The sequence below is a fragment of the Colobus angolensis genome, unplaced genomic scaffold, assembly GCF_000951035.1.
Source record: "Colobus angolensis palliatus isolate OR3802 unplaced genomic scaffold, Cang.pa_1.0 Scaffold536, whole genome shotgun sequence".
Classification (NCBI taxonomy): domain Eukaryota; kingdom Metazoa; phylum Chordata; class Mammalia; order Primates; family Cercopithecidae; genus Colobus; species Colobus angolensis.
Genome location: NW_012118888.1, coordinates 909,744 through 961,835, shown reverse-complemented (window position 1 = coordinate 961,835; position 52,092 = coordinate 909,744). Strand labels below are relative to the sequence as shown.

General features: G+C 43.0%; 1 protein-coding gene and 1 pseudogene across 3 annotated transcripts; both read right to left on the bottom strand.

Moving 5' to 3' along the window:
* Positions 1-12,648: 12,648 nt before the first annotated feature.
* On the bottom strand, positions 12,649-15,998 carry LOC105525481 (annotated as a pseudogene).
* A 15,902-nt stretch (positions 15,999-31,900) lies between these two features.
* On the bottom strand, positions 31,901-35,994 carry LOC105525480 (melanoma-associated antigen 10). Of its 3 annotated transcripts, XM_011961133.1 has the most exons (5): positions 35,891-35,956; positions 34,313-34,411; positions 33,503-33,521; positions 33,201-33,274; positions 31,901-33,125 (listed from the first exon to the last, which is right to left on the bottom strand). In XM_011961133.1, the coding sequence occupies exon 5, from the start codon at positions 33,058-33,060 to the stop codon at positions 31,972-31,974; it is 1,089 nt and encodes a 362-aa protein (XP_011816523.1). In that variant the 5' UTR covers positions 33,061-33,125; positions 33,201-33,274; positions 33,503-33,521; positions 34,313-34,411; positions 35,891-35,956; the 3' UTR covers positions 31,901-31,971. The 3 variants fall into 3 exon arrangements, with proteins under 3 accessions (XP_011816523.1, XP_011816520.1, XP_011816522.1); XM_011961130.1 differs by lacking the exon at positions 33,503-33,521 and having other exon boundaries at positions 35,891-35,994; XM_011961132.1 differs by lacking the exons at positions 34,313-34,411; positions 35,891-35,956 and having other exon boundaries at positions 33,431-33,526.
* Between the last annotated feature and the right edge of the window lie 16,098 nt (positions 35,995-52,092).

Sequence of the window (52,092 nt, the reverse complement as noted above, 5' to 3'; positions counted from 1 at the left end):
TTCTTCTTCTTCTTCTTCTTCTTCTTCTTCTTCTTCTTTTTCTCTCTCTCTCTCTCTCTCTCTTTCTCTCTCTCTCTCTCTCTTTTAATGGAGTCTCACTCTGTCGCCCAGGCTGGAGTGCAGTGGCCTGATCTCAGCTCACTACAACTTCTGCCTCCAGGTTCAAGCGAATCTTGTGCCCCAGCCTCTCAAATAGCTGAGATTACAGGCTCCCGACACCATGTCAGGCTAACTTCTGTATTTTTAGTAGAGGCGGGCTTTCGTCATGTTGGCCAAGCTGGTCTCTAACTCATGACCTCAGGTGATCCGCCTGCCTCAGCCTCCCACAGCGTTGGGATTACAGGCTGGAGCTACCATGCTTGGCCTCATACTACCAAATTTTTAAATTAACTCTAAGACTATAGTAATCAATACAGTGTGATATTGGGTAAGGGGTAAACGTATAGATCAAGGGAACTGATCTATACTCCATCTATACATGGAGTCTTTACAAAGAACTAAAGAAATTCAATTGAGAAATGTTGGTTCTTTCATTGAATTTTATTAGAACAATTAGACAACCATATGTTAAACAATGAATCTCTACCTAAACCTCATATTTTATACAAAGAGATAATATATCTAAAAGATATATGAAAAACTATAAGCAGTTTGAAAATAAAATACAGGAGAAAAAAACCTTTTTTTCTTAAACATTTATTTTAAGTTCTGGGGTGCATTTGCAGCATGTGCAGGTTTATTAAATAGGTAGATGTGTGCCATGATGTTTTGCTACACCGATCAACCCATCACCTAGGTATTAAACCCAGCATCCATTGGCTATTCTTCCTGATACTCTCCCTCCCCCTCCCCCAACAGGCCACAGTGTGTGTTGTTCCCCCATGTGTCCATATGTTCTCATCTTTCAGCTCCCACTTATAAGTGAAACCACGTGGTGTTTGGTTTTCTGTTCCCACCTTAGTTTGCTGAGGATAACGGCTTCCAGCTCCATCCATGTCCCTGCAAAGGACACGATCTTGTTCTTTTTATGACTGCATAACATTCCATGGTGTATATGTACCACATTTTCTTTATCCAGTTTCTCACTGATGGGCATTTGTGCTGATTCCATGTCGTTGCTATTGTGAATATTGCTGCAATGAACACACGTACGCATGTATCTTTATAATGGAATGATTTATATTTCGTTGGGTATATACCCAGTAATAGGATTGCAAGGAATTGCCATACTGTCTTCCACAATGATTGAACTAATTTACACTCCCACCAACACTGTAAAAGTGTTCCTTTTTCTCTGCAATCTCGCCAGTATCTGTTGTTTCTTGACTTTTTAATATTAGCAGTTCCGACTGGTGTGAGATGGTATCTCAGTGTGGTTTTGATCTGCATTTCTCTAACGATCTGTGATGGTGAGTTTTTAAAAATATTTGTTGGCCACACGAGTATCTTCTTTTCAGAAATCTCTGTTCATGTACTTTGCCCTCTCCCGCTTTTTTTTGTTGTTTTTTTTTTTGTTCGTTTGTTTTTGAGATGGAGTCTTGCTCTGTCGCCCAGGCTGGAGTGGACAATCTCGGCTCACTGCAAGCGCTGCCTCCCGGGTTACGCCGTTCTCCTGCCTCAGCCTTCTGAGTAGCTGGGACTACAGGCACCTGCCACCACGTCCAGCTAATATTTTTGTGTATGTTTTTAGTAGAGACGGGGTTTCACCGTGTTAGCTGGAATGGTCTTGATCTCCTGACCTCATGATCCACCTGCCTCGGCCTCCCAGAATGCTGGGATTACAGGCGTGAGCCACTGAGCCAGGTCTACTTTGCCCACTTTTTAATGGGGTTGTTCTTTTTTTTTTTCTTGTAAATTTGTTTAAGTTCCTTATAGTCTCTGTATAGTGGACCTTTGTCAGGTGGATAGATTGTAAAACTGTTCTCCCATTCTGTAGGTCGTCTGTTTACTCTCATGATAGTTTTTTTTTGTTTATTTGTTTTGTTTTGTTTTTTTTTGCTGTGCAGAAGCCCTTTGGTTTAACTAGATCCCATTCGTCAATTTTGGCTTTTGTTACAAAATGGTAAATTACTGTTCTTTTCATGCCATGTCTTTTGTGTGAGAAAGATAAACATATAAACATAAGAAGTGATGTGTTTGAAAGACATTAAAGAAAACACAGATTATTGTTATGAAAATATTGCATCCTTTTTATGAATGTCAGTGCTTTAAAAAGTACATATTCAATAGTGACTAGCAATTACCGACATTAATGACTGAGAGATGCATTTTTTAAAACATTATCATAAGTTGTTACAAGAGACATATAAACGACAAACTTTTGACGAAAGACATAAAGAACATTATAAAAATGAAAGTTATTACAACAATTCCTTCTGCCACTGTTACCTGCATACAGTCCTTCCTATAAATATTGAATTCAATCATGTCATTGGGAATATGGCTTAAATATAAATATAATTTTCCTTTTAAAAATTAAAGTTATTACTTTTTCTAGAGAAAATATTTTAAAAACAAGATAGATTATTACCTGTGAGCAATTGTATTTGAAAGTCTGAGATAAGTTGGATGACCACGCATAGTTTACTAACTGGATTTCAAAGTCTTTTTGTTTTTCTACCATTACATGAGCAGCAAGCATGCCAGAAGCTGAATAAAATTCATCAAAAAGCCTATGAATATTTCAAACAAACCATCTAGAGAATATGTGTTTATTTTTGATAATCTAAACCACATTTTAAAATATTTACAATATTTTATTATATTGGTAATTCATATGCACTTCAAAGGTGTTAGAAATATTGAAAACATAAATAAGAGAATAAAAACACTTATATTTCCATAAGCAGGAGAAAGCTATGGTTAATATTTTACTGTACATACTCCCAGTTGTGTGTAGGTATGTCTCTTTGATATGTACATGCGTTCCATAGTCTTTCTATCTGGCTTTTATTTGAGGAAGTTGATATGCTAGGGCATTTGTCATGCAAAGATCATTTAGGTTCTTAATTTGTAGTTTACGACTCCTGATTCTGGCCAAGATGGAGGAACAGGTACCTAATTTATAAACTCATCTGAAGCAACTAAAAACCAGGCAAAATAGGTGAAACAGATTTTCAATTTACCAGACATTAGGCAAAGAAGACAGTGTTCTCTGGGAGATAAAAAACAAGTGAGGTGAGCCCTATGATTGCACAAGCTTACCGCCTAAAGAGACATTGTAGATCACAGTGCACAGAAGGGGATCCTGATTGTCTCTTTGAATTAAGAACATGGAGCTGAGAGTATAGGCATGCCAAGATGAATAGTGCCTGTAGGACAAAATTCTAGAAAGGAAAGAGTTTCACAAAAATAAATCTCTAAAGATCGTGCAGGTCTGGGAATTATTCCTGCTACCATTAGTCAGAATAGAAAATCTCACAATTCATGGGGCATTGATTAGAGTATATAAAATAATTTTGCTTTAGGAGTGCAACATTGACCATAGACTAAACACTGATCTTATCTCACTTAAACAAAGTTCAAAGACAAGATGTAGAACAATCCTTTTCTTTCCAATAAATTTAGCTGAGTTTCACAGCAAAGCTCAAGAATATTATTTATTTATTTATAGAAACACAAAAATACCCAGCACTCAACAAGGTAAAATTCACAGTGTCTGACATCCAATGCCAAATTGCCAGGTCTTGAAAGAAACAGAAAAGTAGGATCAAAAATAAGGAGAAAAATAAATTAAATTTGAACTAGAAAAGAGACAGATGATAAAGTTAGTAGACAAGAACATCAAAAGAGTAATATATATAATATAATTATAATTATATATAATTATGTATTATATATAATTTTATATATTATATATAACTATATATTGATTATATGTATATATAATTCATATGTCCAAAAAATAAGAGAAAACGTTAAACATATTAACTTAGAAGATATAAAAAAAGACCCTAAATAAACTTTGAAATGTGGAAGCTGCAATGTACGATTTGAAAAAAATACACTGATTTGGATTAATGGTAGATTGGACATGTAAGAAGAAAGGATTGATGAATTTGAAGATATAGCAGTAAAACTTTCCAGAATGAAACAGATAGAGAGAAAAATGAGCATTAGTGAGTTGTGGGGCAATTTCAAGTGGCCTAATGTACATATATATGGAGACTAAAGCACAGAAAAATGAGGGAACAGAAAAAAATTTTTGGTAAAATAATGCATGAAAAAGCTTCAATTTTGATGAAAACTCTAAACCCACAAATCCAAAAAGCTAAAAATATTTCAAGAACAAGAAATATGGAAAAAAAACTATACCAAGGCTCTTGAAATTTCAATTACTTAAAACCAATGATAAAGAGAAAATCTTAACAGTATCAAGAGAAAAAAGACACTTCAGCTGCAGAGGAACAAAAATAACGATAAGAGTAGATTTCTTGTCAAAAACAATGAAACCAATTGGACACAGTGGCTCATTCCTATAATATCAGCCATTTCGGAAGCTGAAGTAGGAAGATCACTTGAGGTCAGGAGTTCAAGACCAGCATAGACAGCAGAACAGGACTCCATCTCTACAAAAATAATTAAAAATTTTAAAAAACAAATATTAAATTCAAAAAGAGAAATAAAAAACAAGTAAACCAAGATGAGTGTGGAGTAACATCTTTAAAGTAGTGAAACAAAAACAAAACTGTTAACCTAGAAATCTATACACTGTGAAAATATCTAGCAAAACAGAGGTGAAAGAAAGGCTTTTCTGAAATGAAAAACCTTAAATAATTAATCACCACCAGATAGGCACTACAAGAAACATTAAAAGATGTTTAAAAGAAATGTTAAGGGAAGTCTTCCAGGCAGACTGAAAAATGATACCAGATAATCTGGATCTAAATAAAAGAACGAATTGCATCAGGAATTGCAACATCATGGGTAAATATAATCTCCATATTATGTACACGTCTTTAAGAAATAGTCGACTATTTAAAGTAAAAATAATGATACTGTATGATGAAGTATATAACATATGTAGGAATAAAATGTGCGCCAATAGTAGACAAAAGGCTAAGAGGGGAGAAATGGGAATAAACTGTTGGTTTTCATGTGTTTGACTACTCTGAGTTCCAGTGGGTATGGCCAGCTGTCTTCCTTTTTGTACTCAAGGCCCTAGCACAGTAACCAGGTGGGCCTACATATGCCAGACATTTAAGTGCCACTCTTCATTTAAAGTGTGAACGCAGTGTGACTGGAGGGGATGCTGTGAACTCCATACCCGAATTACCCTTCTCTGTTAAATAAGGAACTCATAGGCATCACTTCACCTTTTGTCCTTAAAGGGAATTGAGCTATACCTCTTTAATAGATTTTAGTTGAGATTAGGCAATCTGATTATCAGTCAAGGGGATTGTGTGCTGTATTGGGGGAGCAGAGGCAACATACAAAAGAAAAATGTACCAAGCTCTCCTTTTTTGCTCAGGGTGCTTTCATGTGATCTAAGAATACTTTCAAAAAAAGTGAAAATGCCTGTCATGTTATTTGGTGCTGATAGGTAACAAGGTAAAGGCAGTACTAGGGACCCCTTTCCCAGAGAGTTTGAAGCAGGGCTAGGAATGAAGGTGAAGACAGGGATTGGGGTCAACAGGAATGAAGAGCCTATGCAAATTCCAAAGGGGAACGGTGAGTTGGAGGGAGGGGAGTGAGTTCCATGCTGAGAATAAAGAATACACAGGTGAGCAGGAGGACAATGTGTGTCCATATGTGTTTAGGTCAGTGCATGGGGTGTGGGGAGACAGTGAGGAGCTTGGGAAATCAGAAATGGAATTGTAGCATATACAGAGAATGGAGAGTTTGGAAGGTCACAAGTTTTTGGCAGTGCCTGGCAACAAAGTTGAGATTCTGTGCAGTAGAGAAAATGACATCCACACAGACAGATGCCTGTTGGAGGGCATGAGAAAGTCCATGTCTGAGGAAGGGCATTTTGCACAGAGCTGCCCCAATAGTACTCAGGGGTGTCAGGGTGGCCCAATACTCTGAGGGAAGAAAAGGTGCTGGGTGGACAGGGCTATGGGATTAGAGTCCTCACTTCATCCACAGTGCTCTGTCTTCCCCATGTTCATGGACTGGAGTTTTGTGGAAGGTTTCCATTGGAATAAGAGTTTCCACATCTAAAATTTTGAAAACCACTTTCCACCAACCAGATACAGAATGCATCATGAAGTACTGACCCCCAGGTACTGTGACCTGGGATTGCTTATTTCCCCTTGCTCTGTTTGTCATAATCTTTATTTAGTTACTATAGAGCAGCCAGCTGCCAAAAACAGCACACTACATTAGAGGAGATAAGTGTCTGGGTATTAGTAGTTATATACTTAATCTTGGACAACAGATGCCAAGAGCACTAAAAGTAGCATGATGTAACAGATACGACACTGAAAATGTATGATATATAAATCTATATACAACACGAGCCACCTCAAATATATATGAAACTATATATCTTCACACAAATGTATTTACACATATGTATTTGTTTATACAAATATACATGTTTATATACATAAATATATACATATATTTGTACATATACATACATGTATACATAAAGATATACATATATCTTTGTATATATGTATATATACAAAAATATGTATATACACAAATGTATACACACATATATAGGAAACACTATCTATTTGGATTTTTGGAAGTGGTCTTCCTCCCTTTCAAGCCTCCTATGCACTTCCTTCCTTCATTAAGCTTAGTGTAATTTTGATTATTAAATAAATGTGTTTTCAAGAGACAGAATGGCATCGTGTAGCATGTAAGCCAGTATCTACACAATAATCACTTGATTTTACCTTAACCCATAGCCTCAAAATACTTCTACTGATGCAGCCTAACCTAATGTCCAGCCCTGACACCTATCCAAATAGACAGATCCATTTTCCTACTGCTCATGCGACAGCTCCACATGGACACCTATCCGACTACATAATACACACAGACCTCATCCTCCACACTCTTCCTCATCAAATCATCACCAACTTTTCCTCCTCCACTGTCACTCTCAACTAAGTGCACAGCATCATCTAGAAATCAGATCAATAGAGATTCTCTCCATCAGTTCCCAGTCCCTCACTTCCTAAAATGCTCACATCCTTCCACCTCACCATCTGCCCCACACCCTTCACAGAACAAATTAAGGGCCTAGCCACTTTCTTTTGTTTTGTAGTTAGTATGTCCTCAGCATATGTTCAATAAATGTTTGCCGGATGAATGAACGCATGCATGAACTAATGAATGAATGAAATTACCAGGCATGGGAATTCACTGATTCAAATATTGGATTCTGCCCCACCTGGGCCTCCTGCCTCCATGAAGAAACCCACAGTTCCCTTACCTGTACTCACTGGAGTTCACAGTTCTCATGGAAATTACAGCTGAGGTGTCACTGTGGACACCTCCTCCCCAGGGCCAAACACCGACGTGGAGATGAGGACGCTCCCAACAGGATGGTGCATGATACTTCCTGCATTGGACCCCACACGTCTGTGTCAGCTTAACAATGAAGGGTGCCATTTCCAAGGGGGTTCCATCCAACCTTCCCATGTCCAGACCTTGGACCAGCCCTCTACCCTAGACAGTAAATGGTTGAAACATAGGGCAGCGATTACAGTCCCAAGACATCTGCCCCCTTGTGCACCAAGATCTTGGAAGCCACTGGAGTCCATGGTGTTCCTGGCCCATCTTGGCTGTTGGTCATCAGTCAGTAACCCACTCATACAGCCCAGCCTCTATGGAGGGTCCACAGGGATAAAACACCAGTCCACAGTAGTCATGAAGACAGCACTCAGCCCTGGGACGCTGGCAAGGACGCAGAGGAGCATTGGAGTGGTCAAGAGAGGGAGCTCACCCAGAATGATGCAGGGAGCCAGCCATACTCTTCCTGACAGAGGGAAGGTTATTCTGAGGGAGGGTGCAGTGTCCCGCACCCCACTGGTGCATTCAGCCAACAAGCCTGCCCATTCAGATCACGTGGCCCCTTCCAGCTGGGAATGATGGTCCCTGGATTTCCCAAACCTATTCTTGTTCATTGTCTTCTTCTCCCTCCTACCTTCCCCCTTCTCTCCCTCAGGTCCCTGCCCCTACCAGGCTGAACTCTGGATTCAGAGTGCTGAGTGCCAGCCTGTCTGAAGCTCTGTGGTTCTGGTTTCACATGTGGTCCCTCTCATGGACTCTGGCAATTTCTCTTCCCTCTGGATCCAATGCCTCTCACGGGCTGAGGGTCTCCTGTCTGCTCTCCTTCCCAGGCTCCTGTTCATTCTGACCAAATCTTTCTGAAAGCAGAGGAGAAATCTCCTGTCCACATTTCATAATTTCAAATCATTTTTTATTTTTATGAGAATGTGAATTGGTACAACATTTTTGCAATGAAATTTCAGAAATATTTATAAAATGTTAAACTATTTATACCCTTTTCATTTTCACCCAACATCCATGTTAATACATTTCTTATAAGAAAACATTAATGTTTGCCTAATAATTCATATTCAAAGATGTTGATTTTATTCTATTCATCATACAGCAAATGGGAAACAACTGGTGTCCATTAGGAAGAAAGAGTTTAATTAATTATGGTGCATGCCTACTTTAGAATTATAGAAATTAGTTTCAAAAGCGAGATCTATATATACACTGTTGTGGAAAGCTCCCATATCCATTTTATAAAGTGACAAAGGCTAGTGGCAGATCAATATGTACGTTATCACTCTTGTGTATTAAATAAAAGCAATACATTGTTATAGCTTACCTGTCAATTAATAGCCTAGAGTCAGTTTTAAAATAATACACACCAGATTGTTAATTGTTGTGACCTCTAAGGAGGGGGATAAACTGTGGAGGAGTTTTGTAAAGGGGAAAATTGTGAATTATATAAATTTCTATAATTTTTGCAATAACTATGCAAACTACTAACTTTGAAATACAAAATATTTATACTTAACAACAGAAATGGTAGCTATGGTAGTTAAAGTAATTGCTAGCTGATGCATCAGACAAACGCTGAAATTTGATTGGCATGACACAAGTTTATTTTATGCATACATAAATTGTGATACAGTTTGCCAGGGGCGCTAAACTCTCACGTGACCCAGGGATCCATGCTACTTCCACTTTGTGATTCCATCATCTCAAGATGAAGCTGCCAGTCTTGCCATTGAAAGGAGGGAGAAAGCGGAAAGTGGCACAGTCACTCTCACATTCCTGGATGTGACAAACAATGCTTCTGCTCATGTTTCAGTGGTAAGGGGTTGTCACACTACTTTTCCTAACTGCAAGTGGACTTTACTGTTCCCATGTGTCCAGACAGGAGAGAAAGACAAGATGTGGGTAAGTAATATAGCTTCCCCCATAAACTGTTACATAGTAAGTGCTCAATAAAAAGCAACTATTATAATGTGGTGTTACACAATCCATCTCGTTTCTAGGAGGCATTTCTAAGAAGGCCAAATTTGCCTTGAAGTTTTCCAACTTGTTCAAGGATCTAGTATGTCACAGATGCTTTCTAATATAGGATCACAACTGTCCAAGAATCTTGAAATTCTCAGCAGGAAGGCTTATCTTTGCAATACCCTTTATTTTTTTAACTTTTATTTTAGGTTTGGGGGTACGTGTGAAGGTTTATTATATAAGTAAACACGTGACACAGATTTGTTATACAGATTTTGCCATCCAGGTATTAAGCCCAGCACAGAATAGTTATCTTTTCTGCTTCTTTCCCTCCTCTCACCCTCCCCACTCAAGTAGACCCCAGTGTCTGTTATTTCCTTCTCTGTTTTCATAAGTTCTTATCATTTAGCTCCCACTAAGTAGGCTGAGAATTTTTTCCTCCATTTGATTCCTGATCAAAATCATAACTTGTGAGTTTCTGCTACTCTGCACATGCCTGAACACCTGTCAGGTGCCTCTAGGCACACTGAAAGTCAGTATTTTTCCGTGGAGCAATTAAACAGACAAGAGGCAGTAGAAGACTGCTTAATTATTCCTTTTACATGAGAGCTGGCATGTATTCCAAGAAATTAGGTTTCACTTCCTGGGGGACTCCAGAGATTTAGGAATTTAGCCTTAGTAAGTAGACGTTTGTTCCACTGGGATTTCCAAAGTGTTTCCTCACCTAATATTCATGAGGGAAGCTTTGGTTTTTGACCATTCATCTGTGCATGTGTTCAGAGGTGAATTCCAAATAAAACACCCTGTAAAAGTCCGATTTCAAGTATCAAGGTGGTTCCAAACTTCGTGCAACTTCAGGGGGATATCCCAAGAACTAATAGATAATATGGCAAGTCAGACCCTACTCAACCCCTTAGGAAAACACTTGGAGACTGTGTCGGAGATAACCGGAGTGGTATCCAGATGTCCAAAAGTCACTATCCCATGTGAATTTTTGTATCAAAATGGTTGTTGATATCACATGGCTTCCTGAGTGAGAGATGGGACAACCAGAGGACTTCTACAGGGAGAATAAATGCTCCCTGTCAGGAAGAAAGCAGGTGATTCTAGGCTGTTCTGTGGGGACCAGTGACAAGCTGCTCAGCAGGCCAGGTTCCAGAGTCAGACAAATAATATGGAAGTGACCAGGGGAAATGTGCTTTAATTCTGGAAAGTGCTGGGACTAGACAGAAATGACCACATCTGGGCAGTCAGGTCTTGAGGAACCCAGCATACACCAGTCCTAAATGGTGTTTGATTCTCATTGTCACCTCCGGGTCTGCTTTTAGTATCTTGTGCTCAAGGTCCTTCTTTTTTGTCACCTGAGCTACATGGTGCAGTGCTGAAAAGAGAAATGAAGTACCAGTCAGGAGGTCAGCCTCGGGCTGCGGGGAGTGGGAGCTGTATGGGCTCTAAAGAAATTCAGACCAGGGGTCTGGTTCCAGTCCTGTTCCTTACTAGCCACGTGATCTTGGGAAATACCCAAGAAATACCGTTATTATGCTCCAATTCACAAGCCCCGTGAGCCTTGATTCTTCATCTGTAAGCAGATTTGATAAGCCCTGTCTAGTAGGACAGTTGGAGTGTATGCAATGTAGATGAAACACCTGGCTCAGGGCCTAGTGTAAATTAGAAGTTTAAAGAGGGGCAGATGCCTGTTATTTCCAATATTATTTGACCCCAGGCCCTAGGACTCTGGGATTTTGCTGTTGTCTTTCTTTTCCAAGAATTATCAGAGAACATACAGCTCAATAGGACATGGAATAACTAGACAAAAAAATGAAGTTCCATCCATAAAATTTAGTAAGTGGTTACCTCTTAGAAAATATACTTCAAAATTTGGGTATGCGGGAGTTTTCTGCAGCCAGACGCAACTCAAAGCTCCTAGATTTTGAGTCAGAGACCAACTCCTTCCCTTGCTCCCAGATGCTTTTCCATGCAAATAACTATTTTCATTCATTTTGTCACCACCTTGCTTACAACTGGTCAAACTGCACTTGAGATAATCTAACTAGAATTCATTTTTAATAGAGTCAGCTCTAGTTCTCCCAGTCAGGCAGAAAAGTACCCGGCCAGTGGCTTCTGGGTCTCCTTTCCAGGGAGATTTATGCTTCTCTCTCAGGAAACGTTTTCAGATGATAAGTGTTCATCACCTAGCTCTTGTACTGTGTTCAACAACACTGGGACTAAAGCACAAGACACTTTCCATTCCTACTCCACTCTTCTCTGTTCATCCACCATCATAAAAGAACTGTTCAGTTTTCCATTATGAGCTTTTCTCACACCGTCTGAGAATCTGGCCCTGGACCCCTCCAATTCATTAGAATCAGCTCCCTCCGAAGAAACTGCAGTTTCCCAAAGCCCAAAAGGCCCCACACAAGGCATTTACACCTGGACCACGCTCACCTGGAGCACCACACCCTCACCCCCTCTTACTTTTTTTCTACATCTTAGATGGCATTTCGCCACCTTAATTATATGACTGCTGCTCCTAGACTTTACTACCCTGTGGGTAGGGGTGAGTCTGGCTTACCTTAGCATCTCCACTATTAACCCAGGGCCTTCCACAGAGCAAATGCGCAGTGCATAGAGATGAAATGAGCCAGTGAACAAAGAGAATTATTTATTCAGATTTAATTTATCTTACATTCTCAAAGGGCAAGGAAATCCAGGTATGCATTTTTTTAAAAAAAGAATTTACAGAATAGACTGAGTATAAGGCAAGAATTAAATATTTTTAAATTTCTTTACCTCGTCAATTTTGCTGCTAACTCATTTACATTTCTAAATGAATACTTACTCCACTGCTGTTACTATGTCCCAGTTCACAAAATAGAATGCATTTCCCAATCTGAATAAAAAACAAGACTCTTACACCTAAACTATGTAAACAGCACTGTGTGTGACTACTATCCTTCATAAATTTGAATGCTGAAGTTCATTCAACCATCCATTAAAAGGAATATTTGAATAATTCCAAAAGGAAACAAAGATAAATCTCAAAGTCACCCAATAGAACAGAAATCCACTACTAAGAATGCTGACTGCTCTCTTCAAAGAGTGAAGAATGGGCCTCATGTCACATAAGGCAGGGGAAACTACTGGACGGAGCCCTGGAAGATGCACTGGCCCAGCCCCCCTCCCACTGACCCTGGTTGCAACTCATGTTCAGACTCCCTCTCCCTCCTCTCTCAAAGCTGCTTCACGCAGGGATAGGTAGGAAATGCAAACTCTTGCATTGACCCTGACCACATGCTCCAGGACTTTCAAGTAGCTGGTTTCAGCAAGCGCCCTTGGACCCCAGAGTATCTCATAGCATACGGGATCACTGCCGGGCACCTGCTGGTACTCCAGGTAGTTTTCCTGCACCAAATCTTGGATGAGCAGCTTCCTGGGCTTCCCACAGACACTGTGCTCCCTCCCAACGTGCACCTTCATCACACTCAGCTCCTCCCAGATTTTCTCCTCAGGGACCCATTTGCCCTCCATTGCGATCATGCCCAGGACGATTATCAGGAGGCCTGTCTTGGGTATGATCTGATTATTATCAACCACCAGGCCATCATAGGAGTCCCAGGCAGGTGACAAGGGTGTAGGTGCTGCTGGTGGGTTCCACTTGCTTCACGTCAATACCAAAGACCAGTTGCAAGGACTTGGAGGCTTTGCCGAAGATCACAGGAAAGTAGTGCTTGTAATTTTTGATGACACTCTCCAGCATTTCTGCCTTTGTGACTGACTCCTTGACTCAATACTTGAGAAGAAGAAAATGAATCAAGTCAGTCACCTTCTTACTGAGTGCTGCTCAGAACACTGACTCCAGGTCAGGAAAGGTACTTGGCCCCTCCTCTTCTTGGTTGCTGGAGCCCTTAATGGATTACCTCCATAGAGTGAAATCAATGGCAGTGGGGAAGGCAGAGGCTCTCTGAGGACTCTGGAGAGGACCTGGTGACCCAGAAGCAGGCACCTCCCCAGGGTGCCTGGGACCAGAGGAGAGGAGGAGAACGCAGCCTCCTGCTCTTCAGTAGCGGCAGCCTGCACACTCACCAGGCCCAGGGCCTCTTATTGGACCTCAAGGCCTTCCTCAGGCTTGCAGTGCTGACTCTTCTGTTCAAGAGACATGATGACTCTGGTCAGGGCAGGAGTGTGGGCAGGAGCTGGGCAATGGATACCCACTGGCCTGGAGAGAGAGGGAGCATGTGAGAGCCTCAGCTGAGAACTGAACCTTGGAGACTCTAACAAAGGTTTACTTACAGATCTTCTCCTTTGGTGCTTCTCTAGGGCCTCCTGGGGATCCTCTGGGACCTCCTGGAGATCCTCTGGAGCCTCCTGTGATCCTGGTCAGCCTTTCCCCTGAGAACCTGAAGGAAAAAGTGAGAGGACATCTCAGGGTACACAAGCAAGCAGAGGCTGATTCTGCAGGACTGACGGTAGAGAGGGTGAGGCCCGTGGGTTCTGGGGCGGTGGGAGCCATTAGTGTGCATTCAGGGCAAACATTCATTGCTGGCACTAGACATCTGCATCTCCTCTGCTCTGTGACCAGATGGCCCTGCCTCAGACCAAGGCCTCAGTGTCTGTTTCCCAAAGCTCCTGGAAGAGGAATGCATGGGCCCTCAGGGTGCAGACTGCAAGCACAGCCTCAGGACCCCAGTGCTAACAGGAGGGCAAGCTGGAATCTGTGAGGTCTCCACCCTCTTGTGGTGGATGGTCCCCTCTGTGCTCATGCAGGGCCCTTACCCTTCTGGCAAGGCCTGGATCCAACCCTTTTGCTGGCCTGAGAAACTCAGATTAAGAGCTCACATCCCTAATAGGGAACAGGACATAAGGAGACTCACATCTGGCCACACCATGCCCAGGTCCTCCTGGGAAGGACAGCAAGAGATGCTGAAATCCATTGGAATCCATGTGTCCTGGGTGAGGAACCTGCTTGGTACTCACCTTGTCTCCTGGCAAGGCCTAAGACACTCCCTCTACTGACCTGAGTGCAGACCCCTCAGACCAAGATCTCCCCCTCACTGACACCAATGAACCCAGGGTAAGTGGGGTGGGGGACACCTCAGCAGACAGCCCTGCCCATGATCTCTGGAGTGATAGCAGGGGCAGGGCAGATTTCTGTGAGGTCCTCATCTGTGTTCTGGCCCAAGGGTGCCCTCAATCCTCCCTCATGTTCCTCACCAGAACTACTGACAGATCCTGGGACCACTCTGTCTATTGGCCAGATGGTGGCCCCTGTGTTGACCTGAGTCACCCTCTGAGAACAAGTTCCTCACCTCCCTGAGATCTGAAAACAGGAATGAGATGGAGTCACATCCTGTCACCCCCACATGGGGTGTTCAGGTATGACCCCTTTGGTTCCGGGGTAAGTGTTCCTATGGCCTCCTGTGGGTTACTCTTCATCCTGATGGGGCCTGCCATTCTTCAACCTGAAACTCCCTGAGATGAGCAGATAGCTCCCCTTTACTGCAAGACCCCATCTCTCTGAGGGCTCCTCAACTTCTTTCCTGTGGCACAAATGAGGTTAGCACATAGGGCCATCCCTGATCTTGTCCCCTCTGAGCAAAAATCAGGAGATAGTCAGACTCTGTGGGGTCCCTTCTTTCTGAGCCGAGGTATCCCCAATCTTCATGAATGGGGCACACATTGGGGCCTGCGGATCCTGGGACTACTCCCTCTGTTGACCTGAGTCACCACTGCTCTGACCACAGCCCTCTCCTCTCTGTCACCCAGAAGGTGCAGCAAGCATGGGCTACAGGTGGCCACTGTGTACTGGACCTCCCAGGGCCAAGGTCCCCATTGGTCTGGACTCCAAGGTACGCTGAGTCCTCCCTCTTCTTCCTCTCCTTGACCCTGGCAGGGTTGGGCCCCACCCTCTGTTGACCTGAGTCTCCATCTCTCCGATTCCCAAGGACGAAAGAGGAGGTGCCTCAGTCTCAGACGGGGGGGAGTGGACCCCCTATCCTGAGGACCTGCGTCCTCTGAGGCCTCCCTCTACTCCCAGCAGGGCTTGCGCCCTCCTGAGGAGCAGAGACTCCCCTGAGGTCCTGCTCATGATACTAAGCCCCTTCCCTCCTTCAGTCCTGGATGTGGATGTCAGGATCGGCCTGCCTGTCTGTCATTCCTGGGGCTTCTGTGGGTTGACTGCAGAGAAAGAAACACATGCTGCAAAGATGGGGTTGGGTGTAGGGATGGGGATGGGAATATAAGTAGGGTGGGTATGGGGTTAGGGATGGGTATAGGGGTTGGGGTGGAGGCCTTCAATTCTCTCTCAGGATTCTGACTTTGATGCCTGGCAGAGCCTGGACCCTGCCCTCTCCTGACCGGCCTTGCCCTGGTCACACCAAAGTCTGACTCCAGAGCCCCTGTGGCTTAAGTGGCAGTGGGGAGGGCGGACGGTCTAGCCTGAGAAGTCTGCCCCGGGTGGTCCAGGGCTGGCAGCAGAGGCAGTGCTGGATTATTTAGGGTCCTCTATCTGGGTGAGGGCCTCCTCATTCCTTCCTCATGGTCTCACCTTGCCTCCTCACAGAGCCCGGACCCATTCCCTTCTGCTGATCTCAATCGGATCCTCAGAACCATGCCCTTGATTTTAATTCTCTCTGACCCACAATGTACAAGTCAGCAGCATCACATCCGGCCATCCAGGGCTTCCCTGGGTTGAAATCAGGGGCAGAACCGGATTCTGCCAGGAGCAGGTGGGAGATGTGGGATAGAGTTGCCAGTAGGGATGGGTGTGGGAATAGGGGTGTAGGTGGGGGATGGAGGTAGGGATGGGAATGGAGTTTGGGATGGGGGTACCCTCAGCTCTCCCTTAGGTTCCTGACGTTGTTTCCTGGCAGAGCCTGGGAGCTGTCCTCTCCTAACCAGTCCTGCCCTGGTCATACCAAGCTCTGTCTCCAGAGTCCCTTGCAGCTTAAGTGGTGGGGGACTGGGGGTTGCCCAGCCTAAGGAGTCCTGCCCTGGATGGTCCAGAGCTAGCAGCAGGAGAGGTGGCACTGTATTATTTGGGATCGCTATCAGGAGTGAGATACTCCTCAGTCCTCCCTCAGCATCTCACCTTGCCTCCTCCCAGATCCGGGGCCTGCTGCCCTTGGCTGATCTCCAACTGCCCCAAGAGCGAGGCCCTTGCTTCTCTCTTGACCTCAAATGCACAAGACAGTGGCATCACATCTGGTCACCCAGGGATTCCCTGGGTTGAAAGCAGGAGCAGAACCGAATTCTGCCAGGGTGGAGGGATAGGGGGGTGAGGGTGGGATAGATGAGGGTGGCGTGAGGGTAGTGGGGGCTGGGGAGGATGGGAGTTCTGGTAGGGAGTGGGGTTAGGAGTGCAGATGGAAATGGGGATGGAGTGGGGGATGGGAATGGGGGTTGGGGGCCCTCCGCCCTCACTTAGGGTCCTGACGTTGATGCCTGGCAGAGCTTGGGCACTGCCCTCTCCTAACCAGCCCTGCCTTGGTCACACGAAACTCTGACTCCAGATTCCCCTGCGGCTTAAGCCACAGGGTGTGGCAGGTTGCAGGGGGTGACCCAGACTGAGAAGTCCGCCCCCAGATAGTTTGGGGCTGGCAGCAAGAGTAGTGCTGGATTATTTGGGGCCCTCTCTCTGGGGTGGGGGCCTCCTGAGTCCTCCCTTAGAGTCTCACCTTGCCTCCTCACAGAGCCTGGGCCTGCTTCCCTCCGCCAATCTCAAGCCGCCACTCAGAGCCAGAACTTCACTTCTCTTTGACCACCAACGCGCAAGTCAGTGGTGTCACATCCGGGTACCTGGGGATTCCCTGGGTTGAAAGCAGGGACGAAACCGGATTCTACCAGGATGTAGGGATAGGGGGGTGAGGGTGGGATAGATGAGGGTGGCGTGAGGGTAGTGGGGGCTGGGGAGGATGGGAGTTCTGGTAGGGAGTGGGGTTAGGAGTGCAGATGGAAAAGGGATTGGAGTAGGGGATGGGAATGGGAGTAGGGGGCCTTCAGCCCTAACTTAAGGTCCTGACTTTGATGCCTGGCAGAGCCTGGGCCCTGCCCTCTCTTAAGCAGCCCTGCTCTGACTCCAGAGTCCCCTGCAGCTTAAGTGACGGGGTTGGCAGGGTGCTGGGGGTGGCCCTGACTGAGAAGTCTGCCCCCGGGTGGTCCAGAGCTGGCAGCAGGGGCGAAGTTGGATTATTTGGGGCCCTCTATCCGGGATGGGGGCATCCTGAGCCCTCCCTCAGCTCTCACCTTGCTTCCTCACAGAGTTTGGGCCCGCTTCCCTCTGCCAATCCAAAGCTGCTGGTCAGACCAAGAAGCTCGCTTCCCTCTAACCTCCAATGCGCAAATCAGTGGCATCACATCTGGCCCGGGGCTTCCCTGGGTTGACAGCAGGGGCAGACCCGGATTCTGTCAGGATGGGGCTATAGGGGGGTACGGGTTGGGGAGATGAGGGTGGGGATGGGGTACCGATGAGGATGGTGGGGGCTGGGGAGGATGAGGGTGCTGCTGGGGAATGGGGGTGATGATGGGGTTGGGAATGAAGATGGGAATGGGGATGTGGTAGGGCCTGGGAATAGAGGAGAGGGACCCTCAGCCCTCCATTACATTCCTGATGTTAATGCCTGGCAGAGCCTGGACGCTGCCCTCTCCTAACCAGCCCTTTCCTGGTCACACCAGCTTCTGTCTCCAGAATACCCTGGGGCTTAAGCTGCGGGGGGCTGGGGGCTGCCCTGCCTGAGAAGTCTGCTCCTGGGTATTCCAGGGCTGGCAGCAGGAGCGGTGCTGGATTATTTGAGGCTCTCTATCTGGGGTGGGGTGTCCTCAGACCTCTCTCAGCCTCTCGCCTTGACCCCTCACAGAGCCTGGGCCTGCTTCCTTCCACCAACCTCAAGCTGCCCCTAAGCCCAAGAACCTGGCTTCTCTCTGACCTCCAATGCACAATTCAGTGGCATCACATCCGGGCCACCTGGCACTTCTCTGGGTTGACAGAAAGGGCGGAAACAGATCCTGCCTTAATGTGGGTGGGAGTGGTGGTGCGGGGTGGCGGTCTTGGTGTTGAGGATGGGGTTGGGGGTGGCGATGGGGATCATGGCGCGGTGAGTCATGGTGGGGGTGGGGGTGGGGGTGGGGAAGCCTGCCATTTCTCAGGGTCCTGATGTAGCACAACAAGCCGCAGACAAAAATCCTCAGACACGGGATTAAAGAAGGAAGAGGTTTTTTATTAGGCAGGGAGAGTCCGCAGACTCATGTCTTAAGAGCCGAGCTCCCTGAAAAAGAAATTCTTGGCCGTTTAAAAGGCTTACAACTTTAAGGGGTCCACATGAAAGGGTCGTGATAAGTCGAGGAAGTGTGGGAAACGTGACTGGGGGCTACATGCATCAGCTAACAGAACAAAAAGTTTTACAGTGCTTTTTTCATACAGTGTCTGGGATTTACAGATAACACAAGTAGTTTAGGTCAGGGGTTGATGTTATTATTATTACTTTTTCTTTAACTCCTAGGGTCGGGTGGTGGTGCCAAGGTTGTCTGGCTATTTATCTTACTTTTGTTTCTTTCTAACTTTTTGCTTTGTCTCTTTTGTCTTGTGAACTAGGCAAGGTGGAAGAAAGAGGGCAGCAAGAATAGTAGTGATCTCCTTCCTTATTGACATTGATGCCTGGCAGAGCCTGGGCCCCCGTTCTCTGTTTATGGTGTCTGTTTCCCTCAGACCAAGTTTCTGATTCTGAGAAATGTGGTCAGGGTGACAACATTGTCAGGGTCTTCCAGGGCTGACAGAAGGGACTGAGCTGGATTCTGTGGCCCCTCTCTGTGGGGGCAGTTGGACCTTCAGTCCTCACTCAGGAGAGTCCTCCTCCTGGCTGCTGGCTCTTTGATGAAGTGATGGGTGGGAGATGCTCTGTTTCTGTCACCTGTGAGCATTTGCCCAGCTGTACCCCTTGCAGAGCATGGTTACGGGTCCAAGGCCAGATGGTCCCTGGGGAGCTGCAGCACCCGTGATTGTAATGACCTCTGGGAGAAGACACACCTTCTCACAGGGGTTCCTACCCAGCCAGAGGTAGACTTTGCAAACGTTTTGTCCTAAATGATTCATTCTCTCCATCAAAGAAATATGTTTTATGTATTTTCCAAGTACATATGTAGGTAGCAATATATGTATTTATTTATGTGAAAGAATACCTACCCTTAGTATGCATGATTTACTCTGACATTCTATTCTGCTTCTGTTCCATTCTTTATATTCTGTTGAAACAATTTTTTAAAACGCAAATCCTTTCCCACTATGTTGGTTACACACTGTTATTAGCAGAACTCCGGAGCCATACTGCTTTAACCAACACAGTTTTCCTGGTGTCCTGGTATTACTCTGGGGCTACTGGCATTGTGTTTTGAATGGTGCTTCATTGTGTTACTCTGGTGCTTCAGATTGTGCAATGAAGTGAGGTGGAAATTTAAAAATGTTCAGTCTATTCGTTCAGTCATCTGCCATATAGGCAGGCTACAGACCTCTCCTACATCTCTGCTGCTGATCCTCTTCCAACCAACACTGTCCCAAACACAAGTATCAGTTCAACATAGTCTTCAGTCTTACCCAGGGCTTTCTCTGTTTTGTTGTTTAGATTTTTTTGCTGATATTTTTTTCTTCTCTTTCTTTTTCCCTTCTATAATTTTCCAGGGTTGATTTGGGAAGCAGAGAATAACAGCCCAAATTTGATTGTAATTTTGGCGGCTACAGGTAAGGCACTAAACTGTAAATAATTTAAGTATAATTGACATTTTTGCAATGTTCTGTTTCCCATCAATGAATAGGTTATGCTCCTCTTTATTTCAGACCCTTTTAACCTGAATCTATCAGTATACTTTGATAGTTGCCTCCAGAAAGACATTATACATTTTTGTTAGGATTCTTTGCAGGTAATTATTGGATTTTGTTACTATTGCAAATGGCATATTTTCTATTATTTGTTCTAATTAAGTATTGCTTTCACATGTCAAAGATTTTGATTTTGCTATGGTAATCTGTTACACACCTCTTTCTGAAAGCCCATTCACCTGAATATTCCACTTGCCTATTCCTTTGAATTTTCAGGACTGATACTGGTATCATCACTAAACATTATGTATTTTTCCAATATTCACACAGCTTATTTATTTTAATACTTATAGCTCTGCCTTTGTGTCTCAATGATGATTTAAAACACAGAGATAATAGCCTACATCTACTTCTTGTTCCTGCCTTTAATGATAATTCTTTGAACTTTTCACATTTGGTTGCTGTTGATTTTTGGAAATGGATGTTCTCTTTCAATATAGGTTAACTAAATATTTTTACCACGAACTCATAGAATTTCTTTCAAAAGCTTTTTCTGTACCAATTGACACAATCGAATTTTTTTCTACTCTAGTTTGTATGTAAATAATTACAATGAAAGTTTTTTTCCTAATGTGGAGTCATATTCTCTTTCCTTGGGCAGAGCCTGTTTGTTCATTTAATATTATACTAATTTACATAGGATATTTGCTGCTATGCAACAGAGCTTGCTTGATGTGTTTTTTATATCAGGGGTGGGAGGTGGTCCTCATCTGTTTTTTGAATCCAAGAGGGCTCGTCTGAGAGAACGAAATGAATAATTGTCTATATTTTGTGTGCATTGGAAGAGCTGAGACAAGATGGTGGTTAGTTTCCCCTGATCATTTAGTAGAATTGGCCTCCAAAACTGATTAATATGGAACGTTTGAGGGTGGCTTGAGCTTTGAATAGTTTAAGCTTGTATAGTTTCAGTTTGTATAGTTTAACTAAGGTTTTCTTTTTGGATCAGTTTGGTGACTTATTTATTTGTTTCAACAAAGTGATCAGTTTCACTTATGATTTAACTTTTAGTGGAGTGATATTTATGATAAAAATGTTTTATTAGGGAAAGCATCACACATATAGATTAATAGAGAGACTAATATAGTGAACCCAGTGTATCTGACACTCAGCATCAATAACCTTAACTACACGGCAAAACTGTTTCCAGTTAGACACTCACCTACCTGCATCTAAGCTGCTGGAATAACGTGGAGCAAATCTAAGACATCATACGATTTCATCTCTAAATAATTTAATATGATATTTTTAAAAGATAGGGACTTTGTATTAAACTAAAACCTAATATTATTTTCATTTCTAAAAGATAAATGATTATCAAATGTTCAACTGTTTTACACACTTATCTGGTAGACTTACACTTTATAAAAATTGTGTTGCTTTGTATGAGTACCCAAATACAGTATTATATAGTGATTTTTTGGTCATACCCCTTAGGTCTTCCATCATCTGTAGGTCCGCTCCACATGAACTGTTTTCTTGTTGTTGGAAAGAAACAGATCTTGTGTTCTTTCCAGTTTTCCACAGTCTGGATTTGACTGAATACAACACTGTGATGTCCTTTATTATATTCTTCAGCCCTCCATTTCTAGGACTACAAGATGCTCTAGGCTTATTGGGTTTATGCTCTGCCCCAGTCCTAAACTAAGCCATTTCTCCAGAGATCTGGTTCCTTTTAATGGGAAATGGTTCTAGAAATTTACATCTCAGTGCTACGTGTGCTCATTGTTACTTTTGCTTTTGGTGTTGAATTTACAAACTTTTTACCAAACTTAAAATTATGTAAATTTTCTCTTGTTTTCTTATAGAAGTTGTATAATTTTTGCATTTTGCATTACGTCTATGATGTAGTTTGAGTTAATCTTTGTGAAATACCTAAAGATTTGTCTAGGTTATTATTATTATTGTTTGTGTATAGATGTCCAATTTTTCATGCACCATTTGTTGGAATGCCTATACTTTCAGCATTAGTGCTTTGTTATAAATCACCTGAATATATGTGTGCAGGTCTATTTCTGGGCTCTCTTCTGTTTTTTAATCTATGGTTTTTATCCATTCACCAAAAGAAATACATCTCGGATGCTTGTAGTTTTGGTGATTATGAAACAAGCTATTGTACACATTCACACAGAAATTTTCATGTAGGCATAAGTTTTCAAATCAGTTGGGTAAATACCTAGGAGTAGGATTTTGCTGAATCTTATCATAAGACTATGCTCAGTTTTTTTTAAGAAAATTCCAAACTGTCTTCCAAAGTGGCTGCACCATTTTGCATTTCCACCATCAGTGAATGAGAGTTTCTGTTGCTCCACATCTTCACTAGCAATTAGTCTATTTTTTTATTTTAGACATCCTAATAGGTGTATGGTGGTTTCAGATTTTAGTACACAATTCTCTAATGACAAAAGACATCCAGGACTTTTACTATGTTTATTTGCCATCTGCATATCTTCTTTGGTGTAGTGTCTGTACAGATCTTCAACTATTTTCGTTTATTTTCTATTGTTGAGTTTTAGGAAGTCGTGTATATTGTAGAGACAAGTTCTTCATCAAATATGTGTACTACAGATGTTTTCTACTAGTCTGTAGCTTCTGTTTTTATTCTGTTAACTCTGTCTTTTAAAGAACATAAGATTTTTATTTCAATAACGTCCAACTTGGCTAATTTTTCCTTCATTGATGATACTTTTGGTGCTGAATTTTAAAACTCATCATCAAACTCAAATTTATGTAGATTTTCTCTTATGCTTTCTTATAGAAGTTGTATGGTTTTTGCATTTTGCATTAGATCTATGATGTATTTGGAGTTGATTTTTGTGAAATTTGTCAGGATATGTCTAGGTTATTATTATTATTATTATTATTATTTGTGTCTAGATGTCCAATTGTTCAGGCACCACTTGTTGGAAAAAACTATACTTTTACCATTATTGCCTTTGTTGCAATTCACCTGACTATATGTCTGCCAGTCTGTTTCTGAGCTCTATTCTGTTTTATTAATCTATGTGTTTATTCTTTGCTAATGGTTATGTCCTCTATCAAATTCATATTTGAAGCCCTCAGCCCCAGGGTGTCTCTATTTGGAGATGGGGCCTCTAAGAAAGTAATATTAAAAGAAGTCATAAGGGTGGGGCCTTGATTCCACAGGATTAGTGTGGTTATAAGAAGGGACACAAGAAAGCACTCTTGTGCTTGCATGAGTGCTCTCTCTCTCTCTCTCTCACCCCGCCTTTCTCCCTCTCTCTATGCACATGTACAGATGAAAGGAAAAGAATGAACATAATGAGAACGGGCCATCTACAAGCTGGGAATAATAAACCCACTCCTCCAGTCCTTTATCTGTGACTTTCAGTCTCCAAAACTGTGAAAAAAAAAATAGTTTCTGTTGCTTCAGCTAAATAATCCATGCCATTTTGTTATGGAAGCCAAAGCTGACTAAGACATAACCCCAGGTTGTAAAAATTTTCTTCTGCTTTCTCCTAGAAAAAAAATATTTTTGACATTTAAGGCTACAATTCATTTTGAGTTACATTTTTGTATGGGGTAAGGTATGTGCAATGGTTAGTTTTATGTGTCAACTTTTCTAGGCTATAGTACTCAGTTGTGTGGTCAAACACTAGCCTAGCTGTTGCTGTGAAGGTATTTTGTACATGTGATCAACATTTACAATCAGTTGATTTTAAGTAAAGCATTTTACCTCCATAATGTGGGTGCGCCTCATCCAATCAGTTGAAGACCGAGGTTTCCTGGAGAAGGAATTCCACCATAAGATTGGAACATCAAAACGCTGTGTCGGTTTCTAGCCTGCTGGCCTGTCCTGTAGATTTTGGATTATCAGACCTCATAGTCACCTGAGACAATTCCTTAAAATATCTTTCTTTCTCTCTCTCCCTTGATAGATAGATTCAATAGATAGATAGATAGATAGATAGATAGATAGATAGATAGATAGATAGATAGATAGATAGATAGATAGAGTATGGACTGCAATTTACTTTTGCATATGGATATCCAATTGTTTCAGATCAAATGGTCAAATACACTATCATTTCTCTCCTCTAATCTTCATTTGCATCTTTATCAATAATTAGTTGTCTATATATGCATATACATGTGGATCCATTCCTGGACTTCATTCTCTTCCATTGATACACTGCTATAATTATGACAGTTCCACACTATACTGATCATTGTTAGTTTATAAGCCTTGAAATGAAGTAGGGTAATTCCCCCAACTTTGTTCTATTTTTTAAAGTTTTCTTTGGCTATTCTAGGGCCTTTACACTTCTATATGAATGTTAGAGTCAGCCTCTCAATTTATGTTAAACAATTCTGGAATTTTGATTTTTATTGCATTGAATCTATCAAAAACTTTGAGGGCAAGTGACATCTTAATATTCAGTCTTTTGACTCATGAATAAAGTTTATGTCTCTGCTTACTTAGATCCTCATTAAATTCATCTTCCTAATGTTTTATAGTTTTCAACTGATAGATCTGATACATCTTCTGTCATATTTATCCACTTAATATTTATTGTCTAATGCTATTTTAAATTGCGTTGTTTTTGTCTCAATTGCTAATTGCTCACTGCTAGTATAAAACCACAAGTATAATGATCTATATCCAGCGACATTGCTAAACTCTTATTAGTTTTAAAAGCTTTTTTTAGATAGATAGAATTGTCTCTATATACTCTTATTTTCTGCAAATAAAGACAGTTTTATTTGTCCCTTTCCAATATGAAGGCCTTTTAAAAAAAACTTATTACACTGGACAGAACCTCAGGCACATTGTTGAACTATTCTCAACACTGCCCTGTTCCATGAACTCGTCAGTCTTAGGTTTTAGTTTCCTACATGCAAATATCCTGCATAATTTCTGGCATGAAAATCTACCTCATTCACTCTACACTGTTAAAATCCATGCCTGGGTACTACATCTACTGAGATGAGCATGACCCCACAGTTGACAGAAGACACATAAGATATCCAGTGGAACAAGCGTGTTCACTGGAGTTTGACAGCTTGAACGCCATGATTTCAGAATGGGGAAAACTGAAACCCCAGGAGACTTCTAAAGATACTTTTCCATCGGTAATATGGAAAGGTTCCCTGGTAATATGCAAGTGAGTGGTCCTCAAGATGCATAAGAGAAATTTTTAGGAGGGAAGTAGGATGATTCACATCTACACATATATTTAAACACAGTCAGATTACCTTGGAGAGATTTCTGGTAAGACATACACAAAAACTAGATAATGGTGGGAGAACACAGAAGGAAGCACTGAAATGGGGTGACTTTGGGAAAAGGCTTAGAGTAATTACTCTCTCCCTGCCATGTGACCCACCCAAGTTGAACATGGGAGGAAAGGAGCACCGCTATTCAGTCTGGGAAAGCTCTTTAGGAGTGCTAAAGAAATGTCCCCTTTTTCTTCAATCAGAGCATCCTGGCTTTGTCATCAGACTCCCCTCTTCCCTCTCCCCATGCCCCTTCCCCTCTCCCACCCATGATAATGTCCTTGTGGTGCTTTGTGATGTCTAAGCCTCTCACCCCTCAGAGCTACCATTGGCTGGGTAGTGGCTTGCTGATTCATCAAAGCTCATGGGTATGGCCTATTGTCACTGTGGAACGAAGCGTATATATAGGGAGGCCAGGAGGCGTGGAGTAGATGATTGAGTGACACTGATATAGTGAAGATGACCAGGAAACAACAAACCTCCAGCCCAGGTGTCAAAGAACAACCATCTGACAACACCAAAGAGGCAAGGAACAGGAAGGCCCCCTGTCAAACTAGGTCTAAGTCCTATCAAGGTGAGAGAAGCTCCTCTTAGTTTTCCCCTTGACTCCTCCCTCCCAAGACTCCTACCTGTCCTCACCTGGCACACCCCCACCCCAGCCTGTACCCCTTCCTCTGAAGTCCCTGTTCCCACCCCTCCTCCATCCTCTTCCCCAAAATCAGTCCCCTTCTGTGATCTCCCTGTTGTCCTTTCAGGTTCCTAAGACCACCAGGAAGGGAAAAGGAAACCTTTTCAGGAATTCCAGGAAAACAAACAAACAAAAAACAAAAAATCTCCCTGGACAACCAGTAACTTCAGGGCAAGACCAGAGAACTCGGATTTACCTGAAAAGTTTCCAGAGGTCTAACCCTAAATAAATAGCCAACAGGGTCTACAGTACATTTTACACCCCACAGGGTACACCCCATGGTGATCAAAATAAAAAGAACCTGTTGTAAAATGATGTGTGTATTTGTGTGTTTGTGTGTTCTAGGATGGTGGGGAGGGAGGAAGGAGGGAAGAGGTGGGAGTTTGGGAAGGGAGGAAGGTGGGATCCTCTTCAATTCCTTTAAATTCAACTTGCTCTTCTTTCTTTAGTTTCCTAGAGTGGAAGTTTTGGTTATTGATTTTAGATTTTATTTTCTAATATAAATATTTAAAATACGCTATACATTTTCCCCAAGGACTACTTACTACTTTAGCTGAATCCCTCAAATTTTTGTACTTATATTTTTATTTTCATTCAACTTAATGTATATTCTAAAATTCTCCTAAGACTCCCTCTTTGATCTTTTTTATTTAGGAGGTTATTTAGGAGTATATTTTAAAATTTACAATATTTGAGCATTTTTCAGTTATCTTTGTATTTGATTTTGAGCTTAACTACCTTATGATCTTCAAGAAGCATCTTCAAGAATATGCTTTTTATTATTTCTAATATTTTCAATTTGTAAGATTTGTTTTATGGCCCAGAATACCATCTATCTTGGTAAATATTTTATGCACACTTGAGAGGAATGTTTATTCTGCTATAATTGGATGCGATCTTTATTTGTTTGTTTGTTTATAATTTTAATCAGGTAATCTATATCTTTCCTGGTTTCGTGCTTACTTTTTCTCTGAAATACTGAGAAACAATTCAGAGAGTTTTGACAAATACATAGTCCCATGAAACTATAACCACAGTGAAGGTGCAAAATATATTCATCATCCCCAAAAGTTTCTTCCTGTGCTTTTGCAGTAAAACCCTCAAGTAGAAGTGACTTGAGGTGAGCAGAAGTAAGCAACTGCCAACCATGAGCACTTTCCCTATTAACAAAGGCAGGTGGGCACAGAAAGTGGCAGTTGCTTTCACACACAGGCAGCATCGAGGAAGAAAATCAGATCAATAGTGTCATAGAAGGCCAGCTTGCTGACCTGGTCATAGGCTGTCCCTCTCTTTCTTGTGCAAGGCCTGCCCCCAAGTATGGCTCTACTTTTCTGGCCTCCTTGACTCAGATGAGTGACTCATACCACCTCACCATCTCCGCTACATCCCCCACAGACTGGATTAAGGGCCTTGTCACATTGTTTTGTTACCTCATATTTCCTCAGCATGTATTCAATAAGTTTGCTGGATGAATGAATGAATGAATGAATGAATGACTGTCTGAATGAAATTGTCAGGCATGGGAATTCGCTGATTCAAAGTGTGGAACTGGCCCCTGTGTGGGCCTCCTGCCTTCATAAAGAAACCCACAGTTCCCTTACCTGTGCTCACTTCAGTTCAGAATTCTTGTGGAAAATACCATGACAGGGTCACTGCAGATGACTTCTCCTCAGGCCCAAACAGTGTCTTGGAGGTGAGGATGCTCCCAGCAGGATGGTACATGATGCTTTTTGCATTGGACCCCACATGTTCTATCAGTTTAACAATGAAGGCTGCAATCTCCACAGGGTTTCCATCCAACTTGCCCATGTCCACACCTTTGGCCAGCCCTCTACCCCAGACAGTGTCTGGTGGCAACAGGAGCCTGTGATTACGCCCCAAGACACCTGTCCCCTTGTGTGCCAAGAGCTCAGAAGACACAGGAGGCCATATGAGTTGGGGACACCAGCTGGATTATTTTCAAGGCATGTCCACACAAACCCTTCATCTGCAGAGTCTGAGCTGATTAGTCCCAGGGCACTCTTCCTCCAATTTCCCCTCCATGCAGCCCCACTACCACCTTCCACTGATCATTGGCATTCCTGGTGAGTCTCAGCTGCTGATCATTAGTCAGCAACCCACGCACATAGCCCAACCTCTATGGAGGGTCCCCAGGGGATAATTCACCAGCCCCAGTAGGCATAAAGACAGGTCCCAGCCCTGGGATGCTGGCAAGGGTGCACAGGACCACCGGAGTGGTCAAAAGAAGTAGCTCACCCAGAATGATGCAGGAAGCCAGCCATATTCTTCCTGACAGAGCGAGGGGAATCTTGAAAGAGCATAAGGTGTCCAGCATGCCGCTAATGTTTTCAACCAACAGTCCTGCCCATTAAGATCACAGAGCCACATCCTGTTGACGATGATGGTGTCCAGATTTCCCAAGTCTATCCCTGTTTGTTGCCCTGTCCTTCTTCACCGCTTCCCACTTCTCTCCCTCAGGTCTCTGTCCCCACGGGGCTGAAATCTGGATTCAGAGCTGAGTGGCAGCCTGCCTGGGGCTCTGTGGACTTGATTTCACAGGTGGTCTCTCTCATGGACTCTGGTAATTGCTCTTCCTTGCATCCTCCTAATGCTCCTTGCCAGCTGAGGATGTCCTGTCTGCTCTCCTTCCCCGGCTCCTGACCAAATCCTTTGAAAGCAGAGGAGAAGTTGAACGGCCCTTTCAAAGTAAATTTCTACATAAATTTGGCTTTGGGCACTAATATTTAGACATCTGCTATAAGAGAGCTTTCCGGGAATGGGGCAGAACACTCAGAGTACTTCTGCAGGGTGTAGGCACGCTCTGTGTCACAGGGAGAGCAGGCGATTCTGGGCTTCTCTACTGTGTTCTGGGCACAGCCTTTAGCAGAGACCACAGTGACAAGCTATGCAGCAGGCCAGGTTCCAGATTTTCATAGGAGGGAACACTGGGGAAACCAGGGAAAGGGTGCTGTAATGTGGAGAAGTGCTGGCTCTGAACAGAAGTGCCAGCTCCTGGGTAGAGTCAGCTCTCAAGGAACCCTGGGGATTGATACAGGAGGTCCCTGGATGAATAAGGTCAACAGGCCGCCCTGAAATGGTGTTTGATTCTCATTGTCACCTTCTCTAGGCCTACTACTGATACCTTGGACTCAGAGTCCCTATGTTTGTCACCTGAAAGATATAGTACAGTGCTGAGAAGAGAAATGAAGTATTATTCAGGAGGTTGGCCTCAAGCTGGGAGGAGTGGGAACAGCATGGGCTCTACAGAAATTCAGACCAGCAGTCTGGTTTCAGCCCTGTTACTTACTAGCCATGTGGTTCTGGGAAATGCCCAAGCCCTGTGAGCCTTGGGTTCTTTATCTGTGAAGCAGATGTGATCAGCCCTGTCCAATAGGACTACTGGAGTATGAGCAATATAAATGAAGCACCTGGCTTAGGGCCTGGCATATTTAGAAGTTTAATGAATGGCAGATGGCTGTTATTTCTAATATTATTTGACCTCAAATCCCATCACAGTCTACTCAGCATTTTTTGTTGTCATTATTATCCAGTACATCTCAGAATATGCAGCTCAGTGGGACGTGGAATCCCAAATCAGTCACAAATGTTGCTTCATAAATAAAACTCAGTAGATTTTCCCTCTTAAGAGGATGTATTTTCAAAATTTCATGTACAGGAGTTTCTCCCTGCTGGATGCTGCTCAAAGCTCATGGAATATGAGTCAAGTATCAACTCCTTCCCTCTCTCCAAGGTTCTTTTCCATCCAAATCATGATTTTCATTCATTTCATCACCACTCAAATTCTAGCCCTTGCTTAGTGTTGTACAAATTACACAAAAAATGACCCAATTAAAATGTTTCTCTAATGGAGTCAGCTAACTTCTAGGCATCAATTCATAGGCTTATTTATTATGAGATCCTTATCTCTCAGGAGACCCTTGCATAAGATGAGCATCTATCACCTAGTTATTGTGCTATGTTCAACTGCACTGAGACAAGAGTGCAGAACACCTTCCATTCCTGCCCCAGGTGGACTCTTCTCTGTTCATCCACCACCCAAAAGGAACTGCTCAGAGCAGTTTTACATCCTGGGATTTTCTCTCTCAACTATGTTTTAGGCTCTGACCCTGGCACCACCCAGCTTCTTTGGATTCATCTTCACCAGAAGGAACTGCAGTTTCTCAAAGCCCCAAAAGTCCTGGCTCAGGAGATGTACGTGACCACTGTCATCTACAGCCCAATATCCTCACCCCTGTCTTACTTTTCCTCTAGGTCTTAGAGGATATCTCACCACCTTATTACTTGACTGCAGCCCCTAGACTCTACCAACCTATGGGTAAAGGTGGTTCTGACTTAACATTTCCACTACAGACCCAGGGCCTTCCAAAGACCAGATGCTCAGTGGATGTTTGGGGAAAAAAATGTACCAGTGAGCAAAGGTTTCATTTATTACAGTTTAATTTCGACTTAACAAAGATCCAGGGATATAACTTCTAACTTTGCAGGACGATAAAATAAAAATAATAAACAAATAAAAACACTAACACTTAAAATTATTTTCTCTATTTTACTATTTTTTATATGTCCAAGAAAATTACTATTCTAGTTCCATGTTATTTTATTACAGATTACAAATAAGATCGAAGGGTTCCCAGTTTGTTTTACAGAATAGCAAAACTCTTTCTTAAACTGGATAAACAGAAATAAATGTGTGACCTTAGATTCTGAAGCTCAGAAACTTTCTAGTAAAAGTAACAACATTTTAAAATACCAATAAGAGGCTGGATGCAGTGGCTCACACCTGTTATCCCAGCATTTTGGGAGGCTGAGGCAGGCGAATTACCTGAGGTCAGGAGTTCGAGACCAGCCTGGCCAACATGGTGAAACCTCGTCTCTACTAAAAAATACCAAAAGTAGCCAGGTATGGTGGCGCACACCTGTAATCCCAGCTGCTCAGGAGACTGAGGCAGGAGAATCCCTTGAACCCAGGAGGCGGAAGTTGCAGTGAGCTGAGACTGCCACGGCACTCCTGCTGGGGCAATAGAGTGAGACTCTGTTAAAAAAAAAAAAAAAAAAGAAGGAGAAGGAGAGAGAAGAGAGAAGAGAAGAGAAGAGAGAAGGAGGAAGAGGAAGAGGAAGAAGAAGAAATACCAAGAAGAAAAGAAAAGAAGTTCTCAAGTTATCCAAAGAGAACAGTAAGACAAACATGTTATGCACCGTATTTTCCTCAGCCTCAGCCTGGCCCTCCACTACATACTTCATTGATTTCTCTTGTCATTTGTTTTCGTAAATTAAAAAAAAACAAAAAACAACAAAAAAAACCCTGCCATGCAATTGTAGATATTTATGAGGTAAAATTTGATGTTCTGATTCATGTATATGTAGTACAATGATCAAATCAGGTAGTGTATCCATCACCTCATGCGTTTATCACTTCTTTGTGGTGACAATATTGAAAAGCCTTCCTTTTAGCTGTTTTGTAATACACAATATCTTAATGTTAACTATAGTCATCCTACTGCGCAACAGAACACTAGAATTTATTCCTCCTGTTTAAATGTAATTTTCCATGTTGGCTAACTGCTTCCAAGCCCCTCTTCTCCTTCCTCTCCCCAATCTCTGGTAACTACTGTTCTACTCTCTACTTCCACGATATCAACTTGTTTTTTTTTATTCCACATATGAGTGAGATCATGTGATATTTGACATGCCTTCTAAAACACAGTGAAGAATCTGTCTTACTTTATTCAGGGTAGGAGAAGCTGCCTGTAGTACTAGAACTTGCACTGGCCATGGCAGTAGTATCATCTGTGGTGGCAATTCTGGCCTGGGCTCTCTCTTCCTCATCTTTCAAAGCCTCCTCATACCACAGTGGGAAGGATCTGGGATCACTCCCATTTACCTTGGCCAAAAATTTCAGGAGACTCATCTTCCTAATTTCAGCATGGGCCCTTGGACCCCACAGGAACTCATACCGTGCAGGATCACTGCCAGGCACCTGCCGGTATTCCAGGTAGTTTTCCTGCACCCAATCTTGGGTGAGCAGCTTCCTGGGCTCCCCATAAATGAAGTGCTCCATCCCATCATGCAGTCCCATCATATTCAGTGCTTCCCAGATGACCTCCGCAGAGGTGCAGTAGCCCTCTATGAAGATTATGCTTAGGATAAGTATGAGAATGCCAGTCTTGGGCATGCTCTGGACATCACTCAGCATCCCATCATAGGTGAGGCCCAGGGAGGTGACAAGGACAAAGGAGTGGCCAGTGGGGTCCAATTCCTTTACATCAATGCCAAAGACCAGCAGCATGCACTTGGAGGCTTCACTGAATATCACAGGGAAGTGTTCTTCATAACTTTTTATGACACTCTCCAGTATTTCTGCCTTTGTGATCGGCTCCTTTGTTTGATACTTGAAGAGCAGGAACTCCACCAAATCAGTCACCTTTTCATCTATCTCACTTCTGGGTAAAGACTCATTGTCTGGCAGGGCCTGTAGGGTGCTTGGACTCTCCTCCTTTTGGCTGCTGGAGCCCTCATCAGATTGGTCTAATGGAAAGGAGGCAATGACCGAGGGAGAGGAGCAGGCTATCTGAGCACTCTGGGGAGGATTTGCTGTCCCTTCATCAGCAGAAACTTCTTCTGGGGTGCTTGGTATTAGAGGATAGCAGGAGGAGGAGGAGGAGGATGGAAAAGAGGAGCTGGTGGAAGTGGATGATGAAGCATCCTCCTCCACAGCTGGGGGAGCCTGTGCACCCTCGAGGCCCTGTGTCTCACTTTGGGATTGAAGGTCTTCTTCAGGCATGCAGCGCTGACGCTTTGGAGCTCGAGGCATGATGACTCTGACCAGAGTAGCAGGTGGGAGAGTGGGCAGGAGTTGGGCGATGGGGACCCACAAGCCTGGGGAGAGAGGGAGGGTGTAAGTGGCCACAGCTGAGAACCACACCCTGGAGGTTCTAACAAAGGCCAACTTACAGGTCTTCTCTTTCAGTGCTGCTCTGTGGTGTCCCACAGCTCTTGACCTCTTGGTCTCCCTGTCCCCTGATAACCTGAGGAAGGAAGTGAGAGATGGCTCCCTCAGGATGCAGCCAGCAGAGGCCAAGGCTCCAGGACTGACAGTAGGGTAGCTGGAGCTGATGCAGTGGGGTCCACTTTGTCCTGGAGCAGGTGGGGCCCTTGGTACACATTCAGGGCATTCACCTCACCTTGACTCCTGGCACTGTCTGGGCCCTCTCTGCTCTGTGACCTGAAAACACTGCCTTAGACCAAGGCCTCACCTCACAGTCTCTGGAGCTCCTGGAAGAGGAATTGAGGGACCCTCAGAATTCAGGCTGCAAGCACAGCCCCAGCCTCCCAGTGTTGTCAGGAGGGTGGGCTGGACTCTGTGAGTTCCGCACTACTCTGGGGTGGGTAGTCCCCTCTGTGCTCACACAGGGCTCTCACCTTTCTCCTGGAGAAGCCTGGACCCTGCCCCTTTGCTGGTCTAAGAAACTCTCAGATCAAAAGTTTACATCCCTAATACAAAATAGAAGACATGAGGGGACCCACATCTGGTCACAACTGTGGAGGTCCTCCCAGAAAAGACAGCAAAAGGTGGCCATATTCAGCTCGGTCCATGTGTCCTGGGGTTAGGAGCCTGCTTGGTCTTCATCTTGATGCCTGACAGGACCTGGGACCTTCCCTTTGTTGACCTGAGGCCACTTCCTTAAACCAAGGCCCTATCTCCAGGAGACATGGAAAGAGGAAGTGAGGGGAGTCCATCTACCCATAGTTCCCTGGAATTCCCGTGGCTGACGGAGGGGCAGGGTGGGGCTGAGTCCTGTGCATTTGGAGAATGGTGTCCCCTCAGTACTCACCTTGACTCCTGGCAGGGTCTGGGACCCTCCCTCTGCTGACCCGAGTGCAGCTCCCTTAGACCAACACCTCCCCCTCCCAGAGACCAGTGATCCTTGTATAAGACAGGGTGCCTCAGCGGACTGCCCTGACTAGGTTCTCCAGAGTGACAGTAGGGTCATAGCAGATTTCTGTGGGGACCCTATCTGTGTTATGGGTTGGGAATACCCTCAAATTTCCCTCAGATTCCTTACCTGGACTCTTGTCAGATCCTGCGACTCACTGTGTCTGTAGAAAAGAGGGGCTCCCTGTGTTGACTTCAGTCACCCTCTGAGAGCAAGGTTCTCACCTCCCTGAGATTCCAAAACAAAAATAAGAAGGAGTCACATCTTATCACCCCTGTGGGGTGTCCAGGGCTGATATCTCCCCTTTACACCAAGACTCCATTTCCCTGAGGGTTCCTCAACTTCCTGCCTGTGGCAAAATTGAGCTTGCCACTTAGTGTCAATCCTGATCAGGTCCCCTCAGAGCTAAGAATAGGGGACAGCCAGACTCTGTGGCATCCCTTCTTTGTGGGCTGCAGGTACCTCCAGTCCTCACTAAGGGGCACACCTTGGGTCTTGCAGATTCTGGAACTCCTCCTTCTGTTGACCAAGTGTGGAACCTTGTGATAACTTCTCAGCAACCCTCAGACCAAGGTCCTCATCACCCTGAGACCCGGCAGGCAGAAATGGAGGAGGGGCACCACACGTTCATACCTGCATGGGATTCCCAAAGCTGACAGAAGGACGAGATTTGGCCGGGGGGAGGGGAGTGGGGAGGGGGACAGGACGGGGACTTCCTTTATTTGGGTGTCCTCCCAAATAAATTCAGATTTACTCCCGACAGGGCCCAGCCCTTTCCCTCCTGCTGAACCGTGTATGAGTCTTGTACGCCAAGGCTACCATCTCCCTGGGATCCCCGGTGAGAAAGCGGGGGCCACTTCCCTTCCTCACAGTCCTGCCTGGGGTTCCAGAGCTGATAGGAGGGACAGATTTCCTAGTTCTGAGATGCGGGGATCTGCTGAGTCCTCCCTCAGGACTCTGGGACTCCTCCCTCTGCTGACCTGAGGCTTCATTCCTCAGACTGTAGCCCTCTCCTCATTGACACTCCAAAGGCACAGCAAAGACACATCACATGGGCCACCGTGCCTGAAACTGCCCGGGGCTGAGGTCCCCGCCGATCTGGACTCCAAGGTCCCTTGAGTCCTCTCTCTTCTTCCTCCTCTTGCCAGGGTTGCTCTCCGCTACCCCGCCCCCCCGCTGCTGACCTGAGTCACCGTCCCTTGGATTCCTGAGGCCGAGTGAGGAAGCATCTCAGTCTGAGACAGGGGTGGGGTGGACACCCTGTCCTGGGATCCCTTCATGACTCCCTCATTTCCCAGCAGGGTCTGGGCCCACCCTCTGCTCCCCTGAAGCCACATTCTTGGTACCAATATCTCCTTCCCTCCGTCAGCCCCAGATACCTACGTCAGAATTTGCATTCCTGGTCGCCATGACTGGGGCTTCCCAGGGCTGACATCAGGGGCAGAGCCCTCTCTAAGCGTCCTGACGTTGATGCTGGCAGAACCTAGGCGTGGCTCCCAGCCCTGCCCTGGTCACACCAAGCTCTGACTCCCAGAGTCCCCTGCGGCGTAAGCAGCGAGAGAGAGTGGGGGCGGGGGTGGGGAGTGACAGCCCAGCCTGAGAAGTCTGCCCTCAGGTGGTCCAGAGCTGGCAGCAGAGGCGGCGCTGAATTCTTTAGGGCTTTCTATCTGGGTTGGGGGCGCCCTCAGTCCTCCCTCAGCCTCTCACCTTGCCTCCTCACAGAGTCCGGGCCCGCTCTCTTCAGCCGATCTCAAGCCTGTCCCTCAGAACAAGAACCTCGCTTCTCTCTGATCCCTGAGACGTAAGTTAGTGGCGTCACATCCGGCCCCCGGGGCTTCCCTGGGTTGACAGCAGGGGCGGAGTGGATTCTGCCGGAGATGGGGTAGGAGTGGGGGGTGGGAGTCCGGGTGGGGTGGGCAGGGGGTGATAATGGGGTTGGGGCAGGGTTGGTGGTGAAGATGAGTGTGGGGAGGGGCGTGGAGGTGGGGACTGGGATGGGGATCGTAGGACCGTGGGTCGTGGTGGGAGTGGGGATGGGGTCTTTCAGTCTCGACCTTGGTGCCTGGAAAAGCCTGGACCCCTGTTTTGTGCTGAGGATGTCTGCCCACCTTACACCATGTCTCTTGACTCGGAGTCTTCCTAGGTGACAGTGAGGGGAGGGTTGTGGTTGGGGTGACAATATTGCCAGGGTCTTCCAGGGCTGACAGGAAGGGCTTGCTGGATTCTGTGGCCCCTTTGTGTGGGGTGAGTGGACCCTCGGTCCTCACTCAGGAGGGTCTTCCTCCTGGCTCTTGTCTCTTTGATGAAGTGATGGGTGGGAGACTCTCTGTTTCTGTCACCTCTGATCATTTACCCAGCTGCACCCCTTGCAAAGCATGGGTGGGGGTCCCACGCCAGATGGTCACTGGGGAGCTGCAACACCTGTGATTGTAACGACCTCTGGGAGAAGACGCACACCTTCCTAAGGGGGCTCTTCCCAAGCCAGAAGTAGACTTGGCAAACTTTTTGTCCTAAAGGGTATATTTTCTACAAGAAAGAGGCTGAGCATGGGGGTGTGGGGAGGTCCTGCTGTTTTGAGTTTAGCTGACATTTTATAGTCCAATGCAGTGATGTCTGGTTTTCTAACCCTCATTCCTAGTAAAAATATTTATTTTAAATATCTGCCAAGTGTATTTATATATATATAATGTGTATATATACACATATATATAAATTTACATATATATATAAAACATTTCATGAAAGAATACCTACCTTATTCTGTGTGGTTCACTGTTTATTCTATTTCTAGCCCATTCTTTATATTTTAATAATTTCTCAAAAAGACCAGTCGTCACTAGGATGGCTTCAGGTGGTTAGCAGAACAGACTCCAGAGTCATATTCCCTCAATCAACCCCATCTTTCCTGCGGTCCTGATATCACTCCAGAGCTACGGCGTCGTGGTGTGAAGTGCTGCCTCAGATTGTGCAATAAAGCAGGGCCAGAACTTCAAATATTTCCTCCTACTCATCCTCTTACTTGCCGTCTATACAGGTTACAGACCTCCTCAAATGCACTGTTGTCCTCCCCTCCCCCTACTCCAAACACAAGGTCCAGTTCAACATTCTGCAGTCTTCTTAGGATTCTATCATGTTTTGCTGTGTAGAATTTGTTGAGTGTTGATAATGGTTTTTCCCTTCTCCCCTCCAGGATTGATTCTGGAGTGTAAGTCAGCAATATGAACTTGATGCTCATTTTGGACTAAAGGTAAGGCACTAATTCTGTAAATAATTTAAGGAAAATTCTGTTCTCCATTAATGGATATGGTATAATGCTTTATTTATTTGGGACTTCTTCCACCTGAATCTATCAGCAAACTTTTACAGTTGCCTCCATTGAGATCCCGCTTATTTTTGTTAGGATTATTTTTAAGGTAATTTTAGGAGTTTTTTGCTGTTTTTAATGGGATATTTTCTACTGTATGTTCTATTTATTTACTGTTTTTGTATGACCAGTGTCTTAATTTTGCTATAATGAGCTTCCATAAAACATTTTTCTTCTGAAGCCTTTTATTCATTTAAATATTTCACATGCCTATTCCTTTGAATATTCTTTAAAGATAACATTGCCTCCAAATATCTCTTTTCAAAATTCATGTATCTTATTTATTTTGATACCCATAGCTCTGGCTATGTGTTTCAGTGCAATTTGGAACAATAGAGAAGATAGCGTACATTTTTGTCTTGTTCCTGGCTTTTATGGAAATTTTTGTAACATTTCGCATTTAAGTGCGTTTGCTATAGATTTTAAATAATGCAAGTTCTATTCTAGTGTTAGTTTACTTTTTTCTTTACTTTTTTGTTTTTTTACCATTATCTTGTGTTAAACTTCTTTGAAATGCTTTTTATGTAGCCATTGACATAATCAAGTGTTTTTTCTTCTCTAATTTGTTTACAGGGAATTACCATTAAAAGCATTTTCTAATGTTAAATCATAATTTTTATTCCTTGGATAGAGCTTGTTTGTTCAGTTAATATACTGCTATGTTGAATATGCTATTAAATTATTTAGAATATTTGCTGTTATGTGAGAGAGCTTGGCTCAAGCATTCTTTTCACTGGTTGTTCTCATCTGGTATTTGAATCAAAGAGTGCTGGCCTGGCAAAATGATTTGAATAATTACCTATCTTTGTGTATGCTTTGGAAGAGTTTACATAAGATGGTAATTTGTTTCTCCATGATCATTTGGTATAACTGGCCTCCCAAACTGCCTTATTCTGGAACATTTGGCAGTGGCTTGAGTTTTGAATACTGTACAGTTTCAGTTTGTATTGTTTGATTAAACCTGTAAGTGATCAATTTCACTTAGGATTTCAAATTTAATGGCATGATATTTACAATAAAAAGTTTTTACTACAGATATTCCCAACATATACAACAGTAAAGAGAATAGTATAATGAACCAATGTACCAGACTCTTAGCATCAACAATTTTCAATACATTGTCCAATCTGGTTCTAATTTTACTCTTACCTACTTCCATCTCTTGCTACTGTAATGATTTGAGGCATATCCCAGACATCGTGTCATTTTGTTTCTAATTATTTCATATGCTTTCATAAAAGATAAGAACTCTTTTGTGAAACATGAATCCAGTGTAAATGTATTTCCTAACAATTTAAATGAGTAATCATCAAATGCCCAGATAATGTCCATATTTACCTAGCAGACACATACTTTAAAAATTAGTTTCTTTGAATCAGTGTTCAAATATGATCTAATCATTGTAATTGTTGAATATGTCGCTTAGTCCTTTTTAATCTATAATTTCTCCAACTATTAATCTTTTTTCCTTGCATCTTAAAACAAGACAAAACAAAAAAACAAAAGAAATAAACAGGTCTTGTGTTTTGTCTAGTTTCCCGTAGTATGGATTTTGCTGAATGCAGCACTTGTGATGTCCCTTAAGAAGTTTTTCAGACCTTACTTTCTGACACTACGAAATGCTCCAGGCTCATTTCATATACAGTTTTCCCTCAGTATCTCTGGGGGATTGGTTTCAGGAACTTCCATGGTATCAGAACATCTCATGTACCCCATAAAAATATACACTTACTTTGTACTCAAAAAACTTTTTTTAAAAGGACCTCCCATGAACACCAAAATTTGTGGATGCTTAATCTCTTATACAAAATGGTATAATATTTGCATATAACCTGTGCACATCCTTTAATATATACTTTAAGTTATCTCTAGATTACTTATAATACCTAATATGATGTAAATGCAATGTAAAATAGTTGTTATCTATTGTTTAGGGCATAAGGACAAGAAAATAAAAGTCTGTACATGTTATGAACAGATCCAGTTTTTTCGTATATTTTTGATCTTCGGATTTTTAAATCCATGGATGTGGAATCCACAGAGCAACTGTATTTCATGCCCCAGTCTCAGAATCAGTCATTTCTCCAAGGAGCCCTAATTATTTTTACTAGTTGATGGTTTTAGAAACTCACATCTTAGTGCTAGGTGTGCTTGCTGCTACTGGGGAATTTGTTACTTATAGGCTTTCTCAGTTCACAGAGCAATGAAATATATATGTATATCTACACACATCTATAAATATTTGCATATGTAACCATCTGTAACTATATTAAACTGAACATGACTTTATGCTGATGTCTCCAACTCTAATCCATTACAACAAAGATTATTCTAGCCTCCTCCCCTTGCTTACCTGTAACTTCCCATTCCAACAATGAGAAACTCATCTCCTGTCATCTGTCAGTTCATTCAGTTAATTGTTCAATTCCAATATACATGTATACTGTTTTCAGAATTATTAATCTGGACTCCTGTGGGAAACAACTTTACTAACTGTAGTACAGCACTTACATACAGTTCCTTTTGATCTTAGCTTTACAAGATTCATTTCCAAGTAACTTAAGGCAGCAAATTCCTGTCATGCCCTTCAGTGAGATTGTTTCATACATTTTTTTTTATGTTTCATACATTTTTAATACAGTTAGAATGCTTTGCTGTATTCTACATTTCCTCCTGGAATTTTTTGATCTCTTAAATTATTTCCTTAATTTTCATACATCAAGATTCATTCTTTGTGCTATAAAGTTTTGTGATTTTTGACACATACTATCATGTATGAACTATTACAGTATCATAAAAATAATTTCACTGCCCTAATGAATCTCCCGTGCTTAACCCTTTTAGACTTTTCTACAAATGTTTATTGTTTCTATAATTTTTTCCCTTTCCAAAATGTCATGTAAATAGAGTCATACGCTCTGTAGCCTCTTCCAACTGGCTACTTTCATGTAGCAATATGCCCAATCCTCATGCCCACCTGTAATGTTGTAGTAATTATCTTTGCATTCTACAATTACCAAAGCATCTGGCCTAATATTATCATTTCTACTCACTAATGCAATTATTTGTTTTGTGTTTTTAATCCATAGCAATAATATTTACTATAGACAATTCTGTTGCAATCATTTATGTTTATAATCCTTACCAAAAGTTACATTGGAATAATAAGAAGTCAGTGAAAGGAAGGCTGTTCTTCTGTGAAATACTGTCTTTATGCCTCAGATTTGGAGTGCTCAGAGCCTCTGCAGCAAAGATTTGGCACGTGTCCTAGGCCTGCTCAGAACAGCAAACCCCACCCTCTTGGAGAATGAGACTTATAGAGGGACAGCTCCCTCCTCAGAGACTTCTCTAATGGGACTCCAAAGAGCAAACACTCTTAGCCCCATGAGGACTGGCCAGGCCAAGTAGTGTGTGGGCACAGGGAGCAGGGGTTTCCAAGAGGATGCAGTAGGTGTCTCTATCTCTTCCTATGGTGCAGGCTCCAAAGCTTATCAATGCTCCATGGCCTGCATTGAGCAAGGTCCTGAAATAGGGTTCAGGTCAGTGATAAATTCCAATGCTAATGTGGGATGAACCCCTGGGGGCTTCACCTCCTTCTTTTAGGATGTCTGTAGAAATTGTGAAAGACATGGTATTGAGCCTACACATGGTTCTGAAACAAGAATTGCTTTGACTGGGTCTCCCTTTTTTCTAGGTGGACTCACAGAGTCCCTCACATTCATTATTAGCTCATTCGTTCATTCATTCATCGTCTTACTCTGTATCAGTCCCAGGGCTGAGAACTCATTTTCCCCATTGTCCTCATTTATCTAACAAGCCATTCTCCTACTGACCTCATTTTCTTAGTCTGATGAACACTGGCTGCTAGAGAAAATCTTATCAATAAGCAGATTGACTTCAATGAATATTCATAGTCTCCAGGTTCAACTGGCTGTTTGAATACCTGGCCTCTACTTAAACCTTAAACCTTAAACCTTCTCTACTCTCTTCAAACCACTTCTCTTTCACTCTCAGCATATACTTTCACTCTCATATTTCCAAATAAAATAGAATTCATCAGACAGTTTCCCCTGTATTTCCCTCCAGCCCATCTAAAATTTACCTGCAACTTGAAAGTGATCTATCTGGTATTACTACGGAATTCTTTGTTGCTAAGTTTAATTATAATTGTTCTACTGATTACTTCTAAATACTTATCTCTGGTTCAGATTTTTCTCCTAGCCTCGGATCCATTATATCCAACTTCCTCCTGAACATCTCTAATTGGATGTCCCCAAACTAAACTCAAGAGATCCTGAACTCTCAACACCAAACCATAATTAACAAATAACACAGCCATCCATTTAGACATCCAAGCTAGAAACCTGATTATCAAGCTATATCCTTTCATCTTCTATATTCCCATATTTAGTTACCGAATTTTGTACATTGTATTTTTTGTACCTTGTATTTTTTTAAGTGTTCTTTAAAAAGGGTGTTAGACCAGTTAGAATGGCCATCATTAAAAAATCAGGAAACAACAAGTGTTGGAGAGGATGTGGAGAAATAGGAACACTTTTACACTGTTGGTGGGATTGTAAACTAGTTCAACCATTATGGAAAACAGTATGGCGATTCCTCAAGGATCTAGAACTAGATGTACCATATGACCCAGCCATCCCACTACTGGGTATATACCCAAAGGATTATAAATTATTCTACTACAAAGACACATGCACACGTATGTTTATTGCGGCACTCTTCACAATAGCAAAGACTTGGAATCAACCCAAATGTCCATCTGTGACAGACTGGATTAAGAAAATGTGGCACATATACACCATGGAATACTATGCAGCCATAAAAAAGGATGAGTTTGCGTCCTTTGTAGGGACATGGATGCAGCTGGAAACCATCATTCTCAGCAAACTATCACAAGAAGAGAAAACCAAACACTGCATGTTCTCACTCATAGGTGGGAACTGAACAATGAGATCACTTGGACTCGGGAAGGGGAACATCACACACTGGGGCTTATCATGGGGAGGGGGAGGGGGGAGGGATTGCATTGGGGAGTTATACCTGATATAAATGATGAATTGATGGGTGCTGACGAGTTGATGGGTGCAGCACACCAACATGGCACAAGTATACATATGTAACAAACCTGCACTTATGCACATGTACCCTAGAACTTAAAGTATAATAAAAAAAAAGGGGTGTTAGAAAGGCTGGACTTTGCATTTTCACCTGTCCGGAACACTAACTACTGCCTGAACACCTTTCCTAGCCTCCTACATGGCCTCCCTGCAACCAACCTTACTCCTTGTCATTCTGTTCTACCAGCAGCAAAGAGATCATTTTAAATCTCATCTGGCCATAACATTCTCCTACGTAATGTTTCTCAGTGGGTCCTCATTGATCTTCAGGTAAAGTTCAAACCACTGACCCCGGCCTAAACAGCTCTGCATGACTGCCTTGTACTTATCTCTCTGCACCCACATCTCTATACCCGTATCTCTATCATGTGCTTCTGCACTATGTTCTCTGCCCTCTCCCAGTACTATCCTTTTGAGCTACACTTGATTCCTAGCAGTTCCTCAACAGCTACTTGCACTTTGAGCCTCTGAACCATTGGAAATGTTGTTTTCTATACATGAAATACTATTTCCCTTTGTTAATCTCAAAGAGTTGGGGCAAAGGGGCACAAAGGGCAAAGAACTACAGTTTGAGACCTTCAGCTCAAGTTTTATCTTGAGCTTCCAGCTTTTCAAATAGAAGAAAAAGGATATATCTAGATAATTTTGAAAGGAGAGAGAGAAGAAAGGTCATCCTCCTTGATCTTTCTCTTCACTGGTTCCAGTATCCCAAGCCTCCTTTTCCATTTTCATTTCTCCCACCCCCTCAGATGATTGACAGCTAAATGAATTCCACTTGAAAGACAGCTTCAGTGGGCAGCCTGGGAAGAAGCACCAAACTCCTGACATACCAGTGACTGGGCATCACTATAAGATGAAGGTGTTTTCACACAGCTCCTGGACAAGGTTACACCACTCTTTTCTTGGTTTCAAATTACATCCTTTGTCCCTTGTTCTGAGTACACTTTGGCTAGATTGAACCCCCAGGATAAAAGTGAAACTTCTGCTAGCCATGAAGCATTAGATCCACAGAGGCAAGGGACAGGGAAATCACAGTGAGTGGATGGGGGCATTGAATGCTTTTTTTCTTGCTGCCTTTATTCTCTGCTTGATGACAAAGAATCATTAATGCAATAGCTTTGGTCTGATTTGTTGATTTATACACCATATGAAAGACAATTTAAAAATTCATTCTGTTCAAAAACTGTTTATGTGTTTACATCAGAGGAAAGTTGATACAAAAATGTTGTTCATATGTGAATAACTGTAATAAATGGAGTGGATGTCATAAAATGAAGCAGTCACTGGCTTCAGTTTTCCTGGGAACCAAGGCAAGTAATGTACCAGTTCTGTCTTCCCTAGGAATCCTTTCTCTGATGTGGAAATATGTGTTTTACTTTCCCAATTGATAGAATGTGACTGTTGTCAAACTCAGGGTCCTTCACGTACCAAAATTTCACAGAGGCTTTGCTGAGACACTACTCTGCAGGCCTATGTCTTCTTGGTCCCTGGGTCTGCTGTAAGTGGGAATCTTAGGCTGTAAGTGATTCCATAAGAAGTGGGCATCCTGCCCAGAATCCAGAGCTCAGGGGCTGTCCCCCAAACCCACTGACATGACCTTAAATGCAGCTGACCCTGCTCTTACAACCCCATAGCTGCTGGGATTTCCCTCCCTGACTGCTCACTGAAGACATCTTTCAAGTGAGTTTTATTTAGTTGCCAATCCTTCAAGGAGGTGGGTGGGAGAATGAAAAGGTCAATAATGAAGAGGCTTGGAAGTCTGGCAGTAACAGAGAAAGAGGTCAAAAAGGATGATCCTTTCATCACTCCCTCCCTTTCCTACTCTCAGGTTAATCTGTAACTTACATACACTGTGGCTTAGAGTCTCTGTGAATCTCTTCCCCTCTCCTTCTAGAGTCAGAAAGACATTGAAAATTCTGTGCCTGGAACTTGCAATAACCTGCTATGTACAGAAATCAGTAGTTGCCCCCTCCCCCCACCTAGAAGGAGCTCATGGTCCTGTGGCAGATAGCTAGCTAACACATTGTTATCAGCACTGTGACAGTCATAGCATCATGGGCCCGGGAGCAAGGACAGGGACAGAGCACACTCAGGGATTGTGCAGAGCCTCAGATATTTAGAACCTCAATCTCTTGACTTTCTCCTAGTGAGGCATTGCGTGTTAGGCATCATTGTTCTGCAGTCCAGAGCTGCTTCTGTGGCTTTGACCAATATCCTAAATGCTCTGGCCCTTTTCCTTTTGCCCTGACACTTATCAAGCTCTCAACTTGTGTGGCTTCTCCCTGTCCACACGTGATCTTCCCAGGCAATTCAGTCCTTCCCGGTTCTGTCTATAGAGTGCTCTTAGTTCACTCATGAGGACAACAACATCGCTGGCAAAAATCACTAAAAATCACTGAGCTAGAACAAGGTTTTTCTAAAGATACAAATCTAAGGATTGGACATCTGTGGTTCAGGTACCCCGTTTTTGTTGCATGTTATTGAAAACTGCCCTTTGTGCCAGGGCTGGTCTGTTTTGTTCTCTACTATGTTCCTAGAACCTTGCATAGGGCTCTATGAGCAGTAGACATTTGTAGGATGAACATTCTGACACTCCAAGCCAGTTTCAAACAGAATTTGAAGAGAAACCTTGTATTATAGGACTTTTAAATGTTTACCCAAATTAATAAACCAACACTGAAATTTACATTTCATTGTTGAGCCTTAGTTATTTTCCAATGGTTAAAATCTTGGAAAAGAATAAAGGTGAGGGGAAGTGTATTGATTTGCTATGAATACTATAACAAATTACTACAAATGTAGTTACTTAAAAACACACACACACACACACACAAATTTATTATCTTACAGTTCTGGAGGTCAGAAGTCCAAAATGAATATCACTGGGCTGTGATCCTGGAGACCCTATGGGAGAAACCATTTCCCTGCCCTTTGCAGCTTTCAATGTCTACCTGCATTCCTTGGCTCCTGGCCCCTTTCCTCCATCTTAAAAGCCAACAGTGTTGAGCTAAGTCCATCTCAGGCTGTGATCTCTATGGTTCTCTTTTTTGCCTTCCTCTTTCACTCATAAGGATCTTTGTGATTATGCTGGCTCACTTGTGATTACACTGGCTCATGTGTGATTACATGGGCTCACGTGAATAATCCCAAGTAACCTCCCTATTTTAAGGTCAACCAATTAGCAATCTTAATTCCCCTACCGTGTAAAATAATATATTCACAGATTCTGATGATTGTGATATAAACATATTTGGGGGTACCATTGTTCTGCCTACCACAAGAAGGATTCTGGGCACCAAACTCTCAACACATTTCTGATTGATAGCCATCCTTGCATCTTGCCCTCTGAGCCCAGTACCCTATCTCACCTCCACTTCATTGGTCTCTGCTTCCCTCCCTCCCTCCTTCTATCTTTCTTTCTCTCAATCCTTTCTTATTCTTTCACTCCCTTCTCCTCCTCCTCCTCTCTTTTTCTATTAGTTTCTTCTTCTCAGCCTATAAATTTTCTAACATTTCTCCTACATAAAAATAAACTAATTTATTAACCCCACATTCCCTCCAGCTACAACTGTGTATTTCTTGTTTTCCTTTCTGCAGAATGTCTTAAAGGAGTCCTTTCTGTTCACTACCTTTCTTCCCTTCTCCCTCACTTATCAACCCATTTGACTCCTGCCCCTATTACCCCACAGAGAGTACTCTCATGAACTTCACCAAAGGCTTTTGTCCATAAATCTAAAGGAGATATTTTCAGTCCTTGTCCTTTCTAAAATCAGCAGCAGCAGCAGCCGGTGTCACTGAACATGCCCACTCCTCTATCCTTCTAGAAATCCTCTTTCCTCCCTCAGCCACCGTTCATAACACTACCTCTTCCTGGTCTTCCTTGTGCTTGTCTGGCTGCTCACTGTCAGTCTCCCTTGCTGGCTACTTATCCCAGGCCCACCTCTTAAGTGCTCCTGCTCCTCTTCAGAATATCTGGGCCACATTCTCTTCTCATTCTGCGCTCCTTCCCATGGCTAGGAGTGTTGGGCAGGGACAGGAGACATAAGGAGGTCCTAAGGTTTCAATTACAGCCTTTACTACACTGACAAAGCCTTGATCCTGTATTGCTTTTTTGAGTTCAGGCCTCCAGACCCTGAGATCCAGACCCTGACCTCCAGACCCTGATATACAATTTCCTCCAGCACACCTCCACCAATCGTGACCCATAGACACCTGCATCTTCATGTGTCTGGTGCTGAGTTCATCATCTTCCACTCAAACTTGCTGTTCCTCCAACGTCTCTTGCCCATGTCCAGAAACATTACCCACATTCCCCAGTCACTCAAGTCAGATGCCTTCTTTGCTGTCATCTTTGATGCCTCCTCTTCTTCAGGACCAATATCTAATTAGTCGTTATGTGTCAATGATTTCAGCTTCTAAATCTCTCTCAGGTGATGCCCTCTGCTTCACTCCTGGTTCCACTGTATAATTCAGGGTTCATCATGTCATAAGCAGATGATTACACTGGACTTGTGTGCCCATGCTTCCCTTCTTATTCCATTCTCTCATTGAAGCCACAGCATCTCCTTGTCTAACACAGAACTTGGGCCCAGTCATGACCTCACCATGCCATCATTATCATTACTCCTCCACACTCTTGCTTAACATCTTTTAGTGTCTGTCCATTGCTTTGAGAGTAAGGTCTAAAGGCATTTCCCAGCCCTTACAGAAGCCTTTGCACATGACCTGTCTCTGCCTTCCTTCCCAGCTTCATTTAATAGTCTCCTTCCCTTTTTTGTCTCCCTTCTAACCATAATTAACTACACAGTATCTGTAACCTTACTCTTTGTACACAATATTCTTTTGGCTGGATCACTTCTGCTGTTCTCTCTCTCTATCTCTGCCTTTCCTCCTTGTCTTCACCCCACTCTTGATAAGAACAAGCTACCTGTTCAGTCCAAGTCACAGGTTAGATGCTAGTTTTTCCAGAAAGCTCTTCCCTGAGTGTCTCAGGTTAGTCAAGAGCCCCCATCCATGCTTCCCCAGACTCTGACACTCAACCTTTTCATCATTCTTTTCATGTCTCTCTGACACTAGATTATACCCTCCTTAGAGCACACTCCATGCTTGCGTTCGCTGCAGAACCCCCATCACTTGGCACAGGACTGACACCCATGCCAAGGAGGTTTTCAATAAATATCTGTGAGTGAATGAGCCCCATTCCATTTATTACATGAAGCACAACAGAAGCAGGCTGGCATCTGGCAAACAACCATATCCAATTCAAAGAGTTGTTGTCAGCCCTTAACACAGCAACTGGCACCCAGGAAGCACTCAGTGAATGACAGTTCTCAGTGTTAGTATTGTTGTTATTACTATCCCTTCATTTATTTAATTTGGCCCTAAGTTCCTGTGTAACTCTTCCAACTTACAAGTTGTTCTGGGTTAGGATTTTGAGAAACTGGTCTCCATCATATTCATTTCTTCACTCAACAATCATTTCCTGAGCCTTCTACTACATATTAAGCACAGTGCTGGTATTCAAATGTGGAGAAATAAAGAGAAAGGTGGAAAGAAGGAAACTCAAAAGCTGAATATATGTCAGGGGTTTAATACATAATATCTGCTCTGTCTACCAGTATCCCTCTTTTCTCAAGAGCAGAAATTTTCCAAGGAAGGTATTTTATTTCCAGAGAACAATCAAGATGATTTTTTTAAAACTTTTTAAAATAAAGAAAATCATAAATTATCAACCCATATTTGGAAAGCATATAATTGTGTTGAGAATTGTTATTCTACCTTACACTTTCCTCTGATCTGATTGGCAGCTCAAGGGATAAACATGAGCATGGCAGTCAGTATTTATCCTGTCAGGTACAAGGACTTTGGAACTTCAGGAGCATTGGATTTCCCTCCCCACTAATACCTGCTTTGCTGCTATTTGCATCAAAAACACACATCACAACATTTTCTTCATGTAAACAATAAAAACCATTTCAGAATACCTTGTACACAGACACAATTGACTTCATTTCTGATAAATTTGGCTAGAATCCTGGAATATAACACCCATCAGGGGCCTTAAAGGTTACATGGTTCAAGATCCTCATTACACAGGTGACTATTTGAGACCTAGAGATGTGGAGGGCCTATTTCAAGTAAGAACAGTGTTGGGATTATATGTATCTCCTACATACGTAATATGGTTTGGTTGTGTCCCCACCCCAATCTCATCTTGAATTGCAGCTCCCATAATTCCCACGTGTTGTGAGAGGGACCCAGTGGGAGATAATTGAATCATACTGTTCATGGTAGTGAATCATGGTAGTGAATAATTCTCATGAGATCTGATGGTTTTATAAGGGGTTTCGCCTTTCGCTTGGCTCTCATTCTCTCTTGCCTGCCATGTAAGATGTGTCTTTTGCCTTCCACCATGATTGTGAGGCCTCCCCAGCCACATGGAACTGTGAGTCCATTAAGCCTCCTTTTCTTTATGAATTATCCGGACTCAGGTATGCCTTTATCATCAGTGTGAAAACAGACTAATACAATATAAATCACAATTAAAGATTGCAACCATCTTTCATGTGCAATAGCTCATTTCATCTTTGTAGTCTTCCTGGGAAAGTTTTATTATTATGCTATGTTACATAGAAAAGTTGAATAGGAAAAACATGAGAAATGGAAAGGTAGCAGAGAAAACAAAGCAGGGATATCAAGAGACTGTGGTGCTATGGAAACCAGAAAGACACATTTTCAAGAATAAAGTAGTTTTCAACAGTGTCAAATGCTGACAGGTCAAGTAAGATAACTGAAAATTGCCTTTAGGTTTTAGTAACAAGGACAGTGGTGACTCAGCAAGAACAGCTTCACTGAGAGCAGATAACAAAATTAGAATTCTTTGAGAAGAGAGGAGTAGAGATGAAGAACAAAAGGAGAGGCTGAGCCTTAGACAGAAGGGAGACCACTTCTTCCTGTGACGGCAAAGAAGGGAGAGGTTGTGAATGCAGATCCCAAGAACTCAGTCTGTTTGTCAAAAGAAGTCTAGGGAGTTCCCTTCTAAGAATTTCTGTTCTTCCCTGAGCTGAAATTTTGGAGGAAAAAAAAAGGGGGGGTGGAATGTCTGTTTTGTTTCTGCTCTTTGCTCTCAGCTTGCCTGTGGGTCCCATTCCTGGCACCAGCACCCCCTTAATCTCCTCAATTTAGGATCCAACTTTTCCCGTGATAGAACTGGAGTGTCGCATCACAGGAGACCCTGCCACATGGAACTGAGGGCAAGGATCTGAGGGTGGGATAGGGGTGGGGAGGCTGGGGGGATCACTGAGAGTTAGACCTGAGAGTTTCACCCTTGTATTTTCAGGTTTAGTCTCCTAGTTGTCCTTACTTGGTGTCTGATCAAATTCCTTTGAAGTTGCTAACTCTTCCAAGTTGTGTAACAGAGAACCAAAAGATGGGGTTGTGTTCCTGGAATGGGCTGGTGTGAGGGCGATAGCACAATCGGTGGGGAGGGTCAGGATGTGGTAAAGATTAAGGGTAGCTGTTGGGTACTCTGTTGACTTGGCTTTGATCAAAATCTGGTTTTACTAATGGGGAAACTAAGTCTCAGCTCAGGGGAGGGACTTGCCCAACATCACCTAGCAATTATGATGGGATTGAATCCTGGCTGAAATCCAGGTGTCCATTTTTCTCACTGCTTTTCCCATTATATCAAATTGCTGGAGCTGAGGCAGAAGGAAAACAGAACAGGTCTAGGTTTCCCTTGTCATTTCAACAGCATGGATGAAACTGGAAGACATCATGTTAAGTGAAATTAGCCAGGCACAGAAAGACAAATACTGCATGATCTTACTTATATGTAGAATCTAAAAACAACAACAAAAAAAACCTAATGACTCCCCATAGAGGTGAATACATAGAGTTGACTACAGTAGTCTTTTCACTATGTGTATGTTTATCAAAATATCATGTTGTACACCTTACATATATACAACTAAAAACAAAGAAAAGGAAAGGCAGGAGGCCCCAGAAGGCACTTTTCCTGTCAACAAGGGCAGGGACTTTGGGCCTCATTTCAACAGGTGGTCACATGATGAATGTTCTCAGGCTAAAGGGAATTTGTGTATTTAAAAGCTGCTGAACCCTACATGGAAACTGAACAACCTGCTCCTGAATGACTACTGGGTACATAATGAAATGAAGGCAGAAATAAAGATGTTCTTTGAAACCAATGAGAACAAAGATACAACGTACCAGAATCTCTGGGACACATTTAAAGCACTGTGTAGAGGGAAATTTATAGCACTAAATGCCCACAAAAGAAAGCAGGAAAGATCTAAAATTGACACCCTAACATCATAATTAAAAGAACTAGAGAAGCAAGAGCAAACACATTCAAAAGCTAGCAGAAGACAAGAGATAACTAAGATCAGAGCAGAACTGAAGGAGACAGAGACACCAAAAACTCTCCAAAAAAATCACTGAATCTAGGAGCTGGTTTTTTGAAAAGACCAACAAAATTGATTGATAGACCGCTAGCAAGACTAATAAAGAAAAAAAGAGAGAAGAATCAAATAGACGCAATAAAAAATGATAAAGGGGATATCACCACCAACCTCACAGAAATACAAACTGCCATCAGAGAATACTATAAACACCTCTACACAAATAAACTAGAAAACCTAGAAGAAATGGATAATTTCCTGGACACTTACACTCTCCCAAGACTAAACCAGGAAGAAGTTGAATCCCTGAATAGACCAATAGCAGGCTCTGAAATTGAGGCAACAATTGATAGCCTACCCACCAAAAAAAGTCCAGGACCAGACGGATTCACAGTCGAATTCTACCAGAGGTACAAGGAGGAGTTGGTACCTTTCCTTCTGAAACTATTCCAATCAATACAAAAAGAAGGAATCCTCCCTAACTAATTTTACAAGGCCAACATCATCCTGATACCAAAGCCTGACAGAGATACAAAAAAAAAAAAAAGAGAATTTTAGACCAATATCCCTGATAAACATCGATGCAAAAATCCTCAATAAAATACTGGCAAACTGAATCCAGCAGCACATCAAAAAGCTTATCCACCATGATCAAGTGGGCTTCATCCCTGGGATGCAAGGCTGGTTCAACATATGCAAATCAATTAATGTAATCCATATAAACAGAACCAAAGACAAAACCCACATGATTATCTCAATAAATGCAGAAAAGGCCTTTGACAAAATTCAACAGCCCTTCAGGCTAAAAACGCTCAATAAATTCGGTATTGATGGAACATATCTCAAAATCATAAGAGCTATTTATGAAAAACCCACAGCCAATATCATACTCAATGGGGAAAAAGTGGAAGCATTCCCTTTGAAAACTGGCACAAGACAGGGATGCCCTCTCTCACCACTCCTATTCAACATAGTGTTGGAAGTTCT

Coding starts and splice junctions, on each gene's coding strand:
- LOC105525480 (XM_011961130.1), bottom strand. CDS start 33,060: ATGCCTCGAGCTCCAAAGCGTCAGCGCTGCATGCCTGAAGAAGACCTT.